Source organism: Equus caballus, chromosome 7, assembly GCF_041296265.1.
Source record: "Equus caballus isolate H_3958 breed thoroughbred chromosome 7, TB-T2T, whole genome shotgun sequence".
Classification (NCBI taxonomy): Eukaryota; Metazoa; Chordata; class Mammalia; order Perissodactyla; family Equidae; genus Equus; species Equus caballus.
This window is the reverse complement of record NC_091690.1, coordinates 75,293,519-75,365,607: the sequence shown is the minus strand read 5'-3', so window position 1 is coordinate 75,365,607 and position 72,089 is coordinate 75,293,519. Positions and strand designations below refer to the sequence as shown.

General features: G+C 37.4%; 4 protein-coding genes and 2 pseudogenes across 4 annotated transcripts; 3 read left to right on the top strand and 3 right to left on the bottom strand.

Moving 5' to 3' along the window:
* Nucleotides 1-10,926: 10,926 nt before the first annotated feature.
* Nucleotides 10,927-11,868, top strand: OR51G2 (olfactory receptor family 51 subfamily G member 2). Its single transcript, NM_001391321.1, has one exon. The coding sequence runs from the start codon at nucleotides 10,927-10,929 to the stop codon at nucleotides 11,866-11,868; it is 942 nt and encodes a 313-aa protein (NP_001378250.1).
* A 16,231-nt stretch (nucleotides 11,869-28,099) lies between these two features.
* OR51A7 (olfactory receptor family 51 subfamily A member 7) lies at nucleotides 28,100-29,038 on the bottom strand. Its single transcript, NM_001391320.1, has one exon. The coding sequence runs from the start codon at nucleotides 29,036-29,038 to the stop codon at nucleotides 28,100-28,102; it is 939 nt and encodes a 312-aa protein (NP_001378249.1).
* Nucleotides 29,039-34,680: 5,642 nt separating this feature from the next.
* On the top strand, nucleotides 34,681-35,289 carry LOC100146278 (40S ribosomal protein S3a-like; annotated as a pseudogene).
* Nucleotides 35,290-44,656: 9,367 nt separating this feature from the next.
* Nucleotides 44,657-45,550, top strand: OR51A6 (olfactory receptor family 51 subfamily A member 6). Its single transcript, NM_001391318.1, has one exon. It carries the CDS (start codon nucleotides 44,657-44,659, stop codon nucleotides 45,548-45,550), a length of 894 nt encoding a protein of 297 aa, NP_001378247.1.
* A 6,400-nt stretch (nucleotides 45,551-51,950) lies between these two features.
* On the bottom strand, nucleotides 51,951-52,959 carry OR51T6 (olfactory receptor family 51 subfamily T member 6). Its single transcript, XM_014741586.3, is given in 2 exon segments — nucleotides 51,951-52,001; nucleotides 52,003-52,959. Coding segments are annotated over 2 exon segments (1,008 nt in total).
* On the bottom strand, nucleotides 59,714-60,569 carry OR51H14P (olfactory receptor family 51 subfamily H member 14, pseudogene; annotated as a pseudogene).

The following is a 72,089-nucleotide window of genomic DNA, read 5'->3' as shown; positions in this document are numbered from 1 at the left end:
GTCCATTTACCTACTGGAAAACATCTTGGTTGCTTCCAAGTTTTGGCAATTATGAATAAAGCTGCTGTAAACATTTGTGTGCAGATTTTTGTGTAAACATAACTCTTCAACTCCTTTGGGTAAATACCAAGGAGCTCAATGGCTAGATCTTATGTTAAGAGTATGTTTAGTATTGCAAGAAATGACAAACTAGGTTCCAAAATCTTTGTACCATTTCATATTCCTACCAGCACTGTATGAGAGTTCCTATTGCTACCCATCCTCACCAGAATTTAGTGTTGCCAGTGTTTCTGCTTTTGGCCGTTGAAATAGGTATATAGTGGTATGTCATTGTTTTAATTTGAATTTCCCTGATGATACATGATGTGGAGCATTTTGTCATCTACTTGTCTGTATGTGTTCTTTGGTGAAGTGTCTGTTAAGATCTTTGGGACATTTTTTATTCTGATTGTTTTCTCATTGTTGAGTTTTAGAGTTCTTTGATATATATTGAATGATGTGTCTTTCTTATCAGATGTGTCTTTTGAAAATGTTGTCTCCCAGTCTATGGCTTGTCTTCTAATTCTCTTAATATCTTTCATAGAGCAGAAGTTTTCAATTTTAATGAACTCCAGTGTATCAATTATTTATTTAATGGATCATGACTTTGGTATTGTATCAAAAGAAAACCAATGCCATACCCAAGGTTATCTAAGTTTTCTCTTCGTTATCTTCTAGGAGTTTTCTAATTTTGCATTTTGTTCTACGATCCATTTCAAGTCAATTTTTTGAAGAGTATAAAGCCTGTGTCTAGATCCTGTTTGTTTTTTTGTATGCATATGTTCAGTTGTTCTAGCGTTATTTGTTGGAAAGACTGCCTTGGCTCCATTATGTTGTCTTTATTCCTTTGTCAAAATTCAACTGACTAAATTTATTTGGGTCTATTTTTGGGCTTTCTATTCAGTTTCATTGATCTATTTGTCTATTCTTTCACCAATACCACACTGTCTTGATTACTGTAGCTTTATAGTAACAAAATGTTTTATACAAGATTTGTTCTTCTCCTTCAATATTATGTTGACTATTATGGGTCCTTTTTAAATTTCAATTCCACTGACTCATTACTGGTATAATCATTTTTTTTAAAAGTGTCAGTTTTTACCTGAATTTTCAATCTAGGGACCTGGCGTGCATTCTATATGTCCCTGACTAATCCAATGCATCTCAAAGAAGCATTTCTGCCCAAGCATGGTAAGGATAACTCAAACCAGTGAATTATGAACCAGATTGTGTTAGCAGTGGCTCTAATTCTCCACCTTTTGGTAGGAATAGTCCCACTAAAAACATTAAAGTCACTGATTCAGTTGTGAAGAAGTTCCACATCCATGCTGATGATTAAATGCATTTTAAACTGTTAGAGACAATCATCTCTTTATGATATATTTCTTTATAAACTCAGCATATGCCAGATTCATTGTTTCTTTTGTAAACAATGTGAAAGTCCCAAAGTAAATAAAAGGTCAGTTAATTAATACCAACAATATCGGTGATAATCATTAGGACAAAATAATAGCAGTAATATGTATAAGTTAAGATAAATTAATATTCATAATTACAGTATATAATACACAATAAAATAATAGAAACACATCATATATTAGATATGTTACTACTGAACATTAACCAAAGGATTATATTATATTACACTAAAAATAAGTTCCTCAGGAGTTGGTCCCAAGGCCTAGTTGTGAAGTTCAGCACACTCTGTTTCAACAGCCCAGGTTCAGTTCCCAGGTGCAGACCTACACCACTCAACTGCAGCCATGCTGTGGCAGTGACCCACATGCAAAATAGAGGAAAATTAGCACAGATATTAGCTCAGGGCGAATCTTCCTCAGCAAAAATAAATAAATAAATAAATAAATAAATAAATAATTATAAAAATGTGTTAGCAAGGTATCAATTCTTTGGTCAATGTCTCAGTAGGAAAGATCAGTTAACTATGCAGATTTTGGAAATTTAAGAGTATTTTAGGAACACTGAATCTCAAAGGTGAAGGAAATATTTCCCACAGAGATAAAGCACGCCTGCCCATCCTACAACCCCAGGTATGCAGATAGTCAGAAACATTCCCATTTGGAGGAACCACTTCCTGTAACTGATCATCAGAGAAGCTTTACAAATAATTATTATTTTTCTCATGGGAGTGGATTGTGACTATTAAGAGAAAAACGTTGAGATTCTTTTTTCTAAAACTCATTTAGAAAACATTAAAATATGGGCTTCTCAAAGCGCACCAAAACTCAAGCCAATACTGTCATCCATTTTATCTAGGATCTTAAATAAAATTCAGGCTTATGTTATAATATAGTCTGAGATAATAGAGATGCAAGTATGTTCTGATTAAAAAAAATTTTAGAAAGAAAGATAGTTCATCATGATTAGGTTCTGCATTTATTGACTATTGCTACACTTTATTTCTCTGACTAGCCTAATCAATTTTAAAACACCATTAACTTATTTATATTTTTCTTTTCTTTTCTTTTCTTTTTTCCTTTTTCTTCCCAAAGCCCCCCACTACATAGTTGTATATTCTTCGTTGAGAATCCTTCTAGTCGTGGCATGTGGGAGGCTGCCTCAGTGTGGCTTGATGAGCAGTGCCATGTCCGTGCCCAGATTCGAACCAATGAAACACTGGGCCACCTGCAGCGGAGCGCACAAACTTAACCACTCGGCCACAGGGCTATCCCCTATATTTTTCCTATTTTATGATAAAATAACATTTCCGTGTAAATGTGTGAGCCTCTATCACACTTAATTGAAGCAAGTCTAAATATTTGATCCACATTACCTGCACCAGCTATCAGTTTATTGCCTCTTACCTCCAAATTTATTTTTGCTGATCTGTATAATAGAACTGAGCCTTGGAAATATTTCTTTCTTGCCAGCCTGCATGATAAGTCTTCAGTAAAGGGCACTGGAGGAACACTGGAAGAGGATGGTGTGTTCTCTTCCTGGTTCCACTATGTTCATCTAATTGTGTTCCTGCAGCGTACATGGATCTTTCCAGCAGTGACTGGTGGCCAGCAGCAAACAACACCTCACATGTATTTCTTTAGGCCCCAGTTTCAGCTGCACTCCCAAGGGCAACTAATGACTACTGGGGGTGCCCCAGCTCATTCCCAGGAGGTTTCTCAGTGATGACATTCCAATGAGTCAACAGCAGACCCACTCCTCAAGCATCTTCTGGAAACTTTCTGATGATTCCAGCTTGTGCCCAACCAGCTCTCTAGAAAGTCAACAGCAACCGGCCATGGGCAGCTTCGTGGAAAAGTTCATCAGTCTTCCAGCAAGTGGTTCTCTACCCACCAGCTTTAACCTACTAATTGTGGACCAGCTTTGACCCAGAAGCACGTAGTAAACTCTGCCATTCAGTGGGCTTCAACCACACTCTCTCCAACAACATCCAAATGCCAGCCTTGGGAGGATTCTCCTCCTGAAAAGTTGTTCCTTCCTTGGAGACTCCCTCTCAGCCCTGCGGTATCACTTAGAGTTCTTTCTTTCCCACTTTTACTTGGTTCCCTGTTACTATAATCTCTTGTTAATAAATCTTTCTATTAAACTTCTCTGTAAAAATTACTATATGGTTTCCGTCGCCTAATTGGATCCCAACTAACACACTACTCAAAGCAAGTTTTTTGTTTTATCAAATCTACCCCACATTTTGATCTAGTACCTTCAAGGAACCAATTAGCAAGTAGGAACTGTGACGTCAAATGAAGCCTATTTCTGTGTGAAACTCACACTCTCTGGACCTCAGATTCGTCCTCTTCTAAACCTCAGCCAGTTGAAATTGAAGATGTTCTTCCAGAATCTGAGACTTACACCACACTTGAACTAACAACCATTGAAGAGTTCTTACAAAATTAAGTTTCAGAAGGCAGCATGGGGGTAACTTTCAACCAGAATGGATAGAAAATAACTCTTTTACTGTCTGTCAAATTGTGTCAAAGGACATTGGAGGGTTTGGGGGTTTGGGAGCATTCTCCAATATTTATGCATTTTAACTTCCAAAAGAAATACAAGATCCTGTATCTCCCCCTCCCCACCTCCATATTTCTTACTGATTAGCTGGGAAATAACAATAAAAAATAACAGTGATGATAGTGGCAATAACACCTAACAATTATTGAGCATTTATTATATGCTACAAAATGTCTCAAAACACTTACATGAAATATTCAATTTTACTCTCCTTTGGAAATTAAGATAGCAGAGTCAAAGTTTTAAAATAAGATTTTTGCCAGTTACGAAAATGTGTTCTCCAGCTAGCAGCTAGGTGACTGCCATACCATGATTACTTAAGACTTGGTACATCAAAGTTATAAGCTTTCTCTTATATAGAACTATAACCTAGAATCCAGTCTAAAAATTGCCTGTGCTTATTTGTAGAGAAAGGCCTCTGAGAAAGGCCTACTTAAGTAGGGTAGGGAAACCATGCAGGAATTAAAAAGATATGCCTTATAAAAACTTTGGAATGTTAATTGAAAAGTGTGATTATAACATACATTTTTAAATAGTCAAATGTTTGTACGACATCGAACATCAGTCATTTTGTTAAAATTTAAACGTTCTTAAACTATTTTTATTCACTGTCATCTTACTATCATAAAATAGTCAATTTCCTCTTCAATTCTCATGTAACCTTTTTAGATAGGAGGTTCAATGAGATAAGTTACTATAACCAATATCACATGCCTGACTAATGAAAAGCCTGGAGCCACAGTCAGATCTGTCTGATCTCAAAACCTGAACTTTTGACCTTGAGCTGTTGAGAATTTCTGAACTCTAGTTTCCCACATATGCTAACATTTTGGATTAATGGGCATCTATTACTGCAGTAATAGAGATGTAGAGATGAAGAGAAGTAAGACAGCATGGCGTGTTGCTGGGAACTACGCACTTCAGGCATTAGGTGAACATAGATGGGCAACAACTTTACTCACTCTACAACGAGAACGTGCAGGGGAAAAAATGTTACTTGTTTTCTTTCTAAGTCATTTGTCTTCCTCAAATTTCTACCAACTAATTTTCATAAAAAAGTTGAAATAACAAGAAATAAAAAACAATACTGAAATTTTAAAAACACTCGTCTTAGCCTCAGTTTGTCTCAGTTCAGTCCAGTAATATTCCCTTTAGGGTCTTTTCATTCTTTCCCAGTTCTGTCTCTTCTCAAGGCACCATCTTTGTGTACGAGACATTCCCTTGCATCCTGCCTTTTCTCTCTGTTCCTTGTTTCTCTTCCCCACCTGTTTCTGGGCTAGAAGATATGGAGTTTTGTTCTGTCTCTGCCTGCATCATATCCTGTTTTCCCTTACACAAGGTGAATAGCTAAGATTAAAGATGACAGGATTATCTTCCCTATAATACGATCAAACTTTATGTTCCTTCTAATCAAAGCTGTTGAAAAATTAATCCAGTCATCCAGTCTCTCTCGCTCTTTCTTTCTCTCTGTAACATCTGAGATTCAGATCTAACTTCTGCAAGAACATATCTAATAGTACCTCTCTCTTCCCAGTGCTTGGACTCAGAGACTGTGAATAACTTTACTTGTGTGTCTGTTGAGGGGGATACTATTTCTGTTATAAAATATTTGTTAAATAGATGAAAAACTGGGTGACAGAATGTATGTATAAACGGATATTATGGGCTGAATGGGTCCTCCTGACCCCAATTGTTATGTTGAAGGCCCAAACACCAATACCTCAGAATGTAATTGTATTTGGAAATAAGGTCTTTAAAGAGGTAATTAAGTTAAAATGAGGCCTTTAGTGTGGGCCTTAATCCAATAGGACTGGCATCCTTATAAGACGAGGAGGAGACACCAAGTATACTCACATACAGAGGAAAGGCCATGTAGGACACAGCAAGAAAATGGCCATCTACAAGCCAAGGGGAGAGGTCTCAGAAGAAACCATACCTGTCAACCCCTTGATCTTGGACTTTGCTAGCTTCCGGAACTGGGAGAAAATAAATTTCTGTTGTGAAAGCCACCCAATCTGGTCTTTTGTTATGGTAGCCCTGGAAAACTAATAGAAGAGATGATTGTGTTTTGGAATGAAATCCATGTTAAAAGTAAAGACGCATTTTTAATTATAGAGGGAATAAAAAATTCTGGAAACAGAGTTGAAAACAAATGATAAAGACAAGGATATATGAAAATTCCTAAACCTTTGTGGTTGTCACAAATGATCAGTTTCTGATTCTGCACGACAGGTCAAGCCCAGAAATCTGCATTAACAAATATTACAGCTGATTCTGATCCTGATTATCTGGGGACTATCATTTGAAAAACACTGCTTCATAACACTCAAACGTGTCTACAATGTGTTTGACCAAAAATTAATGGATTGTGGACACGTGAAGAAGCCCACCACATTCACAGGAATCAGTCAGGCCAAGGAACTGGAATAACCTCTTATGATTGGTTTGGGAATTCTGAAACATTCTTTAATATCTATACATTTATACTCCCAAAAGAGATCCAAATAGCTGGGTACTAATTAGGTAGGTAATGAAAACTGAAATGGGCCTCCATTGCTATCTCTAAAGTGCTTCTCTATCAGCTTTATGAGACCCAAAATGGATGATTAACTCTTCATATCCCTGTATTAACATATGAAACACCTTGTCAGGTTTAAGGAGACTTTGCAGAGGCTCATGTTGCCCACAAAGTTATAAAAACAGATTAGTTTATCCAATTAGCTCCTTGAGATCTGAAAACAAAGGGCTGAATTCTGAGTGGATCAAAGACAGGACAAGGAGACGGAGTCCCTGAGTGTAGACAGGAGTCAGGAGCATATAGGACTACCTGGGTCACCAAGAGTAAGCAACCACACTATTACAATATTCACAAGAACTTGGCTTGACTTCTTTCTTCCCCTTTAGTGATGGGAAATGCATTTAATTAAAAAGCCCCTTTTAATGTTACATATGATTATATATACCCAACATGCACACTGTCACATCCTGTGTGCACAAACTATACAGTTGTGATACATAATACATGAAACACTATTAACAACACCCACTCCGCTTTCCTGAAGGTGTGGGGGTTGTTCAAAGCTTTCCTCAGATCTTTAAAAAGTTGCTACAGTGCATGTCATTCTCTGCTTCCCATGTAGACATCTCACAGGATCACTCTCTTCTCCCCAGGGTCTGAGATAATAAGGTCCAGGGAACCAGTCCTGGTACAGTACAGTGTGGACCTCAGGTAGTTTCATAAAAATCAGGCAGTTAAACATCCACCTTCCAGTCTCTACGAACCCTTCAGAGCCTCTTGTTTTAGCCTTCCTTATCGCTCATTGTAAAGACTGGAGCCTCTGGATCTAACCATGGTGGGTGAGGAGTCAATTTGGTGGGCAGGTGTTTGGTGCTAAGATGTGGAGCCAAGAAGATGTCCCAGAAAGCTTAGCCCGAGCTTTGGAGAAGGAGAGAAGGGACTTTGAGATACAAGAAAGCCTGCAGAGAGTGCCTCCTGAAAGTGGTGACCCCTGCCGTCAGATCTTGCTTACTTCATGGGATCCCTGATCTAGGTAGAACTAGCTCAGAAAGGAGACAAGAGCTTTCTCACATCTGTTAACTTCCTCAGTTTCCTGGTCAGAGAGTTTCTTCCTACATGATAACAGTAGGAATGTTGCTGAGACCCAGGGACACAGGCAAGTTAGGCAGGAAAAATTGAGGTGCAGGGATGCGATGAGCTCAGCTATTATAGGCTCAGTTTCTACCCCTTAGCCTCAGACACAGTTAGCAGAATCAGGAGTTATTTTTAAGAAAAAAACATAGAAGGGTAGGAAGTAATACGATCCTCTGGGAGAAAATCTTGTCTGTGACATAAAAGGACATTTTCCTGAGTGACTACAAAGTATGAGTAACAGAATTGGAAGCAGTCATTGAAGTCGCTCAGGTCTCTGTAAGAAGTGTTCTCTAAGCACAGCAACTCGTGGCAGAAAGGCCATTTGTTAAACCTCCCACTCCACTCTATCCTGGATAACTGTGTTTTGTGCTGGTCAGGAACAGTGAAATCCTCTCCAAACCTGACAATGGACACTCTGAAGACTTTTAAATAACAAGCCTTTAGAATAGTTTTCTGACTAAGATCTCTCTGGCCAACAGGTTAAGGTGATCATTCCCAAGCAGATTCTCCTGGCTTTACTATTCTGGATTTTCTATTATGTCCATGTCCCCTCCTTCAACTTATCCTGATAATTGTCTCTCTCCAATTTCCATTCTCCCCTGCTCCCTTAAAATGTGAAGTTCAAGCTCTGATTCCAAAGAGAATCTCTCTTAAGCTGATAGCTACAAAAAAATGGGGACCAAAGACTTTCTGATATTTCTCTCCATCATTTGTCATTGAATCTCTACCCCATTTAGGCTGTTCCAACTTAAAAAAACTGCCTGGATTTGTTAACCTAAATGTTTCCAAATTTTCCGATGTGTCTTGGAGCTCCAGAGATGTAAGTTTGAATTCTAGCTCTGCCAGTGATTGGCAGTATTACTTAAGGCACATTAGCACATTCTCTCAGGCTCTCTCTCCTCATTTGCAATTTGAGGTAATAATGTTAAGTTGCAAGGCTTTTCTGAGGTCTAAATGCTTTTTCTTTTGCAATATTCCAGGTACAGTGAATGACAAATAGCAGATGTACATTAGGTATTACAGTTCTTTCTTTTTCATAATCCTACTTCATTTTCATATCAAAAAATTTTTCTACTTTAGGTTTCATGTTATATTTTTATTTCTTTTTTAAAGGTTGGCACCTGAGCTAACATCTGTTGCCAATCTTCCTTTTTTTTTCCTTCTTCTTCTCCCCAAAGTCCCCCAGTACATAGTTGTATACTCTAGCTGCAGGTCCCTCTGGTTGTGCCAGGTGGGATGCCGCCTCAGCATGGCCTGATGAATGGTGCCATGTCTGCGCCCAGGATCTCAACCAGCAAAACCCTGGGCTGCCAAAGCGAAGCGTGTGAACTTAACCACTCAGCCATGGGGCTGGCCCCTATATTGTTACTCACCATGTACCTAGCCTGTTTCTGACAGGTAAGTTTATTATGACTCTTCTGATTCACTTTGATGAATAATGTAGGGACCACTGACTATGGTCAAAGCAGAAGCTGAGGAACATTGCACACGAGTCAATCTGACCTTCAAGTAGACAGTGAGTTAACGACACTGTCTGTTAATTTCACTGGTATTTGGAACGAGAAAGAAAATGTCTAAGCATATATTGTGTGTATTTCTCCAGTAAGTTTATTTATTAATTCAGCTAAAGAGACAGCACTTTTTTTTGAAGGCCTGTTAAGCTCTTGATTTTTATGCTAGCTGTTGCTAGTTGACGGTGAATTGTCCTTTATGTGGGAAGAAAATATAACAGTTGTTTACAATCTGGAATCTAGAGAAAAATCAGATCTCAGTTCAAATCCTATTTTGGGCCATTTGCTATGTCTTTGGTCTTAAATGTTCATTTTCTCTAAGCCTCTGTTTCCTCGTTTATACCATAGTATTATTAACAGAATTGTATTCACAGGATTTTTTTAAGGAGATAAAACATGCACCAAGTTAGTAACAGCTAACTAAATAAAATTTAACTCTCATTCATGCATAAAAACATTGTTGAGCACCTACTGTATACTGGGGCACATTCTTTACAGAATTAAACAAAGCAACGCCTCTGGTTTCTCTGAGCTCACATTCTACTGGGATTATTTTTTTATTTTATTTTATTTTATTTTATTTTTTGAGGAAGATTATCCTTGAGCTAACATCTGCTGCCAATCCTCCTTTTATTGCTGAGGAAGACTGGCCCTGAGCTAATGTCCGTGCCCATCTTCCTCTACTTTATATGTGGGACGCCTACCACAGCATGGCTTGCCAAGCAGTACCATGTCCGCACCTGGGATCCGAACTGGTGAATCCCAAAGCGGAAAGTGCACACTTAACAGTTGAGCCACCAGGCTGGCCCCTCTATGGGATTATTATTTGGAAGTGAGACGATCACTGCTCTGGAATTCAGGAGGCTTAAATTGTCAGATGGCCTCTGCCCAATGACTGTCCTCTCCTGAGTCATCATTTCTTCATCTATAGAAAAATGAGCCTTATGAGCATCATTGCCTTTTGTTCTGTGGACTCTCATGGACTCTGACTTGTGACTGGGGGAGTGACCATGGTTGATGCTGCTTCAGTTTCTCCTCCCGACTATGTTCACAGAATAGAATACCTAGACTTATAGGGAGTGACAGTTATGGACTGATGTGAGGATCAGAGCTTTGATTTCTTACTCCAACAGTCAAGAATAATTTTATAGACAGCCATTCACCCACTTTCCAGTTCTTTCTGGAATTGTGTGAGCTGAGTAGCATCTACGAGCTCTCTGGATCAAGCTGGGCTTCCATAACAGAAAGACCAGAGGAGAAGGTGGAAAAGAAAGAAAGGAAGAAAGAAGGAAGGAAGAAAGCAAGGCAGGAAAGAAGATAAAAGAGCAATAGCAAAGGAAATAAGGTAAGAGAAAGGAAAGGAAAAGAAGTTGGGAGGAAGGTTAGAAGGTTAGTAGAGTCCTGGCAGAAAAGAGGCATGTGAGAAGTGTTTAATTAAAGGTCTACTCTTAAGATGTAGACAAAATTAAGTATAATCAACAGGAGGAAGGAAGCTGCTCACACCTCTTAGCGTGAAGGACTAAAGAGAAAAAAACTTCAAAGAAAAAATTTCCCTAAAAAAAATGTTTAGAGGGAACCAGGGACCAGAAGGAAATGACCACTGGAGGAGCTGTACAGTTCTAGGTGTAGTTGATTCTAATCTTTTTTCTTCTTCTTCTTTCCAAGTAAAATTGCTAGCTTTTTCTCAATTCATTTCAGGAGTTTGAAAGGAATCCAACTCTCCCCTTCCATCCACACACAATGACATTGGGATCCCTGGAAAACAAGAGCAGCATTTCCTCTACTTTCCTGCTGAGTGGCATTCCTGGGCTGGAGCACATGCACATGTGGATTTCTATCCCACTGTGCTTCATGTACCTGGTTTCCATCCTGGGTAATTGTACAATTCTTTTTGTCATTAAAACAGAGCCCTCGCTTCATGAACCTATGTACCTCTTCCTGTCCATGCTGGCTCTGACTGACCTGGGTCTGTCTCTCTGCACTTTCCCTACAGTGCTGGGCATCTTTTGGATGGGGTCACGAGATATTGGTCATGATGCCTGCTTTGCTCAGCTCTTTTTCATTCATTGCTTGTCCTTCCTGGAGTCCTCTGTACTACTGTCTATGGCCTTTGACCGCTTCATGGCCATTTGCCGCCCTTTGCATTATTCTTCCATTCTCACCAACACAGTCATCAGCAGGATTGGCCTGGCTTCCCTGGGCCGTAGTGTAGCGCTCATTTTCCCATTGCCCTTTATGCTCAAAAGATTCCCCTATTGTGGCTCCCCAGTCCTCTCACATTCCTACTGTCTCCACCAGGAAGTGATGAAACTGGCCTGTGCAGACATCAAAGCCAACAGCATCTATGGCATGTTTGTCATTGTTTCCACAGTGGGTGTAGACTCACTGCTCATTCTCTTCTCCTATGCCCTGATCCTGCGTACCGTGCTGTCCATTGCATCCAGGGCTGAGAGGCTCAAAGCTCTTAACACCTGTGTTTCCCACATCTGTGCTGTGCTCCTCTTCTATACTCCCATGATTGGTTTGTCCATCATCCACCGCTTTGGGAAGCAGGCACCTCATTTGGTCCAGGTGATCATGGGCTTTGTATATCTTCTATTCCCTCCCCTGATGAACCCAATTGTCTACAGTGTGAAGACCAAACAGATCCGAGATCGTGTGACCCATGCCTTTTGTCGCTAGATGGGTCTAGTCTTGAGGCATTATTTCCTTAAATAGACCCTTACTCCTCTATCCTTGATAATATCCAATATATCTGTAATAAAGGAGACATTTATTTACTCAAATATACACAGGGATAAACAGGAAGTCATAGCTCTCACAGACCTGTCATTCTGGTGGGGAAATACACAATACAGTAGGATGTGGCAGACTGTATTTTCCAAAAATGGCACAGGAATATTTCTAACCCCACATTCTTTTCCAGAAACTTGTCTCTCCTCCATCAAGAGATGGAGTCTACTTCTTCTCCTCTTGTAACTGGGTAGGACTTTGTAACTGCCTCAATCAATTGAACATTGTGGCAGTGACCCTGTAAGTCTTCCAAAGCTGGGTCATAAAAGGTGATATGTTTTTTATTGGTACCCTCTCTCTCCCTCTTTTTCTATCTCTATTTCTTATTCTTCTATATTTCTGTATATCTCACTCAATGCTTGCTTTTCAAACCCAGCCACCATGTTGAGAGGAAGCCCAGATGGCATGGAGAGGCCACATGTAGATGTTCCAGCCAATAGACTAGCTAAGGTCTCAACCTTAGCTGGATCATTATTGACTGCTAGTGAGTGAAGAAATCTTCAAATTATTCCAGGCCCCATCCTTCCCACCTCTCCGGCTGGCACCCAGTGAAACAGACAATCAATCCTACTCTGAACCAGACCAAATTGCAGATTTTTAAGCTAAATAAATGTTTGTTTTTTAAGACACTAAATTTTGGGATGGTTTCTTATACAGCCATATGTTGATTGTGTGCCTCAAAGTAAAAAGAAGTTTACATAGGAACAAAAAGAGAGAGATCTTCCTCCAGCTGGGAGAAGAGAGGGTCAAGAAGGATTTTCCTGAATTGACCCAGTAGCCAGCCTAAAGGGACACATGCAAGTTAGTCAATCAAACAAGAAAATTATGGTCCAGTCTGAAGGACCAGCATGTGCAAAGCTGAGGCAAAGGAGAGAGAGAAGGGACAATGTATTTAAGGAAATATCTGAAGTTGTTTTATTGTCATTGTTGTTCTCTAGTGTCTCAGGGAAGAGTAGAGAACATGGTGGTAGCGGGGAGTAAACGCAAAGAGATTGAGGTACTGACCATGTCAGAAAGGTCATAAGCCAATGAACCAAGAAGAGATAATTCCTTATCCCCTCTTATCTGTGCATTACAATTGTATACCCATGTCACTCCAGATAAAAAATTATCCTTTGAGTAATACATTTCGATATAGTATTTGTAATTTTGGCTTTGAAGTATCTCTGAGGAAAGTAGGCCTGGATAAGATGCTACCAAGGAGAGCTCTGAACGCCTGGAAGGAAGACTGAGGATGTCATGTTCCTGCACACTTTTAGCTCAGGATCCAGAAAGGGAGCAGCAGAGGACCAAAGACAAAATTCTGTACTATGAGGCTTACGTGGCTGCAGTTCTCTCTTGAGGCTGGTCTCATCCAAGGTATCTAGCCACAGTTGACATTTAACTCTTGACAGGCCATGACCCTGCCCCACACCAGTGATTCATCTTGTCTGGAGTGAGAAAGCTTTTTCTGTCATGATGAGAAAGCTGTTTCTGCAATAATGGGTATATGTGAAACTCGGGTGTCATCCTGTGGAATATCTAAGATTTCTTATACACAAAAAATAAAATATAATAGAATACATGTGTGAGTGTCATGGGTAGTTCATGTCTTGTGTGCTTGTGGACACATAAAATTGAGAAAAACCCTAAAGCCACTGCAAATTCCGAAGTACGCATAAAACTCCATTTGAAATCCATACGTGTGTTGTGTACTTGCAATTTCAGTCCTCATATGGGATTCATGTTATCTGATATCTTATAATGAGTTAAAGAGTTACCAGGAGACACTAGAAAGTATACTATACCTGAAATCAGGTTTGGAAAGTTCTACTTTCTAATTGTGTGACTTAGGAAAATTATTTTACTTATATGAGCTCAATTTTCTATTAAAATGAATCTAGCAACGTCTATTCCACAAGGATCTCTACACAATTTAAATATGTATATATGAAAGTTTCAAAGTAAACTCTTAGCATGTTTTTCAGCTCACAGTAAATTTCAGTACTTTCATTCCTAAAATAAAACCTAATAACACATAGTGAAGCATATTAAGAAGCATGTGTGATAAATGAAAGAGGAAGCCCTGAAATAGCCTTGAGGGGAAAAAAGAACCATGGATAATTTTGCAGAGGAGCTGCCTTAACTGAGTCTTAAAGAACAAGCAGCAGTTAGAAGGGCAAAAATGTTTGAGCGGAGGAGTATTAGCTCATTCACTAAGAGTTGTCGAGTGTGCTATTTTCCAGGCGGAGTCTACAGTCTAGGAATATAGTGGGCAAAAGAATAACAAAAGACTGTGCTCTTGACTTACGTTTTGGTTGGAGAGACAGACAATAGACAAGTAAATGATTAATCATTTCAGACAGTGCTAAGTGAGAGTAATGCAGCAATGTGTGAGCAGAAAAACCCTCGGTAAAGAGGGAATTTTCAAGCAAGATTTTGTTATGTGATGGAGTAAGATATGAGAAGACTTAAAAAGCAGAGCATTCCAAAACGACAGAGCAGGTGTTAAAGGCTTGAGGTGGAAATAAACTTGAATGTTCCAGAAATAACAAAAGGACCAGGGTGGCTAGAATTAAGCCAGCAAAAGGCTACATTAATTGATGAAATATTAGCAAGTAATCCTTTCATATTAAACATAGGAGAAGGAAGTGTTAGGCAAAGCTGATATTTCAAGGTCACTATCAGAAGAGAAAAGACTCCTTGATTTAGGAAGTAGAAACATAACTGACCAGCTGTGACCACGAGAAATCATTAGAAGTAGTCTGAGAAGCCTGGGATCAAGCCTTCTACGTCTAAGATGATAATTGTTTAAACTTCGCAGCATTTCTAACCCAGAACTGGTGGGAGTAGGGAGGGGATGAATTGTACCTTTCCATGAGAATCCGGAGGCCCCAAATGCTCTGCTGAGTCTTTGAAAAGAGAGGCAAGGATTGTAGCAGCCTACGGGGCCCCAGTCAAGCATGGATAACTGCGTTTATGCATGGAATATGGAACCAACCTCATTTATTTGCTCATTCATTTAATCGTTATTGAACACTGAATGATCAACTTTTGTGAAAGTTACTGGGAATAAATCAGTGACCAAAACACATTTCCCACCCTCAAAGAGTGTGTATATTGTCTAGAGGAAGTATCTGAAATAATTTATTGTTTAGAATGATCTACAAATTGAGTCCTGAAGTTCAGTTTGGAGTTATCTAGATGAAAATGAGGGAAAAAATAGCTTTCAAAACATAGCAAGTATTTCGTCAAAGAGTCAAGAGATAGCAAAGAGCATTATTTGTTTAGAAATTATAAATAATTCTTGTTGAGAAGTACCCAAGTGGCAGAGTGAGGGGAGGTGGGTGTCTTGAGATGCAACCAGTAAAGCACAAGGATCAGAACTTACAGTGACTGTAGATTTACTAACTCATTCAACCAATATCTATTGAGTACCTACTTTATACCAGACAATGTTCTTGGTTTTAGAAATAGAGCAGTGAACAGAATAGGCAAAAACACTGCTCACAGGAGCCTTAGATATTAGTAGGTATAGGCAAGCAACAAACATGAGAAATAAATAAAAGGCATAGTATGTTAGATGGTGAAAAATGCTACAGAGAAAAATTAAAGTAGGAAAGGGTATAAGCTGTGTTTAGGAAGGTTATAATTTTTGATGATCAAGAAAAACTTCACTAAGAAGGTGATATTTGAAGGAAGTGAGGAAGCATCACAAGGCTATCTTGGGAAAAGGATTTCATACATAGAGAACAGCATGTGCAGAAGTCCAAAACAGGAAAATGGCATGCTAAGGTCACTGTGCCAGGAGAGCATAGTAAGAAAAGAAGAAAAAGAGGTGGTGGTGGCCATATCATGTAAGCCATTAATAGACATTTGGAATTTAAATTCAGAATAAGATGAGAAGTCATTGAAGTATTGCGAGCAGGATTATAACATGATATGTTTTGTATTTAACAGGTTCACTCTTCAGGAGGCAAGGGAGGCAGCAGGGAGTAAAACTAAGCGTTCGAGGTAATAATAATGTACTTGTTAAATATAATAATAATAATCCAGGTAAGACAGGATACTGATTTGGAACAGAGGGTGATAATGGAAGTGGAGGTAGGGGATTATATTTTGAAGGTAGAAATAATGAGACTTGATGAAGGATTGAATGAGAGATTTTAAGGAGCTTATGCATTATTATGAAGGCCAAGTGTAATTTACTCAGGAAAGATATGAGATTGTGTATCTACAGTCATCACTCTTCTTCCTGGATTTAAAAAAACACTCAAAGAAAGCATGACTGGAGGGTAGGAGAACAGCTGGAAGAGACTACAAGAGTTTAAGCAAGAGATAATATTGTTAGACTTCAGGTAGTATCAAAGGAGATGGAGAGAGATGGACAAATTGGGGATGCCTTTAAAAGGTAAAGTTGATAGCACGTTTTCAGTGAATGGATATAGAACACTGTGAGAAAGGATAGGCCTAGAAATTTAATTTGGAGAAGTCGCATGTGGGGTTAGGGAAAGCTATAGAATGGGCATTTTAGGAGAGAGAGAGAATTTTACTGAGGAAGTATAAACAGAAAAACAATCTCATGTAATTTATGGCTCATGTTTAAGATTGTTTAAGATTGAAGGACCTGGAGTCAACAATTGTCTCTAAAACTCTTGAATTTCTTCTTTTAATGCAACAGAATTTGTTTCTGAATATTCTAATGTAATGTTATAGCATGGATGAGAACAAATGTCTGCACAATTGAAAAAGTAAATACGTCTTAGTTCATTGGGACAAATAGAGTGACACTCTCAGCCTCATAATGTTGCACGCAATCAGGTCTTGCTTAAAGTCATGGACATACTCGGAAGTTGTTGGAGTTCAAATTGTTGCCTGTGTCTCAGAATCACCGTCAAGACCCTAACCCAAAACATCAGCTCTCCTCATGGGACCAACAGTAAAGCTCAGGATTCTCATATCGTGGATGCACACTTCTAGCCCCTGACATGAGGATGTGGGTTCTTTTCAGGGCAGAGACCATGTCTTTTATGTTTCTGTATCACTGTGACTGATTCTCTGCCATTTCTAACTTAGACTTTGTATTTATTTAACAAATCAGTAATTCTCAAAGGGTTTCCTGAATTCTCTAGGTGGTTCCTGAGGTATTTCCAGGAATTTCTGAGGTCAAAACTAATTTCATAGTAGTATTAAGATGGCTTTTACTTTTTGTGTCTGTTTTCAGTTTTTATTACCATTCACGTTCTCTCACAAGCGTGCATGGAGGTTTTCTAAAGGCTATGTAACATGGAAGAGCCAAACAAATTGAATGCAAATCCAGTTGCCCTCTATTAAGCCCGACATTAACGCAATTTGCAAAAATTTTAAACACTGCTACTCTTTTTTTCGGCTTTATTGAGGTATTCTTAACAAATAAAACTTCTATGTATTTAAAGTATGCAATGTGATGTTTGGATATATGTATGAATTGTGAAATGATTATGCAATGAAGCTAATGAACATATCCATCACTTTACATAGTTACTTTTTTTTGTGATGAGAAAACTTAGGTCAACTCTCTTAGCAAAGTTTAAGTACACAGTATCATGTTATTAACTATAGTCACCATGCTGTATTTTAGATCTCCAGAGGGTACAAAGGTTCAGTTATGTGGGATGAACAAGTCCTGGAGATCTAATGCTTCTCTTCTCACTAAATTCTTGGAGATTTGTTTCATTCTGTTATTTTTTAAAAATGTGCTATTTATGTTATTATGTAATGGGCTTATTATCATCATTTTAACACATTAATAAAAAAGTATTTAATGTTACTCAGTTTCAATTTTTAATATGGTAAATATCAATAGATATAATGCTCATAAACAGATGATCTGTGGGCCTCTCAATGATTTTTAAGAATTTAAAGGGATCTTAAGGCCAAAATACTTTCTTTCTTTTCTTTTCTTTTTTTTTTTTTTTTTTTTTTGAGGAAGATTAGCCCTGAGCTAACTACTGCCAGTCCTCCTCCTTTTGCTGAGGAAGCCTGGCCCTGAGCTAACATCCATACCCATCTTCCTCTATTTTTATATGTGGGACGCCTACCACAGCATGGTTTGCCAAGTGGTGCCATGTCTGCACCCGGGATCTGAACCGGTGAACCCCAGGTAGGCAAGAAGCGAACGTGTGAACTTAACCGCTGCACCACTGGGCCGGCCCCAAGGCCAAAATATTTTAGAACTGCTGTGACAGATACACTTTTTATCAAGGTACAAAAATAATGAAGTAACAAAGGATACAGGTTATCCTCCCATACCCTATTAATAAAAATCAGTTCTTGGTATTTTGAAGTTTTCCAGAAAGGAGTAGATGTTTCCCTAGAAATTCACACATACATTACAGAATTTTTATTAAGCACTGATTTTCAGACACCAGTAATAAGCACATACATTATTTATTAAAAAATAAAAATAATATTATTATTCTTTTATCTGTTCTCATAACACAAATATAACGCGTACTTTCTATTGTTCTATACAAGGCATAGACCCTGTTCATTCTATCCTACCTATATAGCGTGGATTTGGGGGTGAGACCTTCTAGGCAGAGAGAAAACCACATGCAGAGATCCTCAAATAAAGATACTAGACACCCTAATCCAACTGAATTCAAACTGAACTTATGACTTTTCCACCTCAAATGAATGGCACTATCATTCATCTAGTTGTTAATCCGTGACTCCTTTCTCTCCATTGCTTGCCATATTCACCTAGATTAATGCAGCAGCTTTCTGTCTGTTTCTCTTAGTTCTCTCTTACACTCTTTACTACTGTTTTTTAAATGTAAATCTGATTTATCATTCTGTTTATACCCTCAGTAACCTTCTGTTGTTATTAGAAAAATTAATGCTATTTTACAGGGCCTATATGTTTTGGCCTTTACTTATTTACCAGATGCTCTTGCACTTTATTTTTCTTCCTCTCTACTGCACTGAACAAATGAGTGGATGGATGGATGAAGAATACAGACATACCTCATTTTATTGTGCTTCCCTTCATTGCACTTCACAGATACAGCACTCTTTACACATTGAAGGTTTGTGACAATCCTGTGTCAAGCAAGTCTATCGGCGCAATTTTTCCAACTTCATGTCTCTGTCACATTTTGGTAATTCTCACAATATTTCAAACTTTTTCATTATTGTTATATTTTTCGTGATGAGCTGTGATCAGTAATCTTTGATGTTACTATAGTGATTGATTTGGGGTACCATGAACCACGCCCGTATATGACAGCGAACTTAATAGGAAAATGTTGTACCTGTTCTGACTGCTCCCATGACTGGCTATTTCCCCGTCTCTCTCCCTCTTCTTGGGCTTCTGTATTCCCAAAGACATGATAATGTTGAAATTAGGCCAATTAATAACTGTATAATAGCCTCTAAGTGTTCAAGTGAAAGGAAGAGTTGCATGTCTCTCACTTTAAGTCAAAAGCTAGAAATGATTAAGCTTAGTAAGGAAGGCACGTCAAAAGCTGAGACAGGCTAAAAGCTAGGCCTCTTGTGCCAAACAGTTAGCCAAGTTGTGAATGCAAAGGAATACTTCTTGAGAGAAATTAAAAGTGCTACTCCAGTGAACACATGAATGACAAAAAAACAAAACAGCCTTATTGCTGCTGTGGAGAGGTTTTTAGTGGTCCAGATAGATCAAACCAGCCACAACATTCCCTTACACCAAAGCCTAATCCAAAGCAAGGTCTTAACTCTCTTCAGTTCTATGAAGGTTGAGATGGGTGAGGGAGCCGCAGAAGAACAGTTTGAAGCTAGCAGAGGTTGGTTCATGAGGTTTAAGGAAAAAAGCCATCTCCACAACATGAAAGTGCAAAGTGAAGCAGAAAGTGCTGGGGTGGAAACTGCAGCAAGCTGTCCAGAAGATCTAGTTAAGATAATTAATGAAGGTGGATACAATAAACAACAGATTTTCAATGTAGTTGAAACAGCCTTATAGTGGAAGAAGATGCCACCCATGACCTTCATAGCTAGAGAGGAATAGTCAACACCTGGCTTCAAAGCTGCAAAGGACAGGCTGACTCTCTTGTTGAGGTGAATGCAGCTGGTGACTTTAAATTGAAGCCAATGCTCATTTACCATTCCAAAGATCCTAGAGCCCTTAAGAATGATGCTAAATCTACTCTGTCTATGCTCTATAAAGTGAACAGCAAAGCCTGGATGATAGCACATCTGTTTACAATATGGTTTACTGAATATTTTACACCCACTGTTGAGACCTACTGCTCAGAAAAGAAGCTTCCTTTCAAAATATTACTGCTCATTGACAACGCACTTGGTCACACAAGAGCTCTGATGGAGATGTACAATGAGATTAATGTTGTTTTCATGTCTGCTGACACAACATCCATTCTGTAGCCCATAGATCAAGGAGAAATTTCAACTTTCAAGTTGTATTATTTAAGAAATATATTTTGTAAGGATATGGCTGCCATAGACAGTGATTCCTCTGATGGATTTAGGCAAAGTACATTGAAAACCTTCTGGGAAGGATTCACCATTATATATGCCATTAAGAATATTCGCAATTCATGGGAGGAGGTCAAAATATCAACATTAACAGGGGTTTGGACGAAGTTGATTCAAACCCTCCTGGGTGACTTTGAGGGGCTCAAGACCTCAGTGGAGGAAGTAACTGCAGATGTGGTGGAAACAGCAAGAGAACTAGAATTAGAAGTGGAGCCTGAAGATGTGACTGAACTGCTGCAATCTCAGAATAAAACTTTAGCAGATGAGAAGCTGCTTCTTATGGATGAGTAAAAACAGCAGTGTCTTGAGATGGAATATACTCCTGGTGAAGATGCTGTGAAATGACAGTTGAAATGACAGCAAATGATTTAGAATATTACATTGTCAACCAATAAGAAGCACAAACTTCAAGAGAAGCAAAAAGTTTATTTGCAGTCTCAAGAGTTGCAATTTTGGGAGCACAGATTCAGGTAGAAACCCAAACAATATCCCACTATGGAGTAAAAGTCAGGGGTTTTTTAAAGGCTTAGAAGGGAGAATTGTATTATAAAGAATTTCAATCAGAGTTGGCTGGATGGTAATTAGACTTTGGGTGGTGAACACGATGTTGTCTACACAAAAATTGAAACATAATGATGTACACCTGAAATTTATATAATGTTATAAACCATGTTACCTCAATAAAATAATAATAATTGGAGTTGGAGGCAGAGAGACAGTCTTGGCTAAACATTGACTGACTATTGATTCTATCTTCAGAAAGTCCACAATCCTGTCTTTGTGATCAAAATGTCCATTCTCCTGCTGATTTCTCAAACAATTGTTTGTTAAACAATTGCTGTTTTGGCCCAGCCCAAAAGTGTGTCCTAGTCCAAGGCTCAAGACAGCAAAGCAGCTTTGTCACTGGCTAATTGCCTCAAGGAACTCAAGGGTGGGTTTGGAAGCATTTAACTGTTTTTCCAAATTGTTTTTTTTTCCCTTATGTTAAGGAGAGGCAATCACCAACCACCCTGAACCAGACCAAGACTCACTGCAAGAGCAACACCCAAGGCCTTGTCTTCATTTTTAACTCTAAAATCTCTCCAGGAGGAGCTCAGACCTTATTATCATAACCTGCAGTAGATGTGGAAGCATGTTTTCCAACTGAGCCTGTGCAAGCGAAAATCCACCTCTCCCCTTTGAATATTCATTCCCCATCTGAAATAAATATCCCTCCCTCTCTTTGTTCAGGGGTTCCGTGACTTTGGAAATGATTCCACATGGTCTCCTATTTGCTGCAAATATATCTTACTTTGTGAGACAACTAGTTCTGGTGAAAAGTCTGATTTAACTCACCAGGAGGCAAATCTACTTTAGTTTTTGTAATAGTTTCTCTGGCAAGGCAGCACTGACTATTTTAAAATGGCTCCATCAAAGTCAATTTTGACAACATCAACTTAGTTGACAAAGCAGTGGCAGGGTTTGAGACGATTGACTCCAATTTTGAAAGAAGTTCTACTGTGGATAAAATGCTATCAAGCAGCATTGCATGCTACAGAGAAATCATTTGTGAAAGCAAGAGTCAATCAGTGAGGTAAACTTCATTGTTATCTTCTTTGGAGAGATTGCCACAGTCGCCCCAACCTTAAGCAACCACCAGCCTGATCATTTGGCAGCCATCAACATCAAGGCAATGTTAGCACCTACAAACATAGGTTCTTTACCCACCACACAAGAGGGGCCAAATAAAAACTGGAGCATCAGGCTTATGGCAAGGAAAGGGTTTTTATTTCAGGTGACATCACCCAGGAGACAAGAGGGAGCCCTCAAATTTGTTTTGTTTCGTCTTGTCTCCCAGAAAGATGGGAGGCCAGGGGTTTTAAAAGTTTGTGAGAAATGTGGCTGCTTTTAGATGTGTGGGAGCCTGTGGCCTTGGGCACTTTCCCGCCAGCCTGTGTTCAGCCTTGGGAAGCTGCTTACAGGGAGGAGGACGATAAGGAAATTTTCAGGTGGGCAACCTTGCTTGTGTCTCCAGGGCAGACAGTGGATTCTGGAGCCAGGAAGCCAGGGAGTAAGCAGGGAACAAGTGTTTTGGTTTTAACCCCATATATGCCGGGTACAATGTAAGAGAACCAGGGGTGGCATTGGCAAGACCTTCCACCAGCAAAAAGATTTTGCCTCGCTGAAGGCTCCTATGATAGTTAGCATTTGTTAGCAATAAAATATTTTTAATTAAGGAATGTACATTTTCTTTTAGACATAATGCTGTTGCACACTTAACAGACTGCAGTATAGTGAAAACATAATTTTATATGCACTGGAAAACCAAAAAAATTACTATGACTTGTTATCGTGATATTAGCTTTATTGTGGTGGTCTGGAACTGAATCCACAATGTATTTGAGGTATGCCTTTATAGCAATTTATAGAATTGAAATAAGTTCCAGATAGTGGTAGCAGAAAGAACAAAAAGTGTGGCGGAAAACTAGACTGTGAGTTAGGCATAAAGCTAACAGATAGGGTGTATAAGCCAAGCCAAAGGATAGAAACTGTGCCTTTAGAGTAAGAGGACACCAGTGACATATTTCCCCAAGGGAGTAACATAATTGCATTTGCATTTTAAAATGTTCAGTCTGGCTATAATACAGAGAATGGATTAAGGAAGGGGGTAAGAAGAGTTGAGAAAGGAAGAGCAAGTAGGGAGCTGTTACAGAAATCCAGACGAGAAATCATCACAAAAAGTACCATGATAGAATCAGCGAGAAAAGTGAAGAGTATCATGAGACATTTAGAAGAAAGATATTTCATGTCCTGAAATTTCCATAAATTGGCTATTTATTGAATGTGTGGATTGAATAACAGGAAAGAATGAATGAAGATTATCCTCTGGTTTGAGTTTTGAGGAATTAAGTATGAGAGTTCTACTTAATGAGATAAAGAATACTTTATAAGGAACAGGCTTACAGGGAAGAATTAATTAACTGCACTTTGAAGATATTGAGCTCCAGATGCCTACGTAACACAGGGTATGTGTAGCGGTTAAGAACTCAGGCTCAGGAATACGTCAACCTGAGCTGAATCCAGATCATGCCACTTATTAGTTGTGTGTCCCAGGATAGTTTTCTACCCCTGTAAGCTCCAACTTCCTCATTTGTGAAATACGGATAAATAATAATACCTCCTAATAGGTTAATATGAGGAATAAATGAGAAAAGTTATCATGTATTGTGTAAAGCATTTGGTACAATAAATATGGTACTTAATAAATAACCAATAATTGTGAGATATTATGATTATTATCATTCTCACTAAAAAGTGGAGTCAATTAAGGGCTGGCCCTGTGGCTCAGTGGTTAAGTGCACACATTCCAGTTCAGTGGCCTGGGGTTCGCAGGTTCAGATCCTGGGTGTGCACCTACACACTGCTTGTCAAGCCATGCTGTGGCAGGCATCCCACATACTAAAAGTAGAGGAAGATGGGCACGGGTATTAGCTCAGGGCCAGTCTTCCTCAGCAAAAAGAGGAGGATTGGTGGCAGATGTTAGCTCAGGGCTAATCTTCCTCAAAAAAAAAAAAAAAAAAAGTGGAGTCAATTAGGCATTTGGATCTATGGTCCTAGAGCTTGGAAGAGAAGGGCAAGGTACAGAAATAAATTTATGACCAGGGATCCTATATTAAACCTATAGTAAGGCAAGAACACTCTCACTTTTACCCTCTCAAAGAAAGCCTAGAACTTGAGTGATAAACTCAAATTCCTGCAGAGGCTGTGCAGTAAGGAAAACAAGCAAAGCAAAATGGTGAAAGACAAATAGCAAGTGGTGGTATATGAGCTGTGGCAAACTATCTTAAGGGGCGTGACTACTCAGCTCCAGAATGCTAGGCTGACATTATGAGAGGTCCTGATTTTTGAAAAGGAAACAAAAGTCCAGATTCTTGTGTATAATTTAATGATTTTTAAAGGTTGGAACCTAATTAAATGTTTTAACAATCCACAGTTCTATGTACCAAATAAAGCATTATCAAGCTTTGTCCTGGGGACCACCAGTTTGCACTTCTGGCCTATCAGCATTCCCCCAAAGAGCCAATTTCTTTCATTTGTTCTTTTTCCTTTACATCTTGAAAGGCCATGTAGCATAAGGCTTTAGAACAAAGGCAGTGGCCCCAAAAAGACCTGAGCACAGTTCTCAAGTCTGCAGTTTTAGGAATTACTCAGTTTCTCTAAGCTGTAAATTTTGGTTGAAAGTAATATCTGCTTCAGATAATTAGCGTAAGGATTAAATGAGATGCTGTGGAATAATATATTTGGTAAAATATGAACAAATGATACATTGTCATTTAAGTGCATTCCATATGTTTGCTTCTCTGTTATACAACCTTATCTCTCCAGAGCACTAAGTTTATCCATCTAAGATTTTACTTCTTTCCACCAATCTTAACACAAAGGAAAATGAGGGTCAAATACCGATACCTCCCTTCTTTCATTGTTTATGGCTTCAGTTCTTCCAGCTGTCATAGCCAGGAGCAATCCCACAATGCCCTCGCCTTGGGAAGGACTAGAAAACAAGTGTAAGACTCACACTTTCTCTGACCTTGGAAAAGTTCTCCTTTCTTCCAATTTCTCCATTCCTTTTAAACATTGGGTTTTTGTCTCAGATTTTTGGGGGGCTTGTAATAATATCTACTTTAATTGGTTGATGTTAAGAGTCAAAATACATAAATGTATGGAAACTCTCTGAGCTCCATTTTTTGACTATTTCAGTTATCTCTTGTGTGGCCTCAAGAAAGTCACTGCATTTTTCTAGGCTCTGGTTCCTTTACCTGCCAATGAAGGGCTTGTAATCAACTAATTCTATGGCTCCTTCCCTCTTATAAGAGTCTTTATTCCTCTGGCTATTGACTGTTTATTCTGGCCTGAGTTTTCACGCCTGCAGTGTAAGAGTTCCAGCTGTTTTCAGACTCTCGGCCTGAGATAAGGCAGAGAAAGATACAGCAGCCAGATCGTGAGGTTTCTTCAGGTCCACGGACTTTGTTCTTTACCTCGATCATAGTAGGGAAGCATAAGGGTGCCTGAAGTGAGTGGATAACGTAACCTGTTTTGCTTTTACTAAATGTCACTCTGGCTGTAAAGTGGAGAACAAATTGGAGGGTGAGTTTGAAGCAAGGGGCCACCTTACGAAGCTGTAAAAAAGAGGAGGTAAGTTCTCTGGCCTTATCAAAGTTCTGGAAGACACTACAGCCTTTGCTTCAGATTCGGCATGACTATAGCGGTAGGAAAGGAGCTGCTTGAGAGAGTGATCACGTGCTCTCATCTGAGGTGATTAACACACTACAGTTTCAGGCCTCTGTCTAGAGAGATGCTCAAGATTTTAAGCACAGAAAATGAGCAGTACTTCTATTCAGTGATAGTCACTCATGAATTCACAAAGTGATCAACAAACATTGAACCCTTCCTTGTGCAAGATTGTGTTAAGCAATAGAAATGCAAAAATAAATAAGATGTGCAGATATACATAGATCATGGGATTTACAACTTGGCAAAGGCAAACAACTTTAAAAAAATTAAAAGTTAGGGGCCGACCCACTGGCGCAGTGGTTAAGTGCACCTGTTCTGCTTTGGCAGCCCAGGGTTCACCGGTTCAGATCCCGGGTGCGGACATGGCACTACTTGGCAAGCCATGCTGTGGTAGGCATCCCACATATAAAGTAGAGGAAGATGGGCATGGATGTTAGCTCAGGGCCAGGCTTCCTCAGCAAAAAGAGGAGGATTGTCAGATGTTAGCTCAGGGCTAATCTTCCTCAAAAAAAAAAATTCAAAAGTTAGTGATTGTTGAATTATGCTGTAGAAATCAGTACACTGTGAAAGGGAACAGAATTCAGATGTAAATTTGTCGCAGTTGGAGCCAGAGGATGTCAGTGAAGTATTAATAGAGGAAATATGTTTAAACTGAATCCTGCGAAAGAGTTAAATGGGAGAAAGAAGATTTGAAAAGAAGAAGATTTGTCTTAGGCAGAATAATGCCCCCAACAAAGACTGCAATGTCTTAATCCCTGAATTTTGTGAATATATTACCTTAGGTGGCAAAAGATACTTTGCAGATGTAATTAAGGTCAGTGATCTTTAAATAAGGAGATTATCCTAGATTATCCCGGTGGGTTCAATACAGCAAAATGAATCATTAAGGATAGAGAATCTTTCTTGATTATGGTCAGAAGGATATGTGACTATAGAAGAAAGGCAGGTGGAGATGTAATGTTGCTGGCCTTGAATATGGAGGAAGGGAGCCATGAGTCAAGAAATGCAAGTGGCCTCAGAAGCTGGAAAAGTCAAGGAAACAGATTCTCCTCTATAATTTATATACAATTTTATATATAATAAATTTTTATATTTATATATAAATTTAAATAAGTTTATACAATTCATTATAAAGCAGGTATTGAGCGATGGAAGGCCTTGGAGCATTAATACAGCCTTGCCATTGTCTTGTAACTTATGGGACAGCTACTGAAGGGTTTTAAATGTGGTTACATATATGTTTTAAAAAGATCTTCCAAACAGTTAATGTCAATGTAGGTATGATAGGATAATTCATGGAAATTTTAAATCTGAGCTAAGATAGCTTCAGTGGGAATCCATGGGTGAAAAAGAATATTAGAGTTATCTTAGTAGGGGAGGATCTTCACAGTTTGATGACTTAACCTTATTTAAAATATGTATTTACTTCCGCATCTACACCCAAGTATTATTGTGTTGCAAATGAGGAAAATGATACTTTTCTAGTCAAGACAAATAAGTACCATACCAGCTTCCTATTTCAAACTCTCTTCAGCATGTCTGTCTTTGAATATTCAGTCATGCATGTTTGTACATTAGTTGCTTAGTAGAATTTGTGAATTTCCTATAAATTATGTTTACTTTATAAAAATAACAAAAACCCTAAATGATATTATTCTCTGTCTCTGCCCGTTGCCAGAGTCATCACTTCATAGCGGAATCATTGCAGCGGTCTCCTGTTGATCTCCCTTCTTCATCTCTCAAATTCAGTCCATCTTACTCATGTTATCGGACACGCTGTTCTTAAAATTTGATTAATAATGTTAGGTGTTTGTTGTAGAGATTAACTTGTCTCTCCAGTACCTCCTGAATTTAGACTTTTCAAGGTTTTTCTAAGTACTCCAAAATCTGGTTCACTCATGCTATTAAAAGTTATCCCGCACTGTTTGCCAAATTATACTATCTATTCCAGCCACACTAACATCCTTCACAGCTACTAAGTGCCCTGCTAGTTTACTACTCCTTGATAGTATAGTGAGTGTACACAGTATCATAAATTAATAAATGTACTTGCATAATAGTCTCTTCAAACTTTTTCCATTCTTTAAGGGCTGACTGAAATCCAACTGCTCAGTTACATAGTGTTTAAACTGCTCTTAAAATGTTAATTAAACTCTGTGAATCATGTCATATATCACCTGATTATTTCATCTTTTCTGTTTAATATCGTATTCCTGACTTTATTATAAATCTTGTACTGCACAGCATTGCATTCTCCTCCCAGACCTCCACTGGATAGTGACTTCTGTGGCACTGAACACATAGTAGGTACCAATAAATACTTACTGAGTGGTAGTTTATTACTTCAATATTCATGTTCTCATCTCCTCCATATGTTAAACAACTTCCCCAAGACCTTCTCCCGAATTTGTCGAGTTTTCACACAATACACAATGGGGTTCATTAGGGGCGGCAACAACAAGAATACATCGGCAATAAGGATCACAACAAGGCGGCTTTTGTACTTGGCAAATCGGTGCATGGCAGCCAGGGTAATGATGGGTACGTAGAAAATGAGCACAGCACAGATGTGGGAAACACAGGTATTGAGAACGTTGAGCCTCTCTGCCAGAGATGCAACGCTGAGTACAGTCTTCAAGATCAGCGTGTAAGACAGAACAATTAATGCCAAGTCCAGCACAGTACAGAGAGCAACAAAGAAGCCATAGATAACATTGATCTTGTTGTCAGAGCAGGCTAGCTTCATGGTATCCTGATGAAGACAGAATGAGTGAGAAAGGAGATTCTTCTGACAATATTTTAATCTCCTTAGAGTGAAGGGGAATGGAAGCACTAAGAGAATGCTCCTGATGGCTAAGGTCAGTCCCATTTTTGCAACTCTGTTGCTAGTGAGGAGAGAGCTATATCTCAGAGGACTGTGAATGGCAAGAAAACGATCCAAAGACATAACTAGAAGCACTGAGGACTCCATGACAGTGAATCCATGGATGAAGAATTCTTGAGCAAAGCAGGCATTGGGTGAAATCCCCATGGCATTGAACAAGAAAATTCTCAGCATGGTGGGAAGGGAGGACAAGGACAGGCCCAGGTCAGAGAAGGCCAACATAGCAAGGAAATAATACATGGGCTCATGAAGTGAGGGTTCTGTCTTTATGATAAAAAGAATGGTGCTGTTGCCCATGATGGCAACCAGGTACATGAGGCAAATGGGAATGGAGATCCAGATGTGAGCATCTTCCAGTCCTGGGATTCCAATCAGAAGAAAAAGCTGGACCTCAGAGTTATTGAGAACAGACATAATGAGTGAGAATATGAGCTCCTTAGCCAGATCTGAAATCACATAAACAAAAACAGTAGCACTTTTGGATAAAATTCAGTGTAGTGGGGATAAGCAGTTCTTTTGTATACTACTTGCAGAAGCATATTTGGTGTAATATTAATAAAATGTAATTTTTAATATTAATCAAAAGGCCTTAAACATATTCACGTCCTCCAACATGGGAATTTTACTTACAACAATTTATCCTGAGGTGGTAGTTTTCCAACATTTTTAGCCAAATATGAAAATCACATCAAAGCAGAGCTGCTTTGATTGAGTCAGTGATAGGCACTCAGAATCTTCCCCACTGCTTTCCCACATGGTCTTCAGTAATCCTTCTTGTTGGCTTCATAACAAGATCCATGAACTTCATAGAAGGAGGTTTAAAAATCATAGTCCAAGAAAATAATCAGGGATCCCCGAACATAGCTACACTATGGTAAATATTAAATTCTAGAAAGTAAATGTATAGACTAATTTGTCTTAAATTTATGAGGTAAGTACTTATTAGCCACATTCTATACATGAGTATAAACACCAATCTAGGTGCAAAAAAACATGAACAAGTATCATGTAAAATGTTAATATTGTTTATACAATGGCTTCCAAAAGAAGAAGTGGGAGATATGGAGCATAGATACCCCCTTGGGAGTTATGTCTCCTTATTGTTTTCATATTTGTACTCCTACATGAAATACGGTGGTTCCTAGATCAGGCACCCATGGGCCATACTTCAGGTTATCACTTCATTATTTCAAGGGAAAGTGTTGAAGACACACAGTAGTATCATGTGCATGTTCATCTTATCCCTCTTGATCAAATCATCTTACATTTTATCTCTGTGATTGTATTAGTCAAAGAAATTCTAAATGAAAAGAATACAAATCACTCAATTTCTCTTTGTAATGTGAAAATTTTAAATCCACCTACACAGTAAACTAAACCCTGACTTTACTGTTAGAGTGTCTATTAAAGAGTTCACAAATTTTATTTTCAAAGGTAAAATATGCAATCTTCAACTTATTATCAATTTTTTGAGATTGAAGATATCCCAATGTTAATAACTGGCACAAATTACTAGAGAAATACACATATCTAAGATAACCATCATAAATCCCGTCTATATTTAGTAAGTCTGACAAATACATGCCTAAATAAAGGAAAATTATTAAATTAACAATTTCAATTGCAAACAAATTGGCAAAGATTCAAAAATGAAAGGAGAGCTGATGGAAGGCTAGAGTTCACATGAGATGTTAACTTCGCTCCAGAATGTTTTTTTAAGTTCAAATTGCAATAGAACAAAAATTATCAATCCTAAATGCACGCTCAAAATTATTGGGCTTCTCTAGATTGAAGCTTGATTGTGAACTGATGTTGTATTTTGTAATTCTTTAGAGGATAAGTAAGAAAACATAAAAATAACACACAGCCCTCGACCAATATATTGATGTTTTCTGAATACTATCTACATAAATCTGTTTTGTCAGCTTGTAAAAAGAGCCACATCTACTAGACTGGAAGCCTCTGAACAGTTTGACTGTCTTATTTGTCGCCCACCATTGCAGCAAGCCTATTGCCAAGCCAAGAGAAACTATATGTTGGAGATGGTAGTAGATTTTCAAATGCCATGAAAATTATTCTCTATGTCATCAGTCAGATTGTGCCTATTTAGCAAATTTTATCCTGATCCCTCCCCAGGAATCATAGAAAAGTTCTCATTTCCAAAAATACCTAACTTTTATTCCCTTCTCTTTTCCTCTTTGGCTGAGGGGTATTGACTTAGGTCTTTCAGGGAATACTTCTGGTGTGCATTTTATATTCTGGTAGTTTCCACATTGTTTTATAATGTACTGTTTTCACGTATTCCTACCCAATCCAACCCCACCACCAACATATACACTGACCACTGAATACTGAAAGCCATAGATGAGATTTTATATCTCTTGTTATATCTGTCATCAACATCGTTTCTGAAACATAAAAAGGCTCTCAGCAAATGTGCAAAGAATGAATGTGAGCGGAAAAAGTGGAAGACATGTAGAATCATTTCCTAGTCCCTTCTCTCACTTTTCTGTAATAGTAACCAAGGCATATTTATGCTCACTTCACTCACTTACGTTATTAATGGTAAACTTGTTCTTACAGAGTATGATTTTGGATGTGGAGTCTGAACTTTAAAAGAAATAGGTCAACAGAGCTGTCACTTCAGAAATATTGACACAATAGTTGGTATCTGACATTATGAGAGGAGATGAAGTCATTTGGGAAAAATGTACAAGTATGACATTTAAATCTCAGATAGAACCCTGAGGAGCAGCAAGAGTGTTGAGAGCATCTTCCACATGAATATCCAGAGATATAGGAGAAAAACTAGGAGAGAGGGATATAGTGGGTACCAAAAAAGGAGCATTTCAAGGATAATCTTCAGATCAAACATTGTCCAGACCTCTTAGAACTTCCATTCTTTAAGGTAAGAAATCAGCACTCAAGTCTGATTTCAAGACATCTGGGTATGAATTTCAGCTTGGCAACTTACCATTTGTGTGAATTTGGGTAAGCTGCTTAGATCTCCAAGCAGATGTTTACTCTTCTGTTAAATCTTGTAAACAACAGCATCTATCCAAAAAGTTATTTTAGACAGTCTACTATAGTCTTTAACATAATAAGGATAGTCAGTAAATACCAGCTACTAATAATTATTTCAACAAAAATTCCCTATAACCATTTCTTCCACACATCAAGTCCTAGATTGGCCAAAGAGGATTTTTTTCGTTTTTTCATTCATTGACAATAAGGCTTACTTTTATTTGTCATATTATCAAGTAAATGGGATTCTAATACTATCAGAGTTAATAAAATCGTTTTTAACCTTCAGCTCACACAATTCCATCCACACTCCATTTACACATACACACAGGAGCCACTGCCTCTTTCTCCTCATAGTCATTTCTTCAGATATAAACTGTTTAACAAATCCCTAGCTTTAGATTTCCAGAGGGATTTGTAACTACTTGCACTTACCAAAACTGGATGTGCAATATGTCCTTGAAAGATAAGAGCAAGAACTCTCAACTTTGACCTCCACTTTATCTAGATGTACCTACTTCTATTTCCCTCAGGAGTGTAGACCCTTGAGAGGAATAGAAAAACAGCCTGCTCTCTGGGATCTCCCAGTAACTTATGTAGAAAGGGTTGGGCCCAGTAGGTTAACTCTTTGGTACCCAGGAACCCCAACAGGAGCTACAGACAACTTGTGAGGCAAAACAGTTGGAAAACTACTTAAGTGAGAGGTAAACACTAGAAATGACCTTGATAGAGGAAGTTTGATGTGTGGCATTCATATAGATTAGGCAATATAGTTAAAAGAACAGGTTATTTGTAATCAAAACATGTTAGTTCCAATCTGAGACTACACCACTTTACTTTTATCACCTCAGTTTAATCATCCAAAAAATGGAGATAATAATACACAAATATCAAATATTTATGAGAGTACTTTACAAATTATTAGTTGTTTTGTGAGTTATTCCATTTATTTCTTTGATCCATTTTGGCAAATGTCATTAGATGAACATCAAAATAGACATATCCTGCAACTCCCTGTTAGATTTCCAACCAGATAGTCCAAAATTACACACTCTCTACATTATATGTTGCATTCATTGGAAGCTTTTTGAATGTTAGCTTTTGCATTTCACTTATATATTTCTAATTTTTATGTAAGTCCTATAGTGGTTTAATTCCTAAATTAAATAATAGTTATTCAAGGCTATGAAGCAATATGAAAATTTGATGATAATTTAAGAAAAAGAAGATATATAATATAATTACGTAATATAATACACATATATTTGCTTTAGACAGAGTTTGATCTAAATAATGCAGTCAGGTTGTCCGTTAATAACAAACAGAATGATAATTGATACAATTCAAAAGAAATATAACAAAAAAAGATGCAACCAGTCTCAAATACAAGAAACACATCTCTGTGAATAAGAAGAGGAACAGAAATTCAAAACAATGAGCAGGGATAAGTCCACTCATTGCTGGGTTCCATGTTTGGGGAAGATCATCAACTACCATCTGATAAATGAGAGTAAACATTCTCAGTGTGAGATGACGGCATCTGAACCAAACTGACTTCCTACATATCAAAATGGGCCATTCTAGAGGATATTTTGGTGCCCATCCTACCTTCTTGTGACTTAACATTTTATTACAAGGCAGCCTGACTTCCGACAGTCAATATCTGCATCTCTTTAAGTTAGGCCTTCATGGTAGTCTCTACCTATACACAACATTTCAAAAGTGCTTCAGAACTGAAATGCACCTGAAACAGCTTTAAACCACTAATAACACATGCAAATCTATAAATATCCCAACTTCCTTACCCCTTAAAAGGGTTATCTTTGAGGCACATGTTCTGAACTGGCTCCTATAGTCACCCAGAAGGAGTAAGACACAGTGGTCTCTTGCTTGATAAAATAACATTTATTGGCCACTTTCCTTTCACCAAATAACTATTCCACTCCCCTGGTTTTGGGGGCTCAGCTACTAAATAACCAACTTGTTCTCAAATTCTTTTCACAGTTTCTGCTTTCAGAGGATTCAAAATTATAGGCAACCAGTTCAAAAAAGAAGGCTGAAAAATGAGTCATCATGTTGCTTACAGACCCTACCAACTTTAACTGGTTAATAAAATAAACAAATTTGTTTCCTGAACTTGAACCAAGCCACAAGATGGTTACTGTCTAGATTTGCGACAATCAGTAAATCTCAACAACAGCACCAAGAAGAAACTCTGAACTAAAATGAAAACCTAATTCTCTATTGGCATCTTACAGGACTTGTTAGGGAAAATGTAAATAGTAACAACAAATTAATGAGGAAAAATTAACTTGAATTTGGATCTGAATTTAGTGGAATGTCTACAAGAATAAAAAATAGACAATTTTTTAAAGAGCAGAGCATGATTTGATCTACTCAAATGAAAACAAGTAAAGAGGGGAAAATAGAAGAAAGTACAATAAAATAGAAGATATGAAACAAAATGGCAAAAAGAATTCTAAATAAGGAAGTAACTACAATAAGTTAAAATGGATTAAACTTCACAATTAAGAGACAGAGAGGTAGGTACTGGACTTTAAAAAAACCTGGTAACATGCTGCTTGCAAAAGATACATTAAAACAAAAATATATGGAAAAAATGGAAAAAAAGGAAGAAAAATGATTTATGAGGCAAAAATAAAATCAAAGGAGAAATCATCTTAATATCATACAAAAGACATTTAACACAAAATACATAATAACTGACAGATAATGACAATAGATGCTAGTAAAGGAAAACTAGAAAAATAATTTTTCTCTTCTGTTATATAAACCTAAATGTAGAACCACGAAATGTATCAAGTAAATATCAACTTACTATTTTACCCAGCATTTAGACTCAAAATACAATTTTGAGGTATTTAGTCAAAAGAAAACGCAACTACTGTGTACACAATTATTTCTGCATGAACATTCATAGCAACTCTAGGAATAATAGCAAAAAACTTGAAACTACTCAAGTCCTTTAATTGGCGAATATAAAAAATGTGACAGGCCTCCTGAGCAGTATCATGGCAGTTGGCAAGAACAAGCACCTTACAAAATATGTCAAAAAAGGAGCCAAGAAGAAATCAGTTAACCCATTTTCTAAGAAATATAAAGCTAATTATGAGGATGTTCAGGGAAAAAATTTCCTGACTAGCTTCCATGGCGTAGATCTTACCTGTGACAAAATGTGCTCTCTAGACAAAAATAACAGACGTTGATTGAAGCTGATGCTCATGTCAAGTCTACTGATAGTTATTTGCTAATCTGTTCTGTGTTGATTTTACCAAAAAATGTAACAATCTGATTCAAGACTTACTTTCAGCACTAACAGATCCACCAAATCTAGAAGTAGATGATGGAAATCATGACCCAAGAGGTAAAGACAAATTACTTGAAAGAAATTTATTTCAGATAAAACCAGGAAGGACAGAGAAAAGACTTGTCAATCTATTTATCTTTTTATGATATATTCATTAGAAAAGTAAAGTGCTGAAGAAACCCAAATTTGAATGGGAAAACTCATGGAGCTTCACGGTGAAGCTAATAGTTCTGGAAAAGCCATAGGGAAGGAGAAAAGAGCTAAAGTTGAATGAGCTGATGGATATTACTCACCGATCCAAAACTTTGTTTAAAATTCATACTTTCAAAGGTGACAAATAAAAAGTCTTATTTGTGAAAAAGTTAGTATATACAATATAATGAAATATTATGCAATAACATAGAAGAATGACTTGCTAATGCACGCAGCAACATGGATGAATTGTCAAAATCTGATGCTGAGTGGAAGTAGTCAGACACCGAAGATTACACAGTGTATAACTCAATTTGTATGAACTTTCGAAATCTCAAATATAATCTATAATGACAGAAAGTAAATCAGTGATTAACTGCAACTGTGATGAAGAAGATTTTGTCATGATGAAAATGTTCTGTATCTCTAAATGCTACAGATCAATGCTCATCTGGGTCTTTACATCATGGAAGGTGACCTAAACAACCAAGTACACAGAATGGATCTGACAAGTAATAGCAGCTAGCTTCTAACATAAGCAACCCCAGTGTTGGAACAATGGGATCCTAAATGAGGTAGCTATAGTGTCAGAATTAGATACTGTTCATGGATGCACAGCATAGGCTTCTACTCTACAAGGCTGATCAAACTTCAGTTTCTATTAAATATAAACCTGGCAGTCATAAAGCACAATGTTAAGCACTTAATGTAGCATCATCCCTTGAATAGAAATAAGCCAATGATGGAACGTGATACCCTGGAAGGGGCAGCAGATCAACTTGACAGGAATTGATACATATAATGGGTATGAATTTGCCCTTTTTCTTGCAAGACTATGGCCAGCCTAGTATCCTATGGCTTGCAGTGTTTGAACCACCAGCACAGGGTCTCATATAACATTACTTCATACAAAGAGATACATTTTTAGAGCAAATGATTATAAAAGTAGACACATGACCATGATCCTAATACATACTACACCATCCAAAAGCTTTCAAGCTGGTACAGAAATAGAACAGGTGCCGCTGAGTCACCACCTTATAGATGATCTTCTGTGAGAATAGGACAACATATTCCAGATGTAGTTTACACACTACATCAACAATCATTATACGGAGCTGTGCCCCTATAATTAGCATACATGTATCTGGGAACAAAGATGTGAAAAACCAGAGTGGACCCACTTACCATCACTTCCAGTGACCTACTTGGAAACTTTTCTTCCAGTCTTATAATTTAGGTTTTGTTGAGCTACAGGTCCTTATTGCCAGGGTAAGGGATATAGTAAGGGTCCAATTAAAATTTAAGTGATAAGGGCTGGCATGGTGGCGCAGCAGTTAAGTGCGCACGTTCTGCTTCTGCGGCCTGGGGTTTGCGGGTTTGGATCCCAGGTGTGGACAGGGCACCACTTGGCAAGCCATGCTGTGGTAGGTGTCCCACATACAAAGTAGAGGAAGATGGGCATGGATGTTAGCTTAGGGCCAGTCATCCTCAGCAAAAACAGGAGGATTGGCAGCAGATGTTAGCTCAGGGCTAATCTTCCTAAAAAAAAAAAAAAAAATTAAGTTATAGCGTCTGCCAAGTAACTTTGATCTCCTCAAGCCCAAAGACTGGCAGGTAAGGAAAGAAGTCACTAAACTGCCAGGGTAATCAACCCCTGGTTATCAGGTAAAAATAAAGATGTTACCAAACAATGGGGGGATGGAAGAAAATGTTCAGTACCCAAGTGGTTGACTGGTTGTCTCTTGGTACTGCCCTGCCAAATTTTGGTGATAAATGAAAAAGTGTAGCAGCCTTATGCTGAGAAGGGAATGGTGTCCACAGGTTCATACCCTTTAGAAATAAGAATCTGGGTCACCCTATCATGAAATACACTTAGACAGTAAAGGTGCTAGCTGGGAGGGAGGGGAATTTAGAATGGGTGGTAGAGGTGGGAGATGATAAGAACAGTTGAGGCTTCAAGAACACCTGCAGTGAGTAGCGTCTGTTGTCGTTTATTCACTAACTTTCTATATACATGTTTCCTCAGGCAAATGAATCACACCGAACACTGGAGGAGTTATTCCCAGATTGGGTGAATTTTCTACTTGTAACACTTGATATGAGTGGAGCTAGGGTGGGCTATCATAAGTGCTGCAGTGAATCTCCCCAGCCCTATTTCAGAGCTGAGATAGTCATTCCCGTGCTTCCAGGAGCGTTGGATGCTATTGGAATATAGCTGAGTCCTTCTGGAATTTTTCTGATCCAAATGAAGCTGCCTCACTCAAGTTATGCCCCTGGTTGGTGGGGGGACCTCATTTAGTGACTGGCTGATGCAGGGGTACATGGAATTTGCCTCTTTGACTTAGTTTGAGATAACTCTGAAGGGCTATTCTAATGTCAGAGTTTTCTGTAGGATTAACAGAGGCCTCCATTGCAACTGCTTTGAATGTCAAACTATCCTTCTAAGCAACCAAGATTCCTCCACACCTTTACAGGTGTTTTTACTGAAAGTGTACACACACACACACACACACAGAAAGAACAAAAAAAGACATCTTTCAGGCGGATCTTCATCTAAAGTCCATTCTTTAATAAATCTTTCCTTAAATAGCAGATTCAAACTAATAATGTCTGGGAGAGATAGGTTTTGGAGTTTCTTCTTTATAGAAGAGATAAGCAAGTGTCTTTTATATGTTAGAGAACACGCCCATAGACATTTTTGAGGCAGATAAATAACGAATAGTAATAATAACAGAAATATCTATTTTCTCTTTATTTTTAATAATACAATTCAAAGACTTCTCTCCCTAACTAGAATGTGGAAAAATATGAAATACATTAATTTCCATGAAAAAGAGGAAGTCCTGGACGTAATAAAAGTCATAATTTTCCAATGGTAATAAAAGAGTAGGTGCAAAAGAGTCGTAATAACCTGAAATCCTGAGAGGAATGGGCCCTTCATCTTTGAGATGAGACCCACAGCAGCAAATACAAAGCAGAATAAATACAAAGAAAATCAAACTCAGATGTATCATGATCAAGTCCTGAAGAAAATGAGAGATCCGTTAAAGGCAGACAGAGAACAAAAGGCAATACATATAGAGGAAAATGGTGAACAGTGGTAAGACTGAAGACTATGGAATTACATTTTAAAAGTACTGAAAAGAAAATTTGTCAACCTAGCATTCAGTATTTGCCAAAATTATGTTTCAAAACAGAAGAAAAATATGTACATTTACAGATACACAAAATCTTAAAAAATTCATAACCATGAGACCTGCTAAAGGAAGTTTTCTGGACTAATGTAAAATAATACAAGGTGAACTCAGATAAAAAAAAAAGAATGAAGAATGCTAAAATGGGTGAACATGTGAGTAAATGCAAAGTATTTTTTATTTTTTCTTAATTGCTGGAAAGGATAATTTACTTTTAAAAGCATTACAATTGAGAGATTCATAACATAGGTAGAAATATGTACTTGGCAATAATTGCATACAGATTAAGAATGAGATAAATGGAAATATACTGTTAAAGTTTCTTATGTTACCTATGCAAAAGTATAATATTAATTTATGGTGGACTCTGATAAGTTAAAGTTGTATGCCATCATTCAAGGAGTGACTACAAAAAGCAAAACCTAAAGGTTTAGCCAAAGAGCCAGTTGAAGAAATAAAATGGAATACTGAAACATATTTGAATTGATTTGATTTAAAGATTCAAATAAGTAAGTAACTGTAAAATAGAGAAGAGAAAGCAGACGGGACATTGAGGGAACAAATAAAACAATTATAGATAAATGTATTAATAATTACATTAAATATAATTGCTTAAAGGCCCCAATTACAAAACAGCAATTGTCACCCTGGATTAAAAAATATGCTAATTACAAGAGTTGAACTTGAAATATAAAGACACAGATAGCTTAAGAATAAAAAGATAGAAAAGATATGTTATGTATACCAATATAGGTGAATGAGGCCATATTATTATTATTATCAGAGCACATGTACTTTAAAACAAGTTATAACTAAGAAAGAAGAAGATATTTTGCAATGATAAAAGGGTCAATTCATCAAGAAGTCATAACAACCTTAATATTTATACATGTGATAGAAAAGCTTCAAAGTACACAAAGAAACTCAAAAGAAAAATAAATTCACAATCAGATCTGGGAATTTTAGCACTTCTCTGAGTGTTACTTGGGTGTACGTGGAGATAGTCGTACATTTCAGATTTCTGCATCTTACTACATGTAAATTACATTTCGATAATAAAGAAAGGGAAAACACCTTCATTGACTATCAGAAAAAAAGAGGAAACAAAGAAAAGGTGAACCTAGAACAATATATCAACTAATTTGGAATTAAATGATTGCTTGGTAGCCTCAACTGCTTTCTCTAATCCCCAGGGCAGGCTCTCTTGATATAATTGGGTCTCTAAAATCTATGGAACATTCCAGACTGAACTTTTCATGGCCTTGTGGAAACCAATGAGTTAAAACCATGGTCCTGAACCAGGCCCTCCTCTGAGAATTTTTTAAAACTTTCTCAGGGAAATCATTTGTTTACAGAGGGTAGCAGAGCTGGAAGAATTGATGTCCCATGAGGGAAAAACTCAGAAGACAGCTCAAAGAGTCTGTGATCTATAGGTAAAGGTCTTGGTCAACAGATGGTACACTGAGTCTGACAAGGCTGTGGTTAAATGGTAAGTGCAATAGGGCCCTAACATAATATTGTGCAATAACGTGGCTTTGTATCCTGAAGTGTGTTTGAAACATGAATACTCTAAGAATTAGGACTTAGAGAGAACTATGAATGAGGGTGACTGTAGAGAAGCTCCGGAATTTTGATGTAGGAGAGGCTTAGAGGTAAAAAAAAAAAAAGATTGCAATGGAGGAATGAGGAATGGAAGGAGTTTTTATTCGACCTATGTTTGTCTGACAAGAAGAGAGTTTAACAAATTTGGAGAAGCTATGAAAATTAAAAATGCACTAAATCCCCTTTTAGTCATCCATTAGCAGTGTTCACTTCACCTGCCTATGGTTCATCTCAGAAAGCATGCAGTTGTTAACCCACAGTTAGACAAATTGCTAGATAGAGTCAGAACTCTATGTGAGACAGAGACTGAGAAATAGGAAAACGAGTCTGATGAAATGGTAAAACCTCTCTGTCTAAGCAAAGAACAGGAAGGCAGACACCCCAGGTCCAAAAGTCAGCTCATGGATATCACAGTCTTAGCCAGTAGACCAGAATCAGGAGAGGGCTTTAGCCTTGGAAGAAAGAGCCTTGGAAGATGAATTATGGTCTTGAGTTATCGGAAGAACATTGGAACAGAGATCAGAGAACTATGTAGTTATGACGAATGCATCATATGCGATTGGAAAGGAAGTGACAAACAGAAGAGCGTAAGGTAATGCTTGGCATTCAGCAGGAGGATAAGACACATGGAAGTTTGAATTCCACTGCTATCTCTTACTAGCTGTTTCTTTCTTTCCTAATTTATAAAACAGAAAGAATAATAGTACCTGCTTCATAGAGTTGCTCTAATAATTAAATATAATGATATGTATAAAGATTTTAAGGAGCTGACCCAGTGGCATAACGGTTAAGCTTGTGCACTCGGCTTTGGCAACCCGGGGTTTGCAGGTTCAGATGCTGGACATGGACTTGCACACTGCTCATCAAGCCATGATGTGGCAGTGTCCCACATATAAAATAGAGGCAGACTGGCACAGATGTTAGCTCAGGGGTGGTATTCCTCACCAACCCCCTCCCACACACAAAAAAAAGATTTTAAAATATCATTCATCTGAAAAGAAAGTATCCCTGCATTTTAGTTCTTTTTTTTTTTCTTTGAGGAAGATTAGCCCTGAGCTAACTGCTGCCAATCCTCCTCTTTTTGCTGAGGAAGACTGGCCCTGAGCTAACATCCATGCCCATCTTCCTCTCCTTTATACATGGGACGCCTACCACAGCATGGCTTTTGCCAAGCGATGCCATGTCTGCGCCCAGGATCCAAAACGGCGAACCCCAGGCAGCCGAGAAGCAGAATGTGCGAACTTAACTGCTGGGCCGCCGGGCTGGCCCCCTTAGTTCTTATTAGTAATCAAATTTAGGACTTTCTCTGAAGACAATTTACTTCAGAAATATTTGAGCGATTTCTCTACATAAGCCACTATACTTGGGAAACAAATGCATTGGGAGGTTCTTGAGGATAACTGTTGCTAGTAGGAGGATTATTATGTTTCAGACTGATCAGGGCTTTGTCAACTATGTCTCTTATCCTCAGAGTAAGTCTATTATTTTAGTGTCTCCTGTCCATCAGTAATGCTATGAGACTTCACAGATAAATATTTATCTTGAAGTTCACAAAAAATTGGAGCAAACATTTTTAAGGCAAAGCTATCTGCATGTAAAACTTGTCTGACACAATGTCTATCACTTAGTAATAGTTCCCAATGTTCTCTTTTATCCCTTTTTTTAAATGTCTACCCCTCCTTTTTTTCTCCTCTCAGCTTAAGCACCATCTTTTTTCATTTTCTTTTTTTTTTTGCTTACTGAGACTTTATTTATTTTTTATAGAGATAACATTGGTTTACAACATTATATAAATTTCAGGTGTATATCGTTATATTTTGATTTCTGTGATGACTACATTGTGCTCACCACTCAAAGTCTAATTGCCATCCATCACCATAAAAGTGCTATTTTACCCCTTTTTCCCTCCCCCTCTACCTTCCCCTTTTGTAACCACCAATTTATTCCTTGTGTATATGCGTTTATTTGTTGTTGCTATTTTTATTTCCTACATACAAGTGAAATCATGCATTATTTGACTTTCTCTGTCTGACTTATTTCACTTAGCATAATGCCATCCACATTGTTGTAAATGACAAGATTTCATACTTTTTTACAGCTGAGTAGTATTCCATTGTGTATATATATATACATATATATATATATATATATATATACATACATACTACATCTTTTTTATTCTTTCATCCATTCATGGGCACTTAGGCTGTTTCCAAGTCTTGGCTATTGTGAATAATGCTGCAAAGAACATAGGGATGCATAAATCTCATTGATTTAGTGTTTTTGTGTTCCGTGAATAAATACCCAGAAGTGGAATAGCACGATCATATGGTTCTGTGAGCCACTGTAGCAAATTCATCAAACTCACAGAGCGGGTTGTGGGAACTTCTGATATATGGCCAGAAGTCAGAAGTACAGGTAACAACCCAGATTAGTGACTGGCTCCCAAAGTCCAAGGAGGGGGTTGTGGGGCCCTCCCATCTGTGGCTAGTTGGTCAGAAACACAAGAGACATCCTGGACTTGTGATTGGCATCTGAAGAAGGGGCAGTGGCAGTCTCAGGACCGAGCCCTTAACCTGAGGGATCTGATGCTATCTCTGGTTAGATAGTATCAGAATTGAGCTGGATAATTTTAGGACACCCTGCTAGTGTCCTGAAAATTGCTTGGTGTTGTGCGGGAAGCCCCCACATACACATGTTGCAACTGAGTCTCAGAACTCTTTTAGTCATAATGTATTGAAATAGTTTCTAAAATTATATCAACAACTAATAAACATAAGATTCACATTGAAATGGATCAAAACTGTGGAGTAACTATGTATTCGTTATAGTTTTTAATATCGGTAAGAATGCAAATATACAATTAATTGTGATCCTTAGATTACAGGGAAATGACAGAGACAGCCAAAGTGAAAAACTTACCTTTCCACATCCTCAAATCAGAGAAAATCTTCACATAGAATTTATGGATAATGCCTGCTCTGAAAGAAGGAGAGAATCTTCAAATACCTACTCAGAGGGAGGAAATAATTCCCAAGATCAGTTCAGTTAAATGGAAATCAATTCAGTTTAATGAGATCTGATTAATAATGTTTGGATGTGTACTATTTGCCGGGAACTATGTGTGGTGCTGACAATGTCAAGATCATGAGACGTGATCTGTGATCTTAATGAACTTACTGCCTACTGTGGAAGGCAGACAAGTAAACAACAAATCATAGGACCATTGCGGTACTATCACAGAATTATAATGCAAGTTATAGTAGAGGAACATAGACTCTGCTTGAAGTCATCAGGAGGGAAGACTTCAAGGAGAAGATGCTCATGAGATGACCTAATTAGAGTTGACAAAGAGCTAATAATACTGTCTTAAAGAACCCTTGCATACTGTCACCCTAGGGATTTTGGAAGTGAGAGAGTGGCCAATACCCAGATCATGACATAACCAATGCTTTATCCTTTTAGGAAGGCAGCTCAGGTCTCCTAGAAGAGGATTTGTCCTTAATGACAACACATTAGTGTGTCATTCTGGAGGATGGACTAGTTGGAAAGTTTGTGTTTCTGATTCCTAATAGTCTAGAGAGTCTTCTGACAAAGCCCAAGCTTCTCCCTAAATTTCTCTAAGCAAAAAGAGGAGAAATTGATTTGCTCTATGAATCTTGGAACTGCATTGCCACTGATGAACTTAATTCCATAAAGAAAGAGAAAACTCTCAAATGTACCAAGTTAACTCAGTTGTCTGTGAAAAAATTCTATATTCGTAGGACAGCTGTTTATCTTACAGTATCAGAAAAAAAATGGATCCAGACAACACCAACACCTTAAAAATGAATAATCCATAGGAGTGCTCTCCATATTTCAGCATGGTAAGAGAGAAAGGATTCTTGCACTTCCTATACATGCCAACACAGACTCTCATAGATATAAAATGGCCTAGTCAACTGGACTACGGGCCAGCCATGGCAGGTGGCAAAGTTACAGACATAGTATGCTCTGTACAAGAAGATTGCATTTTTCTGCTTCCATACAAGATAGGATTTTTCACTGAACTATAAGAGAGGGTTAACAGTCAAGCACATATGACTTATTTTCTGTCCTTTTTTCATATTGCTTCCTGTAGAGAACTTGTGAGTAGAATCAGCTTTAGAAGCTCAAGGCCTGGTCTGAAAATGTTTGAAGTAAAAGACTAGAAATTGGAGAAACTACTTATCTGCTCTCTCAAAATCTAAATCCTGCCTTTTTCTTTGTTTCTTTTTCTTTTAGTTCTGGGTTCACTCTGGACCACGCAAAAAGAGTTATCTTGTAGTTCAGCCTGACTGTACAAAGGTTTTCACTGGACTAGGGATGGAAAGGGGCAAAGCCTGATAGTAAAAGGGGAATTTATTTGCAGGTCACTGCTCTTTATGTGGGTACTTTTTCCTGGGGACCTTATGGAGTAATGGGATTGTGAAGATAGTACCTATATTCCTAGTTCTCCTTGTCAATTAATACATCTGACTCTATTATCAATAGTCTGTTTGGAACAAATTCCTCATTCTTTTATTCCTTGATATAAGAAGTTTTTCAGAGTTGTATTTTCTTTGTTTATGTCTCAGACAAAATTGTTAAAAGGAGGGAGATGAGAATAATAGACCTATGTTGAAAATGTCATTTCAGGTCTGGGAGTAAATACTTTCCAACTGATTTATCATGCACACTCTCAATTCCTCTAAAATTGAAATCACCACCTTCTTCCTGATTGAAATCCCAGGACTGGAGCATGTTCACATATGGATCTCTGTCCCCATCTGTCTCATGTATTTAGTGGCCATCCTCGGCAATTGCACCATCCTCTTTGTGATCAGGGTGGAGCCCTCACTCCATGCACCTATGTACTATTTTCTTTGCATGTTGGCTGTCTCTGACGTGGGCCTGTCCTTCTCATCCCTCCCCACTATGCTGAGGATCTTTATTTTCAATGCTACAGGAATTTCCCCAAATGCCTGTTTTGCTCAAGAATTCTTTATCCATGGCTTCACAGATAGGGAGTCCTCAGTGCTCCTGGTCATGTCTTTTGACCGCTTTTTGGCCATACGCAACCCTCTGAGGTACAGCTCTATCCTCACCAATGTCAGAGTTGCCAAAATGGGCCTGGTGTTTCTCATTAAAAGTGTGCTTTTAGCGCTCCCATTTCCTTTCACCCTCAAAAGATTGACGTATTGTAGGAAAAGCCTACTTTCTCACTCCTATTGTCTCCATCAGGATGTCATGAAGCTGGCCTGCTCTGACAACACAGTGAACTTTTTCTATGGTTTCTTTGTTGCCCTCTGTATGATGTCAGACAGTGGATTCATTGCTGTGTCCTATGTATTCATCCTGAAGACTGTGATGGGAATTGGATCCAATAAGGAGAGGCTCAAAGGTCTCAATACCTGTGTCTCCCACATCTGTGCTGTGCTCATCTTCTATGTGCCCATTATTGCTTTGGCCTCCATGCATCGCTTTGGCAAGCACAAGTCCCCAATGGCCATGATTCTCATTGCTGACATTTTCTTGCTAGTGCCACCTCTGATGAACCCCATTGTGTACTATGTGAAGACGTGACAAATCCGTGAGAAGGTTCTGGGGAAACCGGGTCTAAAATAAATATTTTGGAAAAAGTGAGGCAGTATCAGCCAGGATCAGAGAATAAAATAATATCTTTCTAAGCAAAGTGTTAGGGAATTTTCATTATTATATTTCTTAATCATTCTTATAATTAGTACAACGTATGGGCTGGACACTGAGGTCTATGAACTTAGGACAGACAGGGGCATTGAGAGGTGTGTATGGGACAATTTTGCATTACTAAAATCATGAATCAATATGCTAATACGCAATTCTAGTTACACTGTTTATAGCATACAAATAAACACACATAAATGTAGAGATTGTGCCCCCTTATAGAGAATGCATACTAAAGAAGCTGGAGGTTAAAGGATGTTACCCCAATGCAGTTACTGATTTTCTTTCAGGCAGCCTTCAGACATGTTGTATTTGTTGAGGGGCCTTCAGTCTATTTAATGCAAATTCTTGATTTTCAATTTAGGTGAAAGGAGTCTATTGTCAAGTGTGAATTGGTTAAAGATTTTCTCTGTTTGCTCTTTCCTTAACAATCAAATAAGGACAGCCAGTGATTTTTGCTTACCTTAGAGCTCTCATAGCTTTGAATCATGACAATAAACTCTCACATAATGTTCTTTAGACCGACCAAATTTTCTCTTTATGTTACAACAGGGTTCCAAGAAGTCATAGTTAATAAAAGGAGAACAGAGGGACAATTCTGCTATTGGTAAGAAATAGGAAAGCTAGTAGTACAGTAATTTTTAAAGCACTGATATTCTTGATTAACTGTTCTAAAATATTGGTTCTAAAATAATGGCTCTCCTGCTTGTATAGGTGCTTAGTATTTTGAACTATGATATGTTCAATTGCACTAAATAACCTAGAGATAATTTTAAAGTAGCAGAAAAATGACCATATATTAAGCAACATAAAATCATATTCGTGTGTATGTAGTTCAGCTAAAAGTTTAGAAAACATAAATAGGCAACTAAAGATGATTGGCTATCTTAAATTATTTTCTGTAAAATTCATTTGTTTCATGTTCATTTTTTATCTGTGAGTACTTAGCAGCAAAGGTATAAAACATAAAATTTAGAATAAGTCAACCAAACTTTAACAATTTTTTACTATGAATTGGGAGAAAACTATTATTAATAAACTTCAATGTTATCCTGCCTGAGTTGAACTCACAGATAATTACTATTATTTCTGTTTCAAAAAGCCATTTTGAAGGAGTTATTCTCTGAATATTAAATATTCTTAGAGATATTCTGTCCCCAGGTGAATTGAACTGAGTTTTTGTTGTTCAATGGCTGACCCCATTTATCTGCCATAGCTTCATCAGGGAGGGGGGAACAACCTTTCATGACTCTTCCCAGGTTGTTTCCAATTATATTATAATTATGAGTTCACATGTCTGTCTCTCTTGCTTATATTTTGTTTCCTTAAAATAATTGCATCCATCAAATTTATTGGCATATCTCCAGTACTTACACAATGCATATAAATGACATCTGGATAGTAATCTGACACCTTTCTTAACTCATTTTGAAAAATAAACAAACAATCATAACAACAATAAAAAATCCTTTCATAACTCAGGATATGAAGATAAACTACAAGCACACAACACATCTAGAATGAAAGAAAATCTATTGCCCAAATCGGTAAGGATTAACAGAAATTTTAAGTCAAAGAACCTGTCCTGAGAAAACAGCTCATATCTTATTTAACAAAAAAAAGCAAACAGGTTGTCAAGAAAGAACCAAGAAAAACACTCATCCTCCTTTTAGTATTTGCCCTCAACTTAGAAATTTAAATCTTTCACAGAAAGAAGCTGTTCAAGGTCTAAGATGTCAATAAATGTCATTTCTGGATCATAAGAGTGACTAGGCTAAAAGTTTTCTGTTTTCCTCAATTATCATACAGGTTTAATGCATTGCCGATTAAGCTTCCAGTAATATTTCTTTGAGAATTTACTGAAATAATTCTAAAAATAGATTTATGAGAGTAAACTGGAAAATATAAGATAAAAATATATAGAAACTATAATGAGCTCCATGTGATACTGACTTTTATTAAATAGCTATAAAATTGTGTATAGTCTGGTCAACAAATCAATGGGAAGAATGAAGAAATAATAAACATACTGCAATATACCATCCATGGTATATTGCATAAAACAATATATAATGAAGGAACATTAAAATATCATTTTTTATTTTGCTTTCTTTTATTGAGGTACAACCTACATATAATGTTATATTAATTTCAGTTTTACAGCATGATGATTCCATATGTGTATATATTGCAAAATGATTACCACGGTAAGTCTAGTTAACATCTGTCATCATACATGGTTACAAAATTTTTGAAAATAGATTACATAAATAATACTAGTAGAAAAAATTACTACCTATTTAGAAAACCATGTTTGTGTATCATGTGTTATCAGACACAAAAATAAACTAAAATAAGAACTAAGTTCAAAGATAAGTTAAAATTCTATTTAAATATAAGTAAATAAATTAAATCATCACTAGATGGGAACAATTTTCAAGGAAAATAACAAATATTAAAAACAGAAAGGAAAAGTGTTACATTGTTTTACTAAAAAGCTATTAGGTATACGAATAATATTTAAATAGTTATAATTTAGAAGATAATAACAATAAGGTATATTCAGTGCTTACCGGGTACCAGATATCGGGCTAGATATTTATCTATACTAACTTCACTAACTTTTGCAAGAACATGGGAAGGTAGATTTTATTACATGCCTCTGTTTTGTGAATTAAGTTAAAGCTTTTAGAAGTTAAACCACTTTTTCAAGGACACAGAACTATAAGGTGTTACAAGCTTTAATCTAAATCTGGGCGATATGTTTCCAGGGCCTACAGCCCCATCCACTACACTAGACTATAATTTTGCTTCCTTCTAAATTTAATAACTCATATTCTAGGAAACTAAGAACATAATCAGAGTTGTGATCAAGTACGTCCTTATCAAACTACATATCAAGAGTTATTTTCTATGATAAAAATACTGGAAACTACTGAAATGTCAAGTAACAGGAAATGGTAACATAAACCGTGATATACAAATATTATTAAATATTATTCACCTATGCAACACAGCATCAACAACTTGGTGATATTTGCTAAGTGCTGTATTAGGTGTTAAGGATTAAATGAAACATAAAACAAGGAGCTTACAGGCTGCTGATGGAAGAACAAGTAAATGAATAATTAAATCCACTGAGTAAAGTGTGGTAAGTTTAAGCTTGAGTGTGAGAAAGGACAAACAAAAGAATGGCAGCTTGCCCATTTTAGCAACGAATCAAAGGTGAGCTTCCTAGAGGAAGTAAATTATAGTATAAAATATAATTTAATAGAAAATAATGAATAATATCAAACAAATTGTAATAATAGTATATATGATAATAGAGTGTACATTATTATCTTAGTTCACAAATATATGTGTGTGTGCGTGCAAGTTAGCTTATTAAAAAAGACTAGGTCATATATCATAAAATCTCTCATTAGTAGGATTGTGAATGATTTTTGTTATCCTTTTAATACTTTCCAAATGTCTCAATATATTTGAAAAATTGTAATTATATATAGTATATATACATGTGTGACATTTATAATTAATTATGTAATTATAATTAAATACATTCCTTGAAATAACAACAAAACAGAAATTCACGTCCTATTAACAATTACCATAGGGATGAGGTACACTGATGAAAATGTGTTTGGTATTGAGAAGGCAAGTGGCATTTTAAACCAGATATGAAAAGTACGTTTGGAGTAATAAAAGATTAATGCACATATGGCTGACTGCTTTAGATACTGATGATCATAAAACTGGAAGAATGATTGCACATTTCTACAATTGTTCATCTAAAATCTTTAGAATTGAAAATTTTTAATACTTTATAAAAGCCCCACAACCCTTGAGGCATTACACTGTCTTCAAGTAAAGTTATATTTCTGAAGTGAAATGTGTGAATATTCATTCAGTGTGCGATAAATAACGACCATAAATATATTCACGTTAGTTCAGGTTAGCTTTTGTTGCCAATAAGTTTTGGCAATGAACTTATCAAATTAAAAAAAAGAAACAAAAAACTCTGTTTCCAGATGTTTTTAAATTCATGGATTATGCATAGAGTTGTGGAGCTGCAAAGGAAAACTTTTAGAAAGATCTTCCAATGAAGCAACGAAAGAGCCATTGATATTGGTAAAAGCTAACGAGGAAAAGTTTGAATGGCCAGATTAGGACGTGGTCTGGGATGTCTACTCTGCCACAGGTTGATTTCGGGGTCAGAGTCTCTGTTGTAGTGTGACGCTCTCTAAGGAAAATTCCCTTTTCTTTCTCCTATTTTATGGTTCTTCATCCCCACTGGCCTTTCTTAGCTGTCTACAAGCTCTCTTCCATCACTAGGCACAGCAACGTCTGGGCTCAAAAACATAAATATTGAAAAATATTGTTTGGCATTTTATATCATTCCCCATAGTCCCCAGAGATTACCATGTAACCTTACCGGGCACTTCTAATATACTCAAGTCTGACAATTTTCTCTGCCCCACTCCTATTCCTCCAATTCTTATCTAAATTAAGATATCTAAAATCTTTGCCTAAATTCACAAATTCTCTTACTTAAGTCTCTTTCCTTAAGGTTGTTTTATTCTGGGTTTACTAAGATGCTGTCTGTCTAAGAAAAAGTCTTCTATTCTTAATCCTTGTTCTGAAACAAGATATCTAGAAACTAGGTGCACTTGGGACTCAAACTTTTGTATGTTAGCCATATTTTGTCCCGTTGAAAAGGATAGAATCAAAGGGACATTTATTTGGTAGCAACATGAGGATGGACAATTGAAATTTGAAATACTGAACGGTGGTATAATGGAATACAAAGACTTCCCACAAAATGCATAAGGCCAAGAGAGGTTCTTGCTTTAACACTGGCCTCCGAGTCTGAAAAACTGAACTTTATTTCCAATTGCACTATTTTCTGGATAGTCCCACACTGGTTTTTTACCTCTTAAAATACTGATTTCGACACCCTCTTGCGTGATGTTTAAGCAACACGAGGGAGATATCAAAAGCACTTGAATATCCTGCATAAAAAAGAAGTTGTACAAATAATTGTAACTATAGATGATAAATGGAAATCAGTGTTAATGATTAGAGAAAATGGGATGGGTTTCAGGTAAAGCAGAGTCATAAAGTTGTCAGTGCTTGAGCTGAACAGAAAGCTGAGGCAAACAAACCAGAGTTTGGGAGCGGTATTCCTTGTCTGCCAGCAGTAGAAAGTCGATGTAGAGGGAGGAGACATGTGGCTCAGGTCAGAATATCTTCCTGGTCCACTGTACTCGGACAACAATTATCCTAAGTGGAAGAAAAGTTTCATAACTCTGCGTGTGAAAAAAAAGTTAGGAGAATTCTCCCAACATCCTATCAACCTTATACTGAGGTTACTTCACAAAACTAATATTGTTAATCAAGGTAATCCAAAGGTTCCTTATTAAAAAGTGTCAAAGTCACTGTGCATTTCTACAGTGAGAAGTATACCAAAAGGTTGTGTTGCCTAACAGCTAGGTAGAAAATTAACAATCCAAGAAAAGAGGGCAAAAAGAAAAAAGGTGCAGTCCTAAGACAGAGCAGACACTAAAGAGGGGCTATGGAATGAGAATCAGAACTGTATTAGAATATCTAGGAAATGGGAAAAATAATGAAAGGTGGCATGTGAATTTGTATATTGGACTCATTGGAGGTATAACTAATAGAATTGTGAAATTCACAATTGGAATTGTGAAAGTTTCACTTTTGCTAAGGAGAAAAGGGATTAAAGAAAAGATAGAGGTTCTGAGAGTGCATCTGTAAGGACACGGGGCTCTCTAGAGGTGACTATAGGAACTGAAACCAGTGTGCAAGAATTTCCCGGTTTAAATTACAAATTTCTATGTGCATGCCTTTACGTACACGTGCAACTTTTCCATTTACCAGCTCAAGGAAAAATCTTCATTGCACCCTGGGAAATTTGACCACAGAAACAAATGATTTTGTTCAGCTGAATGCAAAAACAAAATTATTGTCATTTATTTTTGGTCTAAGAATTATTGTTTTTAAGCAGATGATTAAATTGGAATAAAATGATCTTATTGTGCTTTCAGTACATGCAGAAGTCCATGTAATTGTTTTAAATTTTTGAGGGACATATACACAATTAATTTGGTTTTGAATTGTAGGGTTTCTTTTAAATTCTTTGGCAAGCTTAGGGGAAAAATTAATCTCTTCTTCCTGTCCTACAATTTAATGGAAATTGCCTCAGTAACCAAAATGCCTAAGGATGACATGGACTCAAATCCCTTTCCTACTCAAATACAATTTATGTACTAGCAAGTTCTCCACTTCCATCCCACTCTCCTCTGAGATCTCTTCACATTGGGGCCCCGTGAACACTTAGACTGGAACAGCCGGAGCACAGCCCGGCGGATTGTCCTGGTCTTCAAACTATAAATGATAGGGTTCAGTACAGGCGGTAAGAGCAAATAAATATTGGCCAAAACACTACAGATCACCCTTGGGGTGGAGCTGAGGAGGCGGTGTGTAAAGGACAGGCTGATCATCGGCACGTAGAAAACAGTGACAGCACAGATATGACACACACAAGTATTGAGAGCTTTTTGTTGCTTCTTAGGGGCCACAATGCTCAGGACAGTACGCAGAATCAGGACATAGGAAAAAAGAATGAACAATAAGTCAGTGCCAGTCAGGTAGAGCTGAAGAAACATGCCTAAAAAGCTACTGATCCAGGGGTTGGAATATGTGTATTTGATCACATCTGAATGGTAGCAAAATGGGTGGGAAAGTTCCTGGCCTCCATGAAAGGATACACTCTTCAAGGCTAGAGTCATGGGAAAGATGAAAATTACTTGTCGCATGCAGATGACCAATCCAATCATCATGATTATCTTATCTGTGAGGACAGTGGCATACTTCAGTGGGTTACAAATAGCCATGAAGCGGTCAAAGGCCATGGCTACCAGCACTGAGGACTCCAGGAAGGAGAAGCTATGTACAAAAAACATTTGAATGAGGCAAGCTTTAAAACTGATCTCCCTGGCATGAAACCAGAGAACCCCAAGCACAGTGGGGAGGGTCGAGACGGTCAGACATAGATCAACAGCTGACAGCATGGAGAGGAAATAGTACATGGGCTTGTGGAGACTCCGCTCAACAATGATGACAAACAGGATCATGCTGTTTCCCAAGAGGGCGACAGTGTAGAGACAGCAGACAGGGATGGAGATCCAAACATGAGCAAGTTCCAGCCCAGGGAACGCAGTGAGGAGGAAGTTTGAGGAGGAGGAGGTGGTGTTATTGTAAATTACCATGGTCGGTTGGGGACAAGCCCTGAAAAGAGAAACAATAACGATAGTGATTGTCATTTTGATCCTGTTTTCAAGCCGTAATTCTTTTATAAACTCTTCCCAAAGTACACAATTCTTTCTCTGTATTCCAAACCCCCAATGTAATTATAGTACCTATCACATAATTCTACAGGATCTTGAATTTTTCTTGTCAGAATCTGGCCCCATTTTTCTCCCTCTCTCTATTATAACCATCAATCTCTCTAGGCTCATCCCCACCCTATTGCCCAGATTCATCCTGATTTGAAGTAGGAAATGCTTATAGACTTATGTCACATGCATGCACCCACACCAACAAAACAACAGCAATCATAATTACAACCAATGAGTCTTTGTATTAAGTCTCCAAGCTATATAAGTTTCTCCAGAAATAATGGAGACACATCTGAGAGCCACTGGGCACCTGTGGTGGCATACTCCATGATGTCCTTTCTAGAAGTTGGTCTGGGATATCGTATTCAGAGTTATTCTTGTACCCAAATCATTAGCCACCCTCTTCTAGCAGATTGTTAGGAGTCTCCTTTTGGTATCAGGGTTTCTTTATTCCTTTTTCTATAAGGGAATAGTTCCTATAATTCCTCCATTCCCCACTCCACATGTGTATGGGACTTAGATTCATCTTGTGCTCTAATTCTATTTCTCTGTGTACTTTTCCAGGTCTACTGAAATAACTGGGTCTTGTTCTCCTTTTCTCCATCTTACACGTTGGGGTACTTGTTTCTCGTCCTTCCCATGGATATCTTGCATGTGACTTTGAACTAACTCACTGTGAGTAGAGTGCCCTAATGAATCTTATGAAAAAAATCCAAACAATATTCTGAAATTCAGGATGTTAGGCATCCTAATCTAGGCATAGTAGATAAGACTTGACAAAACAGCCATGTGAAAGGCTTGGGAAGCAGTCAGCGGCATTTGATAAATCATTTTTGTAAAAAGCATGAACAAGATAGAAATAGAGACTAACAGCTAAAAGAGAATCACTCAGGGACAGGCACATTGAGGTGACATCACAAATTGGAATATCAGGTACTTCACTGCGTGAGAAAGTCCATAGAATGGCACTGCAAAGAAAACAGAGATGGTGTCATATGGGAGGCAGAATCTGGAATCTAAATTTAAAAGGACCATTACAATTCTATTCAGGACTTTTTCACTGAGTGCTGATGTCATCATTGTTGATTTTTAAATTTTTACTTAGGACATTTAGTCATCAAAAGAACTAATGAGGGATGATATACCTATCCCAGTTGTCATGTGTATATGATCAGCCATGAGTATTCTTATTTTTTAGTAATCTAGCCTTTCTGCACTGGTGACAGAGTGGATACAAAGGATTTTCCAGTACCAGACTCTGCAGTTGCTATATAAGGATAAACATGAAGGGTTGTTAGTTATTGTCTCCCCCTTCTCTAGTCTACTGAGGATAGGGATAGAAATAATCACTTGTTACTCCAAAGGGGAAAAAAAAAGCTAGTTGATTTTTCTGCTATAATAATTAATATTATTATATGTGGTTGAGAAAGAACACTAAGAATCAGGAAAACTAGTGCCAAATGAAATACGGATTATGAACATGCTGAGTTAAATCAACTACTCAGACTCTGAAGGACTATTTTAGTGCCAGTTACTGTGATGACATCCACAGAGAAAGAAATGAGTAAAGAACAGTTTCTGCATTCAAAACTCTCTCAGCCTAGTGGAACGAATAATGTGAAAAGCCAAGGCAAAATACTAATGAAAGGGTATTATACTATGGGGAAATGAGGGAAGACTAGCCAGATAAGAAAACCAAAAGCTGTTGAGATTTCTGATTCATTCTTCTTCTTCTCAATCTGACAAACATGAATATTAGGGAGTGAATCTCCTTCTCTGTGATAACCATCCAAAAATCTCTCTTCAGCAGGAAATCAATCTATTGACTCTCCTTCAACAGTGCTTTAGTAAAATGCTTTTTATAGCACTAAAATTCTCTTGCTTGATCACGTTTCTTTCTCCCTCTAGATTACTGGCTCCCTGGGAATATAAAATATATGTGTTCACCTTTTATTTTCTCCAGAGACAAGCACAAGTGATTGGTACCTTAAAAACTCAAAAATCTAATTTACATTAGATGTATTGATGGATGGAGAAATAAATGATAGGTGATAGAGAGATGGATAAAGACTAGATGAGAAATATAAATAGAGCCTGGAAGTTTTGGAGGAAGGATAAGTCAGAGGGAAATCATTTCCCTAGACACCAGGGGACCTAAGGAGAGTAAACCTCCCCTCGCAGATTAGGGGAAGAAGGAGGGTAGGTTAAGGGAAAAAGAAAAGAATTAAGATTTCTTGTATATGTCCATATTTGCTTGCCATCTTACATAAAATTTTATATAATCCCAGGAAAAAATGATATAGATGTTTCTCTCCTATTTTAAAGAAAGGAAATGGACCCGGCAAGGTAAAATAGTATATCAAAGGTAAAATAGATACAGATTCAAAATTCAAAACCAGATTCACCAACTCCATAGTCTACTATATGCCGTTAACCCATAGGCCATTAGAGAAGCCAGGCTTATGAGAGAAGTTGAACATTAGGACAGTCTAATTTTCTTCTTTTAAAATACAAGAATTGTTTATATTCTATTGTATATCTATATAATTTAGTGGAGGGATAAGGATAAGAAATAAATAACGGAGAGAACATTGTACTCCTGGATTATTTAAGGAAGAATATTTGTGAAGTCAGTCCATGTGTTTTAAAGATGCATGTGAATGCTCACATACGTTTGTATTGTATATACAGATGTATCTAGAGAGGAGTTTAGGAATGGAAGAGTAATCAAGAGATAAGATAACTATAAAGCAGACACCAGTTATCTTTTCTTTTTTGAACTGTATCTCATAAAGGACAAAAATATGACACTGGATGATTTAAAGGGGTAGGAGGAAAGGAGACAATGGCTCATCTTGCTGCTGAAGAACTTGTTTCCTAGGGAATGCAAATATGTTGACAGGAGAAGGATGAGAGAAAAGTTGAGAAAGCTGAGAGCTTTCTCTCCAAATCCAGTAAGCTGATACACTCTGGAACCAGCTGTAGGACAAAATTCAGTGCCTCAACTTATTAAGATTTTCTCTGCACTGTTCACTAAACAAAAGAATATGCTAGTGCTTTCTATCTTCAGTTCTCCATATGACTAGCCAGAAAGAAACTAACATCTACCAATTTATATACAGAAGGCTAGATTAAATCACTTGGATAAGATCTACCTAATTCAGTAAGTTGGTGATCCAAAGGTCAACCTCCCTGCTTTCTGGTATCAACAATGGTGTAGACCCATCCTCTTCACTTACCAATCCCCACCTTCCATTCATTTCTCAACACTGAAATCTATTCTCTCCATAATGTGGAACCTACCCTGACAGCTCCAGGCCATGTTACCCTGAACCCCCAGCCCTGCTTCTAAATCTCTACACCTCTTCATGCTTGGACTTTTCATTTGACTGTTAATAATGAAGTATGACTGATATTGGTAGTTCGTATATGCAAGTGTCATCTCTTATCTGCCTGGAGTGTGAGTTCCTTAAAAGTTTGTGGTGGATACCTGCTTTTCTTCTCTCAATGCTAGCTGCTGAAGTAGGATCTGGAATAACAGAAAGCTTCAATAAGTAATTCTGACTATTGCTGAAAGGTCATGGCCATGAGGAGAGAGTTCAAAGTCATATCTCCTTTTTTATTTCTCTTTCTGTTCCTTCTTATCCTCCATCTCCATTTCTCAGTTTGTTCTAGGCTCCATTACACCCCTCCATTTCTTCATCCCACATTCCTTGTAGCTCCCATCATTTAATTGCTCTTCTCCCTTTCCTCCTTCTCCTAGGGTTCCTCACTCTTTAATCTCTTCCCCTTCCATCCATCCATGCACTCTTCTTACCTGCTTACATCAGCAAGAGACACCATCAACTTCTCTTCAATCTCCTCACAAAGCAGGAACTAAACCAGCTCCCAAGGGTGAGGGCTTTATAGGAAGCTCAGTAGAGTCACCAGGAAACAGAGAGCTATCTTCATTAGTGAGCGAACTTGTTGAAGCAAGAGTTATGGGACCCATAGGAACATATTCCTCTGTAGCAGCACAGACACATCTCCCTGACACAGCTTCAAACCCTGCTCCCAGCCCCAAGCAAACGCCATACATCAGGGGCTGTAAGCAGAGCCCTAGCCCTGGGGGCTGACAATAATGGGTGTCTTCAAAATCTTCCTGCCTGGGTCAGATAACTATAACCATTCTTCTTCACCCCGCCTTAGGCTACAGATTCTCAGCCAGGGAGCCAGAGTAGGATCAGGAGAGTGCAAAGTCATCGGTCTGTTCTCTGCTCCAATATGTACTCTTCCTAACTGGTCTTGTTGTCCCCCTGGCCTTTCCCAGGTTCCTCTTCTACCCAAGAACCCCTCCTAAGAAGTCATCCTATTAACTGAGTCACATCTGTAGCCCATCTACTTTTCTAAGCATAATTAACCTAGCATTTGATGAACTCATAAGACGTCAAAAATTGCACTATACCCTTTAAACGTGTCATATTTATTCATTATCAAGTTAAGTTACAAAATTCTTTAAGAATTAAGTATTATTCTCCATTATTTTATAGATGAGAAGATTGAAACTCAGAGAGGTTTTAAATAACTTTACCCACCTAAAAGTTAGGAAGTTACAGAGCTGGTATTTAAGCCTATGTCTATCTTACATCAAATCTCTTAATTTTAACCAATATGCTATACTGCCTTCTGTGGTCAACAGCTTCCATTCATCTCTTCAGAAACTGTGGTTGTAATACATGGTCCTCAATCTGTCCATCCTGTAGATTGCTTGATTCCAAACTGCATGCCCACATCTAGTTTAAGCCTCATTTAGACCAGAATTCACTTCTCCATAGTATGCAATGAATTAATAATTCTAATCATATCTAATAATCCCCAACTTTTTATCCTCCTTGAAACATTTTCCCATCTACATTCTTATTATATCTTTATCAGGCACACTGAGCAAAAATGTCTATCCCAGTAATTATCTAGAGAGATTAAGTAACTCCATAAAGTTATGCAGCAAGTAATGTTCAGACTCACATGTAAACATCACCCCTGTACATTGGTTCTCATCAGCAAAAATGAGTGACTCTGGAAATTTCAAATTAGACTTACTAATATTAAATGAGACAGAGAGGTTAGGAAGCATGAAATAACTCTCATTTTTTTAATTAAGATTTTATTATTTTTCCTTTTTCTCCCCAAAGCCGCCTGGTACATAGTAGTATATTTTTAGTTGTGGGTCCTTCTAGTTGTGGCATGTGGGATGCTGCCTCAGCATGGCTTGATGAGCAGTGCCATGTCCGCGCCCAGAATCCGAACTGGAGAAACCCTGGGCTGCTGAAGCTGAGCGCACGAACTTAATCACTTGGCCATGGGGCCGGCCCTGAAATAACTCTTGATAAAGCATAGTTTTAATTCATTTATTAATTTAAAAAACACATATTGAGTGTTCACCATATGGTGAGCTACATTAAGTACTTGAGATAGACTTAAGTGAAATAAAAAGTGTTCCTATTCTTCTGAAGTCTGTAGAATAGCAGGGAAGATATGCTGTTAGGTAATAATAGTACAGTGTGAGAAACTCTAACATAATAAAAGTCATGTCAGAAAAGCTTCTGGACAGAAACGAGGTTGAAAATTAAAATCTAAAGTGTATATAGAGTTCCCTATTCTTCCAGCTCACTGAATGCACTGTGCTCTCATACTTTTCACCTGCTATTTTCTTTTTAATATTTTTCTCTCCTGCTTCCAACCAATTGCACACACATAACTTATTTTTATAAAAAATACTCTAAGAACATGAAAGTAGGACAAAAAACAAAAGAAAATAAATGTTCAGCATTGAATATTGGAGTGATTATCATGGAGCACAAACAGTCTGAGAATTTTTCTTGAAAATGTTGTTAAAGAATGGCATACAAAGAAATACTACTCAGCAACAAAAAGGAACAAAATACAAAACACAAAACAGTGTGAGTGAATCTCAAATGCATTATGCTAAGAAGCCAGACGTGGAAGACTACTATGAAGAGTTACAGGCATGGAGAACAAATCAGTTCCTGTCAGGGATTGGGTAGGGAGGGAGGGGTTCACTATAAACAGGCACCATGAGGGAATTTCAGGGAGTGACGTGATTTGTCTGCATCTTTGTGTCAGTGGTGGTTACATGATTCTATGCATTTGTCAAAACTTAATAGAACTATATACCAAAAAGAGTAAATGTTATTGTATATAAATGTTGAAAAGTTGTTATACACCATTTCAAGAAAGAAAAGTTCACATTTTTACTTAAGTTATCTGTGATAAATTCTTGCTTTCATCAAAATCACTATGCAACGGCACATCAAACCCACTAGCTTTATACAGCTCAATACAGTAGCTACTAGCTACATGTGACTATTTACATTTATGTTCCAATTAATTAAAATTAAACAAAATTTAAAAATCCAGTTCGTTGGTTGCACTAACAAAGTTTCAAATGCTCAATAGCTACATGTGGCTAGCGGTTTTTGTGTTAAACAACAGAGATTTAGAACATTTTCCTCACTGCAGGAATTTCTACTGGACCGTGTTGCATTTGATATTCTTCTCTGACTGGATTGCATTTGCACAGAAGTCATGGACAACATTAAGGGCCAATCTTGCCCCCAGAGAACACTCAGACAAGCCGCTGCCAGATCTGCTTGGTCCTGACACTCTACACAACAGGACTGAGCACAGGAGGGAGCAGTAGGTAGATATTGGCCATAGGCATGTGTATTACTGGTGACAAATGCTTCCCAAAGTGGTGAATCACAGCCATGCGAATGAGAGGCACATAGAAGAGCAGCACTGCACAGATATGAGAGAGGCAGGTGTTGAGATCTTTGAGTCTCTCTTCCTGGGGAGCATTGCCCAGCACTGCCTAGAGGATTAGAAAGTAAGAAACCAAAAGGATCAAGGCATCTAGTACAATAATGAGGATCACAGCCAGCAGGCCATAGATGCTATTGACACGGGTATCAGTGCAGGCAAGCTTCACGGCATCCTGGTGGAGGCAGTATACATGGGAGAGGATGTTGGAGTGGCAGAAAGTTAGACTTTCGGTGACGAATGTCACAGGGAGCACAGCCCCCACACTCTGCAGCAGGACTACAGCTCCAATCTTGCCAATGGCTCCATGAGTGAGAATGCTAGCACTGTGCAAAGGGAAGTGAATAGCCACAAAGTGATCAAAGGCGACGGCCACCAGAACACCTGATTCCACTTCCCCAAAGGTATAGATAAAGAACAGCTGAGTGATTCAGGAGTCAAAGGTTACTGAATGCCAGTTGAAACAGTGAACACCAATCATGGTGGGCATGGAAGATAGTGAAAGGCTGAGGTCCGTGGCAGCTAGCATAGCCTGAGAATAATGCATGGCCTCACGGAGACTGCTCAAATTTGATGACAACAAGGGTGAGGATATTACCCAGGAATATGTTACTGTAAAGAAAACAGACAAGCGAGACTATCCAAAAGTCTTTCTCTGGAATCTCAGTCAGGGTGGAAGTCTTGTGTTTATGAGTAGTTTGATTGAATGGTGACATACTGGAATGGATGTTTGACTAGACAAAAAGAGAACTCATTAAGTCAAACCGCTTCAATTAGAATCAGTGGCGATAAGTATTGAGATGGTAGCCATAAGAGGGAATGACAAATATTTTAACACACTTTTGTTTACAGTCTGATACAGAAACTGATACTGATGGCCTTGCCCGATGAGGCAATAATTCCATTACTGACTATATGCTAAAATAACTCAGAGAAAGAAAAAAAAATCCCTCCATCAACCCCTGCACTCAGTAGGGATAGAATTCATCTGGAAACATCAAGGACTTAGCTAACTTGCTTCCTTGCTAAGGAAGAATTTGGTCTGGTACATTTATGTGGGTGATGAACACCGATGCCAGTAACCAGAATGGAAATATTAGCAAGCAGAAACATGACATAATGACTGTCCATAAACACAGATATGCAGATATTTGTGTATGTGTGTGTATCTTGATTGCGATCTGAAATTGTTGTGATTTAGACATGATCCCCTTGGGGGCTCAATTTCTCCACCTGCATGATGTGGGACAGAGGAAAACGGAAACTCTTTAAGGACTTTAAAGCTCTGACCACCTACATTCCTAGGAGTGTATGGACACTAAAAGGACCTGCGTTTGCAGCAGGTGATGGAGGGAAAAGTTACTTTGGCTCCCAAGGCAGCCTTTAGAAGGAACCACAATGCAGGCAGAATAATGGTCTTCAAGGACGTTTACATCCTAATTCTTGAAACCTGTGCCTATGTTAGCTTGCATGGCAAGAAAGACTGCGGATGTCATTTAAGGATCTTAAGATTGTGAGTTTACCCTGGATTACCCAGGTAGGTCCAATCAATCATATGAGTCCTTAAAAGTGAGGAAACTTTCCCAGCTGCAGAGAACTAGAGAGAAAGCAGTATGAGAAGGACTCGACATGACTTATGAAGATGAAGGAAGGGGACCAGGAGCCAGGAAATGTGAGTAGCCTCTAGAAGTTGGAAAAGAAAAGGGAACAGAATTTTCCCTAGAGTCTTCAGAAAGGGAGGCAGACTTGCTGCCACCTTGATTTTAGCCATGAGAGAGACATGTTGGATTTCTGACCTACAGAATTGTAAGATAATAAATACAAATATTTTAAGCCGCTGCATTTGTGGTAATTTATTATGGCAGAAGTAGAAAACTAAACTCAGAGGAGTGAGAGAGGAGTGGCTGTAGTCCCTTTTCAGAAACATTCCAAGTCTTCCCATCCAGTCTTATTTACTCAAGCCCTGTCTTTTTCTGCAGTATATTCTTCATTGCAATTAGACTTCTCTGTCCTAAGGTGCATGTGCAAAGGAATTGTGAGATCCATCTCTGTGTTACTCCTGAGGGAATAGAATTCCCTCTAGTACTTGCAAAGAGTTTTACAACTAACAGTTGATTCGGTCAGATGAAATCCATCCATGGAGAATCTCCCAAAAGACAAGTTCAAACATTGTTCAGATTGGTTGTCAGTTTCCCTGGAACTGAAAACTCAACTGTACTGGATAGTATAGATTTAGAACATTTCCATCATTGCAGAGAACTCTATTGAAATTTGCAAAACTGGTCCTACAGACTGCAGATTTAAAGGATACCAACATTCTAGCTGATCTCTTGACAAATCTTAGATACAATTGGATTTGAGGGTCTTTCACTTATATACTGCATAACATGTCTGTCTTCACATGTGTCTCCCTGTCTTTGTTTCTTTTCTGGAATTTTGAATGGGAAAATGCTTTAAAACTAAAGACTGGAGAGAGACCACCTGGGTTTGCATCCGGCTCTAATATGTCAGACAAGTTACTTAATAATCTCTGTGCTTCATTCCTTATTTCTTTAAAATTAAAGTCAGAATAATATACACCTACCATGGGATGGTTAAAAGTAAACATTTGGAATATTGATAGGGAATTTAGATAAGCACCAGGCAAATAATAAACACTCAACAAAGTTTAGCTATAACCAAAGTTCATCTATTATCTATAAACTTTGTAATGTTTGGTTAACTGTGAAAATGATCTCTCAAAATATTCATAAACCATAAAATCTACTTGTATGCTGCTAGATGTATCTACCTATCCACATATTATTTATATATTTTGATCAAATTCTATATTACCTAAATGTCTCCATCCTCAGCCAATTTAGTCCAACACTAAATATCAGCGGCTTGCAGGTGGTGGCCATTGAGTGCTTAAGATGGTGGATTCTTAGGATCTGAGCTCAGTGACTCTGCACTTAACTGTGAATGCGTGCTGGAAAGGATTTATTGGAAGGGGGTAGTGGGTCCTAGAGAAATCAAAGATGAAAGAATAATGTACCAGTAAGAGTCACGGGTAGTGAAAATCAGTTAGAGGAAGAGAAGAGTAAAGGAAACTGATTCTGAAGGACTAGGACCACAAAAGAAACATCGTACTCACCATCTGAGGAGCTTAATCCCAAAGACCAGCACAGCCCTTCCAGAATTCAAGATAAGGATGGCAAATGAGGCTCTTGATTCTTTAAGATCTCATGAACGCAGGAAAATCTTTCCATGTTTAATTAATTTATTGATTAATGACTTCCTATGTGTTGAATAGTCAGCCCTGGCGATTGCTAAGAGTCAGAATCAACTCGAAGGCACTAACAAATTTGTTGAATGCCTGCTAAGTACTAGACATGTTATGATAATCAGAGGATCAAAAGGAGCAACTTTTTTCCTTCTAAGACCCTTAGCAAAGAACACATAAAATCAAGATCAGATACAGGAGTGGAATGTGTGGCTGGGCTTGAACAAAGACATGCTTTACAGATGGGCCAATATGTCCAGCTTGTATCATCAGGTGGACTCAGCTTAATTCTTTCTCCAGCTATACTAGTGGCAGACTATGGAGAGGATCAAACCTGGACTTCCCTCACAGCAGAAGGGCAGGAGCTTCTGTGGCTTAAGAAAGGTTTATGGGGACGGAGGTGGAGGAGAAGTGGCAATGAGAGTTTTTCTCTTCTATCTACCATGGAACTAGAATTCAATGCTCTTTTCCACCCAGGCAGCCAGGTGGAAGAGCTATTCCCTAAAGGACAGGACTGAGAAAACTATACTCTTAAAGTATCTGAACTACAGACTGCAACATAGTTCTGACCCCTTGCATTGGTCCTCTGTAGGAGACATGAACTAGTCTTTCACCTGAGGAAGGAATATATTTGCTCTTTGCCTTGAACTGGGACTTAGGAGGGAAGGGCAAAAATTTGCAAGGCTCTTGTTTCTCTAATTAGCACTTAATTCTCACATCTACAATTAGACTATTTTTCTATTTTAATGAAAAAAATGAAGGAAATGGAGAAATAATTCTGGCTGAGACTTCGGTGATTCTAAGCTGTTATAGATATGTAGAAGTCACAAGCAATAGCTTTATAAGATGTCCAATATGGACAAGGGAAAGGACAATGGGCAGACATTTTTAAATTATTTTAATCCTTTAATAATAAAAATGTCAAATATTTATTGAGTGCTTATTTATGCTCTAGATTCTGTTTGCAGCCCCTTACATATGCTATCTCATTTAATGATCACAAAACTTTATGAGAAAAGTAATGTTTATTGTTGCCATGGTATGCACAAGTAAAACAAGGGTCAGGGAAGTTAATTAACTTGACCCAAATCCCAAACTAAAACTTAAATCCAGGTGTGCTGATGATTATGCTTTGAAGTTCTCCTTAGCCCTACAGGAGAGGATTAACTTTTAGCCACAGGGACGACTTCTGCCATCAAATTCAAATTCCAGACCAAACAGTAGCCTGAGCTCAATAGACCTGACCTCCTTCACTCCAACCGCTCAATCCTGATGTCTAAAGATTTTTCCATGCACTGTCCACACTAAAATCCCCTCCATTCTGTGACAGCATCCTCAGAGAAAGTACTACCCAGATCTCAGGTTGTTCCCCATCTCACCCAAAGCCTAGTGTAGGAGGTGAGAGTCATTTCTGACGCTGACAACCGCAGCAGTACAGCCAGGAATTTAAAACCAGTCACACCCTAGTCCAGAATTCCCACTGGAGTGATCCTCTGGGGACAAAAGCATCAGTCTTCCTGGAGATGCCCCATTGCCAAAGTCTTTGTAGACTCAGGCTTCTGGGCACATCGGTCGTCTTTGCCTTGATCTCAGAGGACCTAGCTTTCCCTGATGCAAAACTGTGATGGCAACCATCCAAATAAAGCAGAATCAACCTCAGTCCTATATGAATGGTGCCTCACTAGCCACATCAAAATATAAATATACTTTACTGCCTAATCTTTATAATTCTCTCTAAACAAAAGAAGGAAGGAAGGAAGGAAAAAAGTAAAATAAAAGCTCACTCGTTTCCACAAGTCTTCTAGTTACTCTCTCACCCTTTTCTCTGCTTCACAGCAATGCCCTTCAACACTGGGGATCTGTAATCTCTGGTTCCACTTACTTCCTATCCCCTCTTGCATTCACTTCACTAAGAGTTCTTTCCTACTCCACTGAAACTGTCTTTGCCTATGTCACCAATGCCTGCTTATTGCTAAACCCAGTGAACATTCTTCATCTTACTCTCCTTATCAGCTGGATTCAATACAATGGAAAATTGCCTCAACGTTAAGTTACTTTCTTCTGTGTTTTTTCTTTGCTTTTTCTTTTTTTTGTGATACCATATTTTCTTTCTGCTTTAGTTCCCACTCCTCAATATCTTTTGATGACTTATCTCTCTCCTACATCACTAAGCGTTAGGGTGTCTCTTATTTGGTCTTTTGCCCAATAATTTAATTTCACTCTTTCACTGAGTGATAGTATCAAATCCCATTGTTTTAAATATCATTTATATGTTGATTACCCCCAAAAGTATATATTGTGGCCTGAATTCTGCCTTCATCTTCAGATCAACATCCTATTTGATAATTCTACTTGGGTATCAAACAGGAAATTCAAAATTAGCATGATGAGTACAATAAAACAAACACAAATTTTTTTTTCCTATCTCTTTATGGTTAACTTTAATAAATCACACTAACAGTACCACAATTCACCCAGCTGCTAAAACCAAAATTCCAGGGGCTGGCCCGTTCCGCTTTGGCCTCCCAGGGTTTCCCAGTTCAGATCCCCAGTGCAGACATGGCACTGCTTCACAAGCCATGCTGTGGTAGGCATCCCACATATAAAGTGGAAGAAGATGGGCACACCTGTGAGCTCAGGGCCAGTCTTCCTCAGCAAAAAGAGGAGGATTGGCAGCAGATGTTGGCTCAGGGCTAATATTCCTCAAAAGTAAAACAAAAAACAAAATTCCAGACTTTTCTTTCACTCTTCCTTATATCCAATCCATTACCAAGGCCTATTGAGTCCAAACCAAAATACGTTCCACCTACTTCAAAAACCTTCATCTTCACTTCTACTACACTAGCAAACTTACCTTGACTGCTCAGCTAGACTGTAGCAATAGTCTCCTATTCATTTTTTTTAATTTGCTATTTATTTTGTCATAGTATAATTTACAAATCATAAAATTTATCCATTTTAAGTGTACAATTCAAAGAGTTTTAGTAAATTTATACAATTGTGAAACTACTACCCCAAACCAGTTTTAAAACTTCCATCACATACAAGGATTCCCTGATGGTGGTTGGAGGTAAGCCCTGTGCCTGTCCCCTGCTCCAGGAAGCTGCTGATATGCTTTCTAGTTTTATAGTGTACCTTTACTAGTAATTTCATATAAATGAAATTGTACAATGTATTGTCTTTTTTGTCTGACGTCTTTCATTTACCATAACGGTTTGAGTTTTATCCATGTTGCTGAATGTATTTCTAGTCTGTTCCTTTTCCTTGCTGAGTATTATGTTATTGTATGGATAGAACACACTGATTTATCCATTCACTAGTTTATATATATTTGGATAGTTTGCAGCTTTTGACAATTATGCATAATGCTGCTACCAGCATTAGTGTATAGTCTTTGAACAGACATGTTTGGGAAAATATGCAGGAGGGGAACTACTGGGCAGTGTGATAGGTGTTTGTCTAACTGAAGAAAATGTCAAACTGTTTACCAACATAGCTGAACCATTCTCAGGCATAAAATCATAAACATTTTCATGGTGTTTTTTTAATAAGTCCAGTTTTTAAAATTTCTACAAAATCAAATTTATTTTATTATCTTAAGGATTGTGTGTTTAGTGTCATATTTAAGAAATCATTGCCTAATCTAAGTTCAAAAAGATTTTCTCCTGTGTTTTTTCTATATTTTGTAGGGTTTTTAAATTTTTTATAAATGAAATCTCTCTTTTTTCCTTTTTTTTGGTGAGGAATATTGGCCCTAAACTGACACCTATTGCCAACCTTCCTCTTTTTGCTTGAGGAAGATTGCCCCTGAACTAACATCTGTCCAACCTTCCTCCATTTTGCACGTGGGATGCCACCACAGCATGGCTTGATGAGCAGTGTATAGGTCCTTGCCTGGGATATGAACCCATGAACCCTGGGCTGCCAAAGTGGAGCCTGCAAACTTAACCACTATGCCACCAGCCCAGCCCTTTGTTTTATGTTTTATGATAAACGTATCAGATGTTTATCATCATGTTTTATGATTTTGAGTTTTATGTTTTAAGACTATGGTTAATTTTGTGTTAATATTGTGTATCATGAGAATTGAAAAGCAAAGTGACTTTATTATTGCATATTTTTATTCAATATTTTCCAGCATTATTTTTGGAAGACTCTCCTTCCTCCTTTTGGATTGTCTTGGTATCTTTTCTGAAAATAAATATGAGGGTTTACGTCTACATTGAACTATTTGTATTTTTTTATGCCATCACTGCATTGTCTTGATTATTGTAACTTTATAGGAAATTTTGAAATTAGAGATTATCCATCCTCCAATTCCATTATTTTTCAAAGGTTGTTTGAGTATTCTTATTCCTCTACATTCCTACATAAATTTTAGAAGCAGCTTGTCAATATCGACAAAAATATCTGCTAAGTTTTTAACAGAGGTTGCATTAAATTTGTAGGTCAGCTTGGGAAAAATGCCATCTTAACAATATTGTCTTCAAATCTATGAACATGGGTAAATCACTCCATATATTTAGATCTTATTTAATTTCTCTCAGCAATGTTTTGTATTATTGAATACATAGATCTTGCACTGCTTTCATTAATTTTTTCCTCCTATTTTATTATTTTTGTTGTTGTTAAGGGATTGTTTTCTTCATTTCATTTTCAAATTGCTAGACCATTTCTAGAATATAGAAGTTAATAGATTTTACTTACTCATCTTGTTTCCTATGGCCTTACTAAATTTGCTAAACTTGCTTGTTAATTAAGTAGGTTTTTGTGTGTTCCTTAAGATTTTCTCCATATACCATATCATCTCTGATTGAAAACACTTTTACTTCTTATTTGCCAAAGTTTTCCTTTTAACTTGTTTTTCTTGCACTATTACATTGACTAGGGCCTCAAGACCATTATTTTATAGAAGTATTGAGAGCAGGCATTCTAATATTGTTCCTCATCTTAGAAAAAAATCATTTCATTTTTCACCATAAAGTATAATGTTTAATAAGTTTTACACAATGCGATTTATTGGGTTGAAGAATTTCACTTCTATTCCTGATTTCTTGGGAGGTCTTTGTTTTGTTTTGCTTTTTAGTATGATTGGCTATTGAATTTTGAAATGATTTTTCTGTCTTTATTTATAAGATCATCACTTTGTTCACTTGCTTTTCTGTATTCTATTAATATTTTATGATACATTATTTTTTATGTGAAACCAACTTCACATTACTGGGATAAACCTTACCTGTTTATGGCGTAAATTTCTTTTTGCTTGGTATATCATATGCATAAATTTACTTTGTCTTTGAAGGATAGTTTCATTGGATATAAAAGTCTTGTTTGATTGCTTTTTTGTTTAGAACTTTGAATGTGTCATCCCATTGATCTGAAGCTTTCAGTTTTCTTCTTGATGAAATGTCAGGAATTAATTCAATCTTTTTTATCCTGCACTTGATGAGTCATTTTTCTTTTGCTGTTATTAGTGTTGGCATTTTGGCAGTTTGATTATGATGTTTCTGTGTGTTAACATCTTTGTACTTATTCTCATTTAGTTTTCTTGAGCTTCTTGGATATGCAGACTAATGTTTCTTGTTTTTAAATTTACAAAGCTTATAACATTATATCTTCAAATATCAGTTCTTCTACTTTCCTCTCTCCTTCTGAATCTATCATTACATATATGTTTGTATCTTGATGTCCCACAAATATATGAAACTTTGTTCATTTTTCTTCAATATTTTTCTCTATATTATTTGGATTTGACACTTTATCATCTATGTTCAAGTTCACAGATTCTTCTTTATCCTATCTTATATCTGTTGTGAGGCCACGTATAATTTATTTTTTACTTCAGTATATTTTAATTTTTGATTCTTAAATTTCCAGTTGGTTCTTTTTTATAATTTCTATTTCTTATGGAGTTACCTATTTGTTCAATCATTATCATCATATTTCCTTTAAATACTTGTGCATAGTTTTGTTTTCTGCTTTGAACACATTTACAACAGATTCTTTGAATCATTGATCTGCTAACATCAATACATGGGCCCTTTAAGAGTTGGAGTCTATTGATTACTATTTTTCTTGATTATGGTAGATGCTTTCCTATTTCTTTGAAAGTCTCAGTATTTTTTTTTTGAAAACTGACTAAACACCTTAGATTCTTAATTGTTTTTCAAAGGGTTGCTGTGTTTTTGTTATTTTTCTTTTCTTGTTTATTTTTAGTAACTTGCCTGAATTTAAACTGTGAGATCTATATTCCCATAATAAATCTCTCCTGCTAAGTGCAGTCACTGATGTGTCTTCTTGGACTAGTTTTATTTTTATTTCATGTTTTAGCCTGCCTTGCTAGGGGTTGCCCATGTGTCTGCACATCTTGGTAACACACCAATAAACCGGAGGCCAAAAACACTACTACTGATTTATCTGTGTGTTATTTGAGGAATATATTTAATATTCAACAAGAGCTCAAATCTGCTTTTGCTTTCACTGTCCACCAGGATTTCTTGGGTTTCTCTCACATTTGTATAGTTTCTCAGAAAGTCAGGTATGCATGGAGAGCTTTTGTAGGCATTCTATGACTCTAATTTCCAGATTCTCCATATTAAATTTCTCACTGATGCTCTGCTTTCAAACCCAGACTACCAAAATTTTGTTTATTTCCTACAAAGGTTGCCTATTTTAGCTAACAGAATCTTATTTTTTTTTTCTCCTCCATCTCAAGTTGAATCAGCTTCATTGGCAGCAAAGCTGCTGATCTTTGAGCCAGCCTCAGCATGGTAAAACTAATTTTTTAAAATTTTAAATGAGTGGTGAGAGAATGGTGTTCTTACCTGAACCTGTAAAAGCTTTTCAAGAATAGATATTTATCAATCTTTTGTCTTACTTTGGTCAACTTCCAGAGTCTTAGAATATTTTGCTGTTCTTATATTCTTTAAGTAATTTATTCAATTCAGGTTTCTACTTTTCTTTCTTTTGTTTTTTTTTTCTTTTGCAGAGAGTATTCACCAACCTCTTCATCTGAAGTAGGGAGAAGTCTCTCTTTTCCTAACAATTTTTTTCTACTTTAAGGTGTTTACATTAACAGGGAACAAAGAAATGAGAGAAATACTGGAAGAAAACTTTCTTTTTGATGAAAAACATGACATCATGTTTGATGCTAATGAAGTAGAGGGTAAAAACTTCACGATAAGAAAGAGTGGTAAGAAAGAATTGCTGAAACAATGTTCCTGAGTAGACAATAGGAAAAGGATCTAATGCAAAAATGGAATGATTTGTTTTAGAAAGGAGCATGGATATTTCACTTAATTTATATAATGAAACAGAAAAATTAGCATATATTTGACAGTGTTAGTAGATGAGTAAATCTGTTCTGGGGCACTAGGTATTGTTTTTTCTGATTTTTTTCAATTTTTTAGAGAAGTAAGAAGCAAGGTCATCAACAAGGAATATGGATTTAGGTAAGATGTAAGATAGTAGGAGAAGAGTCACAAAGTGTGATTGTTTGGAAGCATTGAGGGGGTCTTTGGTAATAAATTTAAAGTGAGAATAGTCAACATGGTTGTATGTATATTGGGCTGTATAAACATACACGGAAAGAAGAGGGAATAGCTGTCATTTAATAGTAGCTAACAAAGAAATGTTAAATAAGAAGTTTAATGATTTTCTCTAAAATCAAACAGCTGAAAAATCAAAACAGTGATTTCAAGAAAAGTCCATCAGACTTCACTGACTTTATGTTTTCTGTTAAACTTTGTCATTTTGGATATGGAGAGGCAGATCGTTGATGAAGTAGCACTCCAAATAACAGGAAATTCTTATTTTTAGAATAATCTGGAAGTCTTCCTGGAAGAGGTTATGCTAAAGGTGACATCAGTTTCTGTAGGATGAAGCAAGTCCTGATGTCTTCAGAGGAGTCCAAGCCACCAGTTAAGCACTCACAGGTTTGCATCAAACATATTGTGTGTCTATTTCTGTCTCTAACAGTATTTCAAAGATTGGGAGCACTTGCCTTGAAGGCAAAGACTTTGTCTTTAAATATATATTGCATGCAGTGTGTGTGTGTATATATATATATATATACACACACACACACATATTCTATAGAGGATCATGTAAAACCATAAATATACAGAAAATCATAGATTTCTAGACATGGTAACAAATTCTTGTTAAAAATATAAAGAAACACTTATCATAAAGTACTAGCTCTTACTGTTTATGGTTCAAGTTGTCTCCTGTAGGGTTGTAAAACATACTTGGAAAGAAATGGGCTTAGAAATTAAAAATAAATAAACTTCTGCCGTACATTCTCTATTAAGCCTGATAAAAGAAGTATCATCATAAGAATTGTTTATATCTGGCTTTTGTTTTCTGCTGTTTATAATGTGAATATGCCTATAGATGGACTCCAAAGGGGTGTGAAGAAGTGGTGGATAGGGTCCATGGACAATTTAAGGACTGATCACACAAAGGCACACACTGATAGTGTAACCAGCAGTTTCTATAGTCTTAAGAATTACCTCATTGGTAAAAAAATATATATATTGTTATGGAAGGATGTATTAAAATGAATGAAAGAAATTATATTTGATATATTTGAATAACAACCCAGGAAAGCAAAGAAGTCCAACAAATTTAAAGAACTTTGTTCTCTGTGTCCCTGATAGAGATTTTAGACAATCCTTCTCTCTATCCAAAAAAACAGTGGATCCCAGTGCTATTTCAGGGTAAATTATAACACTATGTCAGCATTGACACTGAGAATGGCTTTGGAATCAGAAGACTCGGGCCAAAATTGAGCTGGCAGCCCAAAACTTTTTTAGTGATTTAACATGAGGCAAATCACTACATATACATAGTAAAATGTGTGCTATGTGCACATGTGTGTGTGTCTGGGAGAAGAAGCAGATCCTTCCTGTTTCCA

Bases quoted from the DNA above. Each gene is read 5' to 3' on its own strand.
- OR51G2 (NM_001391321.1), top strand. From the start codon at position 10,927: ATGACATTGGGATCCCTGGAAAACAAGAGCAGCATTTCCTCTACTTTC.
- OR51A7 (NM_001391320.1), bottom strand. From the start codon at position 29,038: ATGTCTGTTCTCAATAACTCTGAGGTCCAGCTTTTTCTTCTGATTGGA.
- OR51A6 (NM_001391318.1), top strand. From the start codon at position 44,657: ATGCACACTCTCAATTCCTCTAAAATTGAAATCACCACCTTCTTCCTG.